Source organism: Perognathus longimembris, chromosome 1, assembly GCF_023159225.1.
Source record: "Perognathus longimembris pacificus isolate PPM17 chromosome 1, ASM2315922v1, whole genome shotgun sequence".
In the NCBI taxonomy this organism is placed as follows: Eukaryota; Metazoa; Chordata; class Mammalia; order Rodentia; family Heteromyidae; genus Perognathus; species Perognathus longimembris.
In genome coordinates, this window is record NC_063161.1 from 126,061,585 (window position 1) to 126,133,673 (window position 72,089).

A 72,089-nucleotide genomic window follows, 5' to 3' on the forward strand; every position below is an offset into this window, starting at 1 on the left:
TGGGTGAATAATATACACAATTTAGGACAAACAATATCAAACTGCAATTTATTATCTCTTTCAGGAGAGTGTTTTTGGATGTCTTCCAAATCATGTATTTCAGAAGGATCTGGCTTGATTAAGAATTCTTTTTGATGAAAGATCAGATGGAAAAAGAAAAACCACCAGCCTTTCTTTCTGCTAATGAAGCATGTTTTCATTTTTCCACAACTTCACACCAGGAAACAAACATAATTCTTCAAATAAAAAGTATTAGAAGTTATCTTAAACACTGTACTATAATAAAATTGGCTTACCTCACATCATATTTAATCATCTAATTTCATATCCTATCACCTGGAGAAGTTCAGGAACAGGATACCTTATAGAAAACTACAAGGTATGGGTATGAAATATACAATTGATCCCCAACCATATGAAGTCTCAACTTAAATTTTTTAAGCATTACAATGGTGGAACAGTAATATTTATTCAGTAGAAATGATACTTAAAATTGTTTAATTAGAGCTGGTTGCCAGTGGCACATGCTGTAGTCCTAGCTACACGAGGGGCAGAGATTTAAGGATCAAGGTTTCATAGCAGAAACATCCATGGAATTCTTAATCTCTAATTAATCACAAAAAGCTGGAAGTGGAGCTGTGGCTCAAGTGGTAATACACTACCTTGAGCAAAAAAGAAACTCAGGGGCAGAGCTCAGGCCCTGAGCTCAAGCTCCAGGACTGGCACAAATAATATTTTTGAATTAGGATCCTTTTTCAAGGCAGGGGATATGGAGAATGACAATCTATCAAAGATATTGAACATGACAAAAATTTCCCTGTAACCCAGGTAGTGAGAAGAGTGAAGGACTAGCATTTTATAATGCATTGTGTTGTTAAACTATGGTATTCTGACCTCAGATGTAATAATGATTTGCACTTGTGGTATTTTCCACTGACTGAATATGCAGGGTTTTGATGCTTCTCCCAGTGCTTAGATTTGCTACTAGCCAGATACTAATTAAAAAACAAACAACCCTAACTAATGGTTGTACTGTTAGCTCTTATACAACCATAACTCTGTGTGTGTATGTATGTGCAAGTTTGTGCTCTACAACTGAGCTATATCCCCTTGCTCACTAAATATATTATTTTCAATGGTTATAATCTGACTTCCAAAAACTAACAGAATATACTCATGTTGCAAATATATTTGTGTGTATGTATGAATGTATTTATTTATTTATTTACTTATGTGCTGTCCTAGGACTTGAACTCACAGCCCGGTTGCTGACCCTCACCTTCTTTTGCTTGAGGCTAGTGCTGTAACACTTAAACCATAGTTTCTCTTTGGCTATTTTTTTTTATAGTTTATTTGAGATAGGTCTCCTTGACTTTCCTACCTTGCCTGGATTTGAATTGCTATCCTCAGTAGTCAGCCTCCTGAGTAACTGGTATTAATAGCTATCAAGGCTCTATGTCCTATTTTTTATTTACTTTTTTCTAATAGTGTGTGTGTGTGTGTGAGTGTGTGTGTGTGTGTGTGTGTGTGTGTGTGTGTGTATACTGATGCTGGGGCTTGAACTCAGAGCCCCATGCCTTTGCTTAGCTTTTTTGCTCTTGAGTACCTTTCAAGCTCATTGCTGGCACTTTGAGTCACTCCTCCAGTTCTAACTTTCTGCTGGTTAATTTGAAATGAGTCTCTTGGTTTTGTGTGCAAAACCTGGCTCAAAACCACGGTCCTCAGATCTCAGCCTTCTGAGTAACTGGATTCAAGGAGTGAACCATCAGTGTTTGTAGTCCTATTTATTATATTTTGTTACTGCTATTGCTAAAGCTAAAAAATGACAGGGAAAAATACTGAAATCCCAATCTCATGTACAATGTTTGTTTGTGCTAGTCCTGGGCCTTGAAGTCAGGGCGTGGGTACTGTCTCTGAGCTTCATTTGCTCAAGGCCAGTATTCTACTACTTTGGGCTACAGACGCACTTCCTTTCTTTCTTTTTTTTTTGTGCTTAATTGGAGATAAGAATATCATGGACTTTCCAGACCTAACTGCCTTCAAAATCTTGATCCTCAGAACTCAGCATCCTGAGTGGCTAGCATTACGGGTAGGAGCCTTTAATAATGGAAAAAACTTGTTTGCAGGTAGAGCTAATACTGGAAAAAGGGGTTAGTTTTATTTTGGACTTTATAGATTAGAGGTCTAGACAGAAATAACATATATATGATAGTCATAATATTTAATACAACTAGGTTATACTAGGGGGGATTTACTATATAATCTCTAAATAAGATTACCAAAAGGCATTTACCTTCTCAAAAATCAGAATCACTTTCAATATACTTCTCATATTAAATGATATTTTATGGAATCACATTTTGAGTCACACCGGATATCATCTGTAATATTTTCAGGGCTAGGAAAGAACTGTTGCTTTCAGTCCTCCTAATTTACATCATATCTGCCAGCCCACAACGTTTTCTAACTAGACTTTCTAGAACCCAGTGTTCCTTTCCTCACGTCCCATAATGACATTTCAGTTAAGTAACAACAAAGTGGAGAGTAGGGTTTGGTTTCCAATAATCAAAAGTGACAAAAAATTATATGAGTTTGTCTTTATGTAACTGAGAAGTAAAAGCATATGTTCATTTATGTGTGCCAGATCTGTGAGATAAAAAATGTTCTGGGAAAACAAAGATGAATAATAACTACTTTTTGCCACAAAGGGCTCACTCCCCTAATCCCCCCAGAGAAACAGATGTGGGAGAAGTACGTTCAAAGGGCTGAGAAGGGCAAACAAGAACCAGATATACACAGACCTTGGGCATTAGCAACAAGTCAAGGAGACTGGACATGAACAGAAAGTAGAAGTCAAAGAGGTAAAAGAAGTTTGATCAGGAAACGCTTCCCACAACATACAAAGATATAAATGCTTTATCATGTAGGGCTTTGGAATGACATTGACATTTGTGAGATTTTCATTTGATGTAACTTTTGAAGGGGTAAAAGCCAAATATTAATTCATGGCAGTATATTAAGGAACTGTTACAGAAACAAAACGTTTCTTTTAAGTGACTAGTAGAGAACCTAGGTAAGGGAATATGGAGCTTAAATTATAGATTGGCATTGGAGCTGAACAGAAGCAAAAAGAGAGTGGAATACTTAAAAAACAAACGAACAATCAACAAAAAAACAAGCTGGGCATTAGTGGCTAATTCCTATAATCCTAGCTACGCAGGAGGCTGAGATCTGAGGATCAAGGTATGAAGCCAGCCTGGGTTGAAACTTCCTCGGTAAAGATCCAGAATCACAACAACTCAAAGCAAGACTGGATAAATGGGATTGCATCAAACTAAAGAGTTTCTGTACAGCAAGGACATAGTTAGCAAGATAAATAGAAAGCCCACAGAATGGGAGAAGATTTTTCTTAGCTATACATCAGACAAGGGCCTCTTATCTAAAATGTTTTTTAGGAGCAGATCTTGGAAGAAAGCCTCTGGCTCATAATGGAAGAGTGATCCTGGGATGCCTTTCTGTCTCAGATTTTCCCACCTTATATAGAGGAATAACAACACCTATATTGCAAGCCTTGCAGAAATGACCTATGTATGCTTGATATTCAATTTTGGATAATGATTACTATTATTTTATTTCTATTTTTATGTTACAGTCAATAGAAAGAGACATGCTGCACCTAGCTATCAGCTATTTCCTCCCCAACATTTCTGAGGAAGAACCTTTGCAAATTATCTCCAGTGGTTCCTTGATTGCAAGCTCATGCTAACCCTTAATAAATTAGTCCCTTCTAATGAAATCTCCCATTTGCTTATTCAGGGATTTCTCATTATTTAGTGCAATGGCACATATACATATTTTCTCAAATACATAGTTTGCCCCTGTCATGGTTCTATTTGGCTTTCCATTTAACACCACTCCCCCGCCCCCTTTACAACTTTTACTGCTACTTTCCCAGCCATATACATTCCTAGGTTCCCTACTCATGTCTTTCACTGAGGTAGCTAGGGGAAAAATGAGTGTTATCTAGTCATAGTTTTTAATAGATGCCATTGTTCAACTCTGGAGGGCCCTTTACCAAACCAGTTCTGTTTTATTCATTGTCCACCCACCACTACCATTTTCTAGTCTCCTCTTTCTTCACATCTCTAATGCTACAGTTGGTCTTCTTTATGAAATTGAAGCCATTCTCAAGTGATAAATAGGGCACAAAGTGGATATCCAGAAACTTAAAATTTTCTTTGATGTATTCCCAGTTCTCTTCTAGTTATTTTCAAAATATTATTTAACCATGTTATGTGAAGTTTTAATTTCAACATTTTATTTCAAATTTAATAACAGTCTTCTTGTATATTTAATAAAAAGGTTAAAGGGATAATTATACATGGTTTGATTAATTTCAGGGACTCTCAGAGACAGTTTCTATAAGTGTACATGAGTGTTTCTAAATTAGAGAGTTGTGTTAACAGATCAGAAGGTTTTCCTTGTTTCTATGAGATATATGTTAATATTTAATTTAGAGAATTCCAGTGTGTTTTATTGATTTTTAAATACTATAATTTGCTAAGAAAGATCATTTGGGTTATTTTAGGATTAAAGAAAATTATATTTACCACATTATCAAGGCACCTATCAATATGATTATAGTATGAGCAATACTAGACTGCTAAACCAGAGTATTTTTTCAAACACACAACACTACCCAACAGGTTAACCCACATAATACATACAAGAACACTATTAGCCTGATAAAAAAGTTAGTATTAGAAATAAATATATTTTTCAAAGAGCCTAAAGAAGAAATATGCTTATAAAAGTAAATAACAGTAACTACTAACAAATCAACTAAGACTTCTGAAGTGCTTACATGTGTCAGACATTTTCTAAGCACTTTCTTGACAATTTCATTTACTTTGTAAAGACACAAACGAATGTATTTTGACATTTGGCTGAAATAAATGAACTTTTATACAGATAGACCTTTTCCATATGTAGACTTTGCATAATAATAATAATAAAATTTTATTCATCAAGTATAGGATAATTTGCAGAATATTATGTGTGTTTCTCCTGTTATCTCCATAGTATTGTTTTGTAATGGAATCTCAGAGTGGATAATTTGCTCCCGATTGCATAATATGTAACAAAGATGGAATTCAAACCCAGGCTTTATGTAAAGTCAATACCTACAAAGACATCAGTTTCTGGGTCAGGCACAACTTTCTATAATCCTCTTCATCAAAAATAGAATAGGAAAAAAATAGAATAGGACAACTTGCTGAGATGTTAGCATTCTAGTAATTCTAATTCAGAGAAATAAATACCCAGAAGCATAGAAAAAGGCAAAATATGCAAAACCTTATTTATTTCTCTTAAGCTTACAAGACATGTAAAAATCAAAAGTTCAGTTTAAAATCTGTGGAAAAGAACCATACTTTATAAAGTCAACAAGATATGTAATCAATGCTTTTTCTTCTTATACTTATATTTTAGATTAAAATCCCCTGTAATCCTGTTTCTTGGGTACTGTTTATGTCACTGTAATTTTTAAAATGTATCTAAATATTGGCAGTACTGATAACCATGAGAAGACAAGTTATTCTTTTTTTTTTTTTGTGCCAGTCCTGGGCCTTGGACCCAGGGCCTGAGCTCTGTCCCTGGCTTCTTCCCGCTCAAGGCTAGCACTCTGCCACTTGAGCCACAGCGCCGCTTCTGGCCGTTTTCCGTGTATGTGGTGCTGGGGAATCGAACCTAGGGCCTCGTGTATCCGAGGCAGGCACTCTTGCCACTAGGCCATATCCCCAGCCCACAAGTTATTCTTAATCTAGCAGTACACAGGATGAGCCAAACAACTGATACAAAGAAAGATATGCCTTCCCACTACTAATAATCTAGAAGTTATAATTTTGATCTTAAGTACAGATTTTGTATATTCCTTCAGAAAGTCACTAGACATAATGGTGAATGTATATGGACTTCTAGGATTAGATCTTAAAGAACAAAGACTTTGTCCACAAGAACATATATATATATATATATATATATATGATATATATGATGAATGATGAAAATCAATATTTTCCTAAGTCTGCACCTTTAGAGAGAATTTATGAGACTTCTTCCTAGACTCTAAGAGATTGTCTCTGAAAACAGATGATCACACAGAACAGACAAATTTCTGAACAGTGTGGATGGAACTAACCACTACGGCAATTTCCAATAAAATAACTGGACTGAAAGTCCTGTGTTAGAAGTTTCCCCTGCCAAAGGTGTTCCCTGGCTCATTATAGCATTGTGTCAAAGGAAATTGAGCTGATGGTCACTTTTGCAGTGTTTTGCATCTTTATTATTATGTTCCTCTCTCCATTTTTCCCCCACAGCCTTAATGTGTTCCCTCTTATTTGGACCAATTGTGCATTATGATAGAAACAGGACATAATGCTTTGAGCAGAATTACTTAATTAGGTTTAAGTAAGCAGTGTGTGCAAAGTAGGGTAGGTTTGTTTTCTGGCCATAAAAATGTGCCTGCAATTGCATGCTGCATTGCCAAGGAATGAAACAGAGTGATTGATGTGATGATAAAACAACGAGAGGCAGAATAAAGGCTGAGAGATAAAAGTCTCAAAAGGGAAATAAAATAGGGTAGCAGCTGCCCCCATCTTAATTGAAGCATAAATTTCAAGAAGATCTGAGGTTTAATCTCAAGTACATACTGAGAGAGAGTTTAGTATGTGTGTATGTGTATACACACATAGGCACAAGAGAAGGTTTTACTGTTTCTAAAAATTGGGAAAAATACAAACGTAGAAGCGAACGTAATCACTGAATGCATTCAGTGTGCATCAGCATTTCACAGAGGGCAGCAGTCGCTGATGCACGGGACCTGTTCTAGGCACTGGTGATGTAGCAGACTAAATAATCCACAACTTTTCTTTACTGAAGGAGCTACACAACCTCAATATATCTCTTCTCCCTGCAAAAACTTTTCTTGAATCTACCTCACCCTCTGCCAGGATCATTGGTTTTAGAATAGAGATTAGGTTACATTACTTTCATTATTTCATATTCAACTATACACATGCATGCAAAACAGCTTGGCCAACTTCTTTCGTCATTTCTAGAGACTTTTGATGAAAACATCTCAGCAAAATTTTTGCTTTTATTGGGAGCAGATGAGCTTTTCTGAATAGGTAAACCATTTGCATGCAAAATAAAGGTGAGTTGTTAGGTTGTTTCTAGCCACTTACTGCTGTTGTGGTAACAACGCAAAAGTGTGTGGAAAGTATTTAAAATTCACAGATGACTTTTAATGATGGACTCAGTAGCTTCACTGAATTCTCAAGATTTTTACTTGACAAGACCTCAGGATATAAAGAGTAGCACAGGTGTGATTATCCACTGCTCTCCACAGGAAGCAAAGGAATGGGTATGGGGTATAGGCAGGTGCTATTTCAATGCTTTTCATGAGCTGACTTGAAGATTGCACTTCCCATTACACGGGACAAACTGCCACTTGGAAGTGCTTTGGAAAATTTTGCTTTTTCTATCCTGCCATTATAGTTTAATATGGCTTCTATGTTTGAATATGCACAAATGTAATCCTAAGGTAAGGCATTGACTTTAAAAAAAACTTTAAAAAGCCTTTACTTTAAAAACTCTTTCAGAAAGGAAAATATGCTTCTAAGCTTGGGGATGGTGCAAATCTCTGTATCGTTGTTGTAAATGTCTGAGAATCAAAATTCAGAAGCCTGGACACAGTTTTTAGCACCTTGGGAAGCTATTTACAACACCATTAAAAGGAAAGGCAACTTTAATTCACAGAACAGAGCACAAAATTGAATTTAAAACTCATTTAAAGGATAAAACCAGAATGTATAAATTTTCTGCTCATTTTAAAATAGCTAACCTTTGAAAACATGTCATTGTCCCATGTTCTTTGTTCCAGATGATACTTGTAAATCATATATTTTCATAGAGTGCAGAGGAATGCACTGTCTTTGTGCATAATAATTAACAAGATTCACTTCAAAGGACTTGTGAGAAGAAGTTATGGTCTCTATCAGTCTTGGTTCAAAACTGCTTATTGTACACTTTCCCCAAATTGATGACTTATACAGTTCAGAAAGATAAAGTACTCTAAAGAATGAAAATACCTTTCTGGCAAATAGAGGTAGACTCTTTCTTTGTGACAGGATAATTACTAATTGTATTGTCACATGATTATGTACCTTTAAAAAAGACTTAAATTTTAACCCACCCCTTTTAGACTTCTTGTTTAGAACTGTGAGGTTTTGACATGCAGCCCAATTCTGTTGAAAATACAGAAACAAACAGGATAAACTTTATTTTAGACTTTAAAGGTATAAACTTAAATATACAGGAGTTTATCACAAGCCATTCTTGATCTATGTATTTTCCAAACTAATATTAAAAAGTATAGAACTAGGCTGGGTGTTGGTATTTCACACCTGTAGTCCTAGATACTCAAGAGGCTGAGATCTGAGGACTTCGGTTTGAAGACAGTTGAGTAGGAAAGTCGATGAGATTTTTATCTTCAATAATCACCAAAAAGCCAGAAATGAATCTGTGCCTGAGTTGGTAGAGCACTAGCCCTGAACAAAGTTCAAGGATAGCATTCAGCCTAGGGTTAAACCTAGCAACATGCATGCAAGCACACACACACACACACACACACACATACACACACACACACACACACACACACACTGCATTGAACTTTTATCCAACTTGGAACCTTGGTTTTTGATTTTTCTCTTATCTACAATCTAGGAAAATCTCTAAATGGGAGTAGCGCATATTGTCAATAAAAAGTAGAAGAATTTATCCCAGATCAGCACATTGAATGAAGATTTCTGCCATGTGATGAATCTTTAAATCTACTACAGAGAAGACTGAAAGTTACAGCACAGGATATTATTATCTGAATGTGACTCCAACTTCAATTGCACCAATAATAAGAACTGAAAAATAAGCTCTATCAAATTAAAAAGTTTCTGCACAGGAAAAAAATTATGAAAATCGAGAGATATTCCACAGGAGGGGAGAAAATATTCACCAGCTGTTCAACAGATAAAGAGTTACTATCCAGAACATACAGAGTTCAAAGTAATTTAACAGGAAAGGACAAATAATCCAATTAACAAATGGACAAGCAGAACAGACGGACAGATATCAAAGAAGGAATGCAAATGGATAATAGATACAAAGAAATGTTCAATGGAGTCATAAATCTAATACAAATCAAGTTGTCATTAAGAGTTAAAATAACTATCAGCAAGAAAACAAATAAGAGCAAATGCTAGTGACGTTGTAGGGAATAAGGAACTCGCATACACTGTTGGTGAGAATGTAAACTGGCGAAAAAACCACCTATGGAAATCAATATGGATCGATTTTAGTTTTTAAAACATCCTATAACTCTTCTTTACATTTTTGCACACATCCAAACATATAAATCAATATACACGGAAGATATCTGCATACCTATGCTTATTTCATCACAATGAACACATTGTTCACAAAAGCCAGAAGGTGGAATCAACTGATACATACAATAACAAATAATCATGTAAGTAAGATATGGCACATATGTGCCATTGAATTTTAAAAATCACAAATGAAATTACATCGTTTTCAGGATAATGGATGGAACTGGAGAACACCATGTTGAGCGAGATAAGCAAAACTGAAAACACCCAATATCATACAATTTTGCTTATATATAGAAGCTAGTTTAAAAAGTTATATATTCATTTCATATGCACATGCATATTCTTACTTATATGCCCACACAACTGTATTTGTATACATACATGTATGTATGTGTATATCATGTTTTATATGTATATATCATGTTATATATGTATACAAAACATGATTCAAGTTGGAGACTAAGGACATAAAGCAAAGGGGAGAGAAAGTGAATAACTTCAAAAAATTGTAGCTATATAAGAAGATGGCAGGAGAAAACTCAATGAAAGGCTCTCAATAAATTGATGGTGAAAGGAAGAGAATAAAGAACTTACAAAATTTTAGAAATGGACTGCCTGAGAGTGTGGGTACCAGAGGGATATAGAAGGTTAATGGAGAGGATGAAAGAGGATGAATATGATTGAAGTAGTTCATTTGCATATATGAAAATAGAATAATGAAAGCTGTTGAAATTGTTTCAGTAAGAGAAAGGGGAATAAAGTAGAGTGATTCAGGGGATGAATTTGGTGGGATATATTGTATGTATAGAAATGTCTAAATTAAACTCAACTTGTACAACTTGTATATGTTAACTAAAATCAGTCTTCTAAAAATAGGAAAGGTTGTCTACCAGCTCAATGATCTATACTACTTCCAAAAATTTTATATTTGCATCTGGAATATTTCACTCTCACGATAGCATCTAATAATAAGTAAATAGTTAGAGATTTGGTATGAGAGTTTTTTTTTAAACTTGTAATTTATTGGCTTCAAACACTCTGGAAATCTTTTTATGTCAAAAATTATGTCAAACTATATGATATTGACTTAGTTTATTTACTTTACTTTCAGATATTTCAAAAAAGTATATTCATGAAAAAATTTAAAATGTAAGAATCATGTCGTAGGATAACCTTCCTCTGTCTCTTTGTCTTTTTTCTTTCTTTTTTTTTTTTTTTTTTTTTTTGGTACTGGGGATTGAACCCAGGACGTTGCACTTGCTAGGCAAGTGCTTTGCCACTGAGCTACATCCCAGCCCCTTCCTCTGTCTCTTTGTAAATCAACGTGTTTCTTATGTTTTCTCTGATTCAGTACTTGAACCTGAAGAAATCTTATTTTGAATAAAATGAAAGAAAATATAAATGATTTCATGGTCTTAAAGTCAGAAGACAAAAATTGTTGATCATTTAAGAGATTTAAAGAGAAATACAAGATCTAACCAAATTATAGATAAAAACTAAAACCAGTCTGGGCTGGAAAGTCTGTAAGACTCTCATCTCAATCATCAATCACAGAAAAAGCTCAAAGTGTTGCTGTGGCTCAAGTGGAACAGCTCCCAGGCCCAGAGTTCAAGCCCCAGGACTGGTAAAACAACAACAACAACAACAACAACAACAACAACAACAACAACAACAACTCTGTGAAGAGTTTCCAGAATGAAATGAACTAATTAAATAAGAGTTAAATCTCACTAGTAATACAGTATGGCTGTGTCGTGGTATCACCATTTAAAATAATATTCTCAATTCAATGAAAGGCAGAAAATGGTGTACATTTACAAACTGGTGTAAACTCTAAGCATATTTGTGAGAGCCCATGACCTGCTGATCATATCTCCTTAATGTATAAAATAGAAATACTTAAAAGCAATTTTTTCTCTTATGCAATCTTCAAAAGCAAAACAGTTTGTGCCAATAGAGTATAGGGTAAAACAAAAATATCTGTAGCATGCAATTTGGGGCTCTTGTATTAAACTAACATCTATAATATCTCATACCAACATATGTATGTTGTAAGGTATTCTCTTTTCTCTATCATTATTTTGTATACATTTTGATGCCAAGAGAACCACATTCCTCAGTGGTCTTAGAAAACAAATAGAAAAGTGATATATTATTCACTACTTCTTGGCAGAACACCAAAGCCCTGAGAACAAGTGATAAAAAAATAAGATGTCTCCTTTACCTTACCTGATTTACTGTTTTTAGAAATCCAATCCTTGCTTTCTACCACACAAAGCTCTTGGCCACTGGGTGAAATCCAAACTGAGTGGCTGATCATGGTAATTCCAACATGTCATGGACAACAGCATCTCTCAAAGTCCCACAAGCCAACTGCTTGAAACATACCTGTAACCAACAAGAGATTCCTCCATTTTAATTGAAAAATAGTGAACCAGGGCCAAGGCCTGGGAGGCATTAGTACTTAATCAATAAAGGAATCATAAAGGAGGATGTGAAGAGCTATAAATGTCACTCAAAATGTTCACAAACATAAAACTAGAAGACTGAAGTTGATGCACCACAGCAGGGTTGGCAGAGCAAGTTTACTTTGTGCATTGCTTATATGAAAGCAAACAGGCAGTGCAGCACATTTCTCTTCCTCTCCTTCCTGTAGAAGAGAATCCCTTGGAGCACTCAAGAATCCCATTCCATGTCCATATTTTTGTCAGGTTAAGGAGACAATGAAATGCCACAGTCGTCAGCAACTATGACAAATTGCACATGACAGTGTGGACCAAGGATAATTTCCATTGTGAGCTCTGTCACATTAGCCAATGACAAGATTCCTACAGCTATGGGATAAAAATTGGGCTACCTTTCTAGGATAATGTGTGAGAAAAACCTTTGAGGGCATGCAAGTGGTTTTGTAAATTCAGTAGCCATTGTTATTCATATCAATATACAGCCAATATCCTATAGGAACTCATTCATATCGAGATTTAGTAAATATCCCTTTCACATGCCATTGCAGACAAAGTCTGTAGACATTGTAGGCAGTGTGCAGACAAAGCAATGCCCAGAGCCTAAGAACACAGGTAGATGACTGACTGCTGTTTATATAATTATTCAAGTGTTTGTGTGCATATGAGTAGATACATTGTTTAAAGATTATAGCATGTTTGATTTCCATTAACAGGAAAACAATCTCTTGCTATAATTAACTAGTGTTAATTGGCTGATAACTGCAATACAAATAAGTCTTTAATACAAAAGTAGAAAGAGCTAATAAAAAGAAATTCACTGTAGTCTTCTTAGTGTAATTTTTAGTAGCTATTAGATTATTTAAAGGTACAGTATGTTCTGCAGATTCATGGACACAGGTGCAAAAGCTGATCTTAACAATCCACAGAATGATTTATCTTCATGCACCTATGACCATTGTATCAACTATTCCCACAAGTCAATGTGGAGACTTTGTTAAAAGGCACAGCAGTGAGGTATCCTATTGTACTGTCAGCAGGTATGGTGAAATGGCAAGGGTTGAAGTCCATCACAAACCTCAGAATAAAATGCAACACTTCAAAATAAAATTTTAAAAAAGAGAGTTAAATGAGCATCTCAGCAATAAATATCAATGTTGATTTAAACAATAGTAGCTATCTTGAAGTTATTAGTGATACATAAATAGCAACACATCCAGACCCATAAACACACACACACACACACACACACACACACACACACACACAGAGCGAGAGAGAGAGAGACAGAGAGAGAGAAAATCTTCTAATCAGTTGATACATGCTCTTGTATCTATTAACCTACAATCTTATATCATTTCTAATTGTTTTTTACTCATGCCAGAAGTTTTTCTACTTGCCTTTTTTGGGGTTACCCTAAAAAATTCAAATCAGTTATCATACAAAACAACATTGTTTTCATGAGTAGTAAACTATTTTGGTCTATTGATAGCCATGCAGGATATTAGGGGAAAAATGTACTTGTGGCCAGATAATAGGAAAGCATTACTTATAAGATCCCAAAGGGCTTTGAAGTGAGGAATTAAAGCTATTTGCTTTGGAATCAACTGTCTGTGACCTAATGCCACTTCTCATGTTTTCATTATGCTGTTTATTTTCTCTTAAGTAAAAAATAAATCAACATAGCTACTTGCTTTATAAAATGGCTTTACCTTATTATATAGGAATGATATTATTGGTCCTTTCATAGAAGAGATAAATTTTATTTTCTTCCTCCATAGTGGTAGTTTTCACCGACTATTGATCACGAGATGGTTCATTAACCCATTTAAGTTATTCCACAGATTTTTAAATTAGTACCGCTATCATGTCAGACATGGGATTAGGGACTCCAGAAACCAAATTAAAATGTGCATATCTTCTCTGATAAGAATACCACATCCTCTAGAATGATTGGTTATAACTTAGTTGTAAATAAGAAAGGCAGGGCTATTACAGCAGATCAAAAATGATTAGCTTTACCTTAAACCAAATGAGGGAATTTCATGAATTTTGGTAGTGCGTGTAGCACTGTGCAAGAATAATACCACAATAAAATAACCACTCAGGTAGCTGACATATACTAGGTTTTCATTAGATGAGTTGAGGATACTTTTTAGTATTCTTCCATAAGCTCATTTAGATGAATGAGTTTAAACTAGCCAGAAAATTTAACTGAATAGGTTTTAAATTATTATCATTATGATTGGTCTTCGTTGTTGTTGATTTGTTGAGTCAGGGCATTCTGTAGAAAAGGCTGGACCTGACTTGCCTTTTAGTCCGGGCTGGACCTGAACTCAATTTTCCAGCTTCATTCTCCCAAGTACTGAAATTACAGGCGTAAGAACTACCATGCAGCTTCAAATCAGGCATTGTTTGATAGTACATAAACATTTTTGGAATCAAACAGAGTCACGGCTTTCCAATTGCTGTATGTAAGGAGTTACAATGAATTCTTATGTGGTCTAAATCACATCCAATCCACCAAACGTTATTTTTTGTTTGTTTATTTGTGTTTATGGGTGTATATGTGGGGAACACAGACTATTATCTTGTGCAAATTGCTCTTCACAGGTTTTGTATTGTCCTATTTTTCTCCAAGATAATGCAGAAACTTAAATGTGAATATTCTCTTCAAAGAAATGCACATGACATGGTCCTAAAATGTACAAATTCTGTGACACAGGTTTGAAATTATATCCTAACATCAACTTTCATTCTAAAAGCCTATCCTTAAAATGTTCTTTTTTAATTACCGTAATGACAACAAAAATTGTGGATACTCAATTTTTGAAAGTATCTCTCAGAAATTAAGAAATACTTACTCAAACCTCATTTTATATTTACAAATCTCATTTTATAAAACTTTTTGGGACTATTTATCGATGGAAGTAATTTTCTGAAAAGAAAAATTTTAATGGATTTTTTGAGAAACATTTACTCTTTTAAAAGTGAATTCTAAACGCATACATTTTACTTTAGAATATACCTCAATAATGTTGGTGTAAGTATATATACAATAAAATTTGACAACATTCATAAATGTTCCATAATATCAGAAGAGATAGCATACGGAAGCTATTGAAAACCAGAGTGGTAACTTTGCAAGACTCCACTGCAATCCATGTGAAGCTGAATATGTTGGTTGTCACATATAGCATCACATTCTAGGCCAGCACAATCAATAAAATGAGTCTGTATTCATAAAATAATGAAAGCCAAAGGAACTAGAGTCATAACTTGAGTGGGAGAACATCTTCTCAGCAAGTGCAAAGGCCCTGAGTTCAAATTCCAGTACTGCTAACAAAAAATGCAACTGGTGAAATACTATGGTATGTAACTTCAAAGCTAAACAAAATGAAATAAAAGTTTGAAAAAAAAACACAAAAGAAAAATTTCATACACATTGAAACCTTGGGGTATTTTGCTTGTTTGTTTGTTTCCTGGACTGGCTTTAACTGTTCTTCAATTGAATTTAACCTTCTTTGTCTTTCTTTGTGGCCACTGACACTACTCTTTTAACTTACTGTGTTGCTTGAAGAAAGCACCCTGATGAATTCCTATGCACTGAGACACTTTATAGGGTATTGATTTGTATTGTATATACATTGTCCTTTACATGGTGTCTTTGGATTGAGTCTTATCTTCCTGGAGGAGGCCTATAGCATAAGATTCCTGGGTGGTCAGTAAAACTAAAAGATGCCTGAGCATTCTCCTAGCTCAGGAAACTTGTGACATGATGTGACTATTTCCCCAAACAAATCTCCAGAACATACTCATGGAGAAATGGAGAACAAGGGTTGAGGCTGAGTCTTCAATGTGAAAATGACGATGCTGTCTACCATACAAATTTCATATCAATCTCTTTTTTTATCTGGAGGTTTTAGGAAAGGGTGGTGCCACCATTTTTTAGCATCAGCAAAAACGTTGATTATGTTATTTTCCCCTTATATAGACATACAACACATTACACACTTGCCTAACTACTGAAGATAGTTAACAACAACCCTTGATACTGTTACTTGTTGCTATCTGTTTTGTGTGGTATCATTTAATTTTCTTTAAAAATGAGGGAGGGAGGCTAGGAATATGGCCTAGTGGCAAGAATGCTTACCTCCTATACATGAAGCCCTAGGTTGGATTCCTCAGCACCACATGTATAGAAATGGCCAGAAGTGGCGCTGTGGCTCCAGTGGCAGAGTGCTAGCCTTGAGCGGGAAGAAGCCAGGGACAGTGCTCAGGCCCTGAGTCTAAGGCCCAGGACTGGCAGAAAAAAAAAAAAAAAAAAGTGGGAGGGGGTAACAAGTTAGACAAGAATTGTACTCATTACCTAATGTATATAACTATAACCCCTATGTACTTCACCTAGACAATAAAAATTTAAAACAAACACAAAAATATGTGAAGTAATCTAGTAATGTTCACGTCACAGTGATGGAAATAAGAAGCAGAAAGCTTAAGTTACTTGCCCAAGGTCAAAGCCTCTGAGAAATGAAACTGGGCTCCTGAAGTTGTTAGTTGTCATTCTATACTGTCAATTTTCAATGCTTGTGGATAGAGCCATTTGTTCAATGCATATGTGCAAAGCTTAGCTTTGGGGAAGGAATGTGATGTATAAGACGCTATTCGCCACATAATAGGGTCTACATTGAGTACGGAAAAGCATGAAGTTCCTTCCTCTCCAAGACACCTTATCTAGCTTACTCCTTGTGTGTCCAAATAATCTCCAAGTTTTCCAGTTTGCTTGATTTTTAAAAGCTATGTTTTAGGGAAGTTATGTTTAGGAAGGTTTTATTCTGGAAAGAAGATACCAAATTTAATACACAAAATAACATGATTTCTAACTACATAATTTAAAAGAGTTTAATTTGCTGAGAGAACATATGATCACACATAGACCCACACTGTTTTTAAATTTAAAGTATAGAGACAAGAACCCTGTTTTGATAGGTTGCACCACATGATTATGATTTTTTCATATGATTATATTATATTATATTGTTGTTTTACTGATGCACATCTTTACTGTTACGGGCATCAGTAGCCACAAACTTAAAATAATCTTTTTAATTATTCACTTGATAATATTTTCATTTTGTGGTTCAGAAGAAAAATTCCTGAAGTAATATCAAACAACACCTGAGACAATTGTATCAGTTGCTAAGAAACTGGTTCCCAATATTTAAACACATTTCCATGGTTTTATTTTTGCTCAAAGATACCTAATTCCAAATGCATTATGATCTAGAAACTTTGCCAATTACAATTGTCATCAATTAGGTACATTCACAAAATGAAACTTTGATCCTTTTTACTTCCTTGTTCTAGGTATTTTCAACTTTTTGAAGTCTTTCCCTGACACAAAAATAACAACAAAAGAAATAATGAAAATGAAAAGGGTCATCATTTTCAGGCACTGAGTGAGTAATACAGAAAACTGGTATTCAAGAAAATGGAAAACATGTCATACCAGCTCCCATAGGAAACATGAATAAGACTGTAGTCCAGATCATCCAGATAAAATATGAGAAATTCTCTCAAATGTGCTTCAAAAGGTAGAACACCTTCCAGCATGTAACCTTAAGTTCAAGTCCAGTATTATCAAAAAATAAAAAGGAAAAAGAAACAAAAGAAAAAGAAAAAAACCTAGAAAATCACAATGTATGGAATTCAGTAAAGTTAATATTTAAAATAATATTAAAATTAAAATTTATTAGAAAGAAGAAAAGGCTCCAGTCATAGATCAGGTTTTCCATATTAACAAAGTAAAGAAATATAATCAATTTAAATTTGAACCAAGGAAGACAATATAAAAGGCAAAAATGATTCAATTAAATTGAAAACACACAATAGAGCAAGTTAAAAAGACCTAAAATTATTAATTTGAAAAATAAAAATAAAATTGGCAAATGCTTGGTGAAACATGTAATACAATGAGAAGGGAAATTAAGATACAAAATTTTCTTTATTGTAAATTTTTAATTTCTAACATGTAATTACAGATTTTTAAGATTATATGAGGATCTTGGGAGTAATCTTACAATGAGTTCAACAGTTTAGACAAAAAAGAGATTATTTATTAAACAGAAATTCCATAAAAACATATTACAACTATGTAAGATAATTAAGTCTAGTAATTGGGTTTGTTTTTTTAATTTTTCATAAAAATTCTCTAAACTAGTGAAACTTGTTAAATATCTTTAAAAGATACCATTTCATTCTTTCCAAAATTATTTTTAGAGCTGAAAATTAGAGAAGTATTTCCTATACATTATACATTCAGAATAAAACTGCTCAGGTATTACTAGCAAACAAAGATATTTAAAGGAAAAAGTAGAGCACTATCTTTTTTAATGTAAGTGCAAAACAATATCACTGAATCAAATACAGCCATGTGTATAAAGAACATTACTATACAGCTAAGTGGAGTTTATCCCTTAAAAAAAGAGGTTTAGTTTAATATTTAAATGTGATCTGTGATCTGTTTTGGGTTTATGGAAATTCATTGCAAAAGATCATTCACCAAAAGTCAGCACTGATATGATAAAAATTCTTAGTAAATGAGGAACTGAATGGAACTCTCTTAATCTGATGAATAGTTTGCCCTTAGAGTTACCACATAGTGGTAAACTATTGAATACACTGAATTGAACACTGTTAACAAGTTACATCAAGGACCTTGCCTCTTGCCTTTCTAGTCAGCTTTTTAGAGAAGTAAGTCAGGTGGACATGAATCATAAAACAAGAGATAAAACCACCTCGATTTTTAGTTGGCATGATGAAGAAAAAAGGATGGAATATATTAGACCTAGAAAGTAAACTTAGCAAAGTCACAGGCTTTCAAGGTCAAATACAAATGAGTTGCTTTTCTATGTACTGGCAACAACTGAAGAACAAAATTGAAAAACCCATTTAATCAACAATTAACTAAAATTAAAGATACAGAAATTCTCAAATACCTTAACCACCTTAAAACTACCAAAACTTTCCAAAGTCCATCAAAAGCTATGTCAGGTAGGCAGAATTTTATCATAGCCTCACCATTTACTCCCTGTGTGTGCATGTCCGGTGCATGTATAAGTCTTCCCTTTCGATATGGTAGAGACTTAGGAACATGGTGGCTACTAATGAGTTGACATCTAAGTAAAAGGAATATCATCCTAGTGGGCTTGGCTAATAAGATGGATCTTTCAAAGAAAGTCACACTCTAGAGAAGTGTTTTGAAGATATCAGCTTCTGTAGGCTGTACAGTGAAAGAAAATGCATTATCCCAACAGCCATGTGATCTTGGAAAAATAACTCTGAGATTCAGAAAAACTCCCAGTAATTTATGACATGATGCTACATGCCTCTCTCCTAAAAAAAAAATTCTTCTGAGTAAAAATTAAAGAGAATCTAAAGAAATGAAAGACATGTTATTTTTATGAGCTAGAAATCTAAATATCTCTAAGATGTCAAATTGCTTTGAATTGATTTACAAATTCAAAATTGCACAATAATAATTCCCAAACACAAAGAAATAAGAAATTAGAGGTCTTTAAGACTTCCTATAAAGCTAGAGTAAAAAAGGGGGGGGTGCAGCATTAACACAATGGTAGGCAAAAATTATTAATTAAGTAAAATAAGAAATACAGAAATATGCCACACTTACATGGTCAAATTTCAATACAACAGAATAAAAAGATAAGAACATACACATAGAGATACATATTAAATTCAGGTCACTAGGCACCTCAGGGGTAGAAAAGAGTTAAAGACAATCAAAAAGTATTGTACAGGAATATTAACACTATCTATAAATATTTTATTTTATACAATTAAATGAAAATTTAAAAATCTGAAGCAAATACAATAAAATATCAATATTAATTAAACCTGGATAGCTGCAAGTACATGGGATATGCTATTGTCTGCTTTACATTTTTATATCTGAACTATTTATTTCAAAAACAAATCCCTCTTGGGTGCTGATGGCTCATGCCTGTGATACTACCTACTCAGAAGGCTAAGGTCCAAAGGACCAAGGTTCAGATCAAGCTCAGGCAGGAAAGTCTTCAAGACTCCATCTTCAAAATAACCAGTAAGCCCTCTGTACATTACTTTGACAATAAAAAATAATAAATTTAAAAATATCCAGTAAAAAGTAATGCTGGAGGTCCACCTCAGATAGTAAAATGTCAGCCAAAAAAATTCCCTCAAATAAAAAAGCAGTACCTGATTTCAACCCCCAATATCTTCAAATCATCATCATCATCATCATCATCATCATCGTCATCATCATCATCTTCCTGCTGACAAAATCATTTCACACTGAGAACTCAAATTACTTTCATTATGACTAAAACAATATTTTACATTGTTGTACTTGGCTTTGGATCCCACAGGAGGAGAAAAGTGATTTCAATAAAAGAAGTTAACACAAAGTTGTCTTCTCTATCAAACTCTGAGTCTCATCTGAATTTGTCACCTAGTGTGAAATGTCTATGTCTCCCTATTAGCAACAGACAATGGCTTCCTCCATATGGCAGTGTTTAACATTCATGTCAGAGAGGTCAATCACTGCATTCCCGAGCTTATCTGAATGGACAAAGGATCTCTTTATTAGAGTATCATTTCAAATCTCTGAAGCCCTATGAAGCAGGTAGATTTGTGTCTGAATATGGCACAATACAAAGACTCCTCACACTTGACTTATTTTTATTTATTCACTAGTCTATCTTCAGACTATGCAATTCCTCTGGAGAACCTCAGATTTTCATTTCTAACCACTTGTGCTTCAAGCTCCTCGGATGTCAGGAAAAATGCTTCAACCTCACAAGATGCACAAAGAAAGTAAATAACTCCTTCAGAAAGCTCCTCCTCTCTTCCCTCCCCTCAGTTTGATGAACTGTGTCATTATCTGCACAGATTTGCAAACCAACAGACAGACAAGAATAAAATAACGAAGTATGTACATCAGTGGAATTATCTTTATATCTTCCTGCCACCCCGTATTCAATTAGCACCAGGGTCATCTTCTTGATATCCCTTAAATGGTTTATGAATTTGTCCCATTGTTTTGTGGGACTCCCAATTTCCAGAGTGGTTTTCCAGCCTACTGTCCCATCCTCATTAATCAATTCTCTACACTTCAGTCAGAAAAATAATGTTATGGATTTTAAATCTGACTGCTATCACCAATACAATAAAATAAAAATTCTCTGACTACAATATAGCATCATTTATTTTAAGACTGTGCATGCTTTCATGAGTCCAGGCATCATTTGTCATTCTCCTGGCATCTCCAATTCATGACATGCTGTCACTTATCTTCCCTTGATGTGCTCTCTCTTGGATTGCAATAACTTTGTTTTGTTTATCCAGCACTGTGGTCTTAGCTTCAGAGTTACATCTTTAGTTAGAGATAAAGAATTCTATAATACCTTATCATACTCAGGTACCATGCTGATGCTGAATCATTGGTGAACGTGTCTATTCCTCCTCCTCCATATACACAGTAGTCTGTATGCTTCCTCAACATTAAAGATTCTCTGTACAATGCTCTTTTAAAAAAAAGCATTGGATTATCAGTATATAAGAACTAATAAGTACACAAAATTTTGAATACAATGAGATGAGGACGTTTTATGGGGAGGGGATGACATAAAAGTTAGGAAGACAGAGGCATTCCATAAAATTAAAAATCAGAATATAATTGACATTCCATACAATAAAATATAATATAGACTGAAGGAAAGATGTTACAGACATAGTCAATATGTAAAAAAATAGGGCAAGCAAGTGAAATATATTCTTGAAATTCAAGAATAGTGTAATTCCTGAAATACAGTGCAACTACATTAAAAAAGCTAAAAAAAATATGATCATCTTAATAGAAAAAAGAAATTTGATAAGTCTAATATCCATTTCTTACAAAACTTTTAGGATACTGGGAAGCAAAGGGAACTTCTTCAGTTTAATAAAAGTGATTCTACAAAGATTTACAGCTAACATTATACTTCAAGTGTGATAAAAATAATAATGTTTTTCTCTTGAGATCATAAAAAAGACAATGATATGAACTCCTGCCATTTTGATTCAGTATTGTTCTGGAAATTCTACTCTTTTCAATGTGCCTAAAAGAGGCATCCAAATGGAAATGGAAAATTAAAACAATATCTACAGAGAATAATATTGTTTAAGTTGAAAATCCACAATAGTGGATAAAAAAATATAGAAATACTATTAAAACAAATTAATATGTACATTTAACAAGGTTACAGAACATAAAAACTGCTTACAAATATCAATTGTGTTTGCATGATTTAACAAGAACTTTTGTTCCTGAAATTCTTTTTAAGAGTCACATTATCACTAATAATAATATAAGATAAAGGCTGGGTCCTGGTGGCTCATACCTGTAATCTTAACTACTTATGAGTACTGAGATCTGAATATGGAGGTTCAAGGCTAGCCTGGGCAGGAAAGTCTAGAAAACTGGAAGTGGTGCTATGGCTCAAAGTGGCAGAGTGCTAGCTTTGAGCAAAAGGTCTCAGGGATAGCACCCAGGCTCTGAGTTCAAGTCCCAGGACTAACCAAAAAAAAAAAAAAGGAGGATAAATCTTAAACAAAAGATGTCTAATATGTGTGCACTAAAAACTATAAAACATAAATAGAAACCATAAAATATTAAGAAATACTATTTTCTTTGAAAAACTTATTATTCGTAAGAGGCAAATTTCCCTAAACTGACTTGTATAAGTCACACAATCATAATGTCAGTAGAATTTCTGTAGAAATTATAAGTGGTTTCTAAAACTCAGAGAAATTCAAAGAGATTAGAATGGCACATCTAATTCTTTAAAATTAAGAACAAATTTGGGGGATTAATGATACCCCATTTAAAGACTTTTACATTAAACACTTATATTAACATATATGTGTACTTTTGGTGGCAAGTACAAGTACAATCAAAGGAACAAAACAGAAAATTCTCTCATGAGAGGGACAACTTTTTATCAATAAAGGCAGACAATTCAATGAACAATAGTTACTCTTTTCCATAAGTGGAGCTAGACTAATTTGATAATTCTATGAAATAAATAAAAATGAGGGAGGAGGTAACAAACAGTATAAGAAATGTATCCAATGCCTAACATATGAAATTGTAACCTCTCTGTACATCACTTTGACAATAAATAAGACAAAAAATCATGATAAGAAAAAAGTAATTAAATGGAAACAAATTTTAATTCAGAACTCATAATATACATGTCACAGAAATTTCATTAATGATCATAGACAATTATTAGTCTACTAATGTTGCTTTAACACACTATCTTTGACTAAGCAGTATATGAATGACAGAATTTCTAATTATTTTTCTGGAATCTGGGAAGTATAAGATCAATTGGCCAGCAGATTTAGTGACTAGAGACAAGTCGCTGCATTAAGGATGAAGAGAACTCCCTGTTGAAATTCACTTAAAGAAAATAGACCAACGAACTCCTTGGGGGCTTGCTTATTAAGCTGTTAATCTCATCTATTAGGAAAGAGCCCTTAGGTGTAATTTCCCCAAACTTATACTTCTTAATACCATCACGCTGGCGTTAAACATGAATGTAAGTTTTTGTGGCACATATACATACAGATCTAACTCAAACCAAAAAGCTTCTAGAAGGAAACACAGTAGAATATCTTTATGTCATTGGATTACACAAAGATTTCTTAGCTACTATACCAATAATATGATCCACAAAAATTGATAATGTAGATTTAGTCATAAAAACAATCCATTTGTCATTGTGAAAGGCATTTTTAATAAGATAAGCCCCAAAGAGAAAATATTTGTACATTATAAAATGGGCTTATGGAAGTGATGCTGTGGCTCAAGGGGTAGAGCATTAGCCTTATGCTGAAGAGCTCAGGGACAGTGCCCAGGCCCAGAGTTCAAGCCCCACAACCCCCTCCCCCCAAAAAAAACCCAACCAAAAAAAAAGCAACAAAAAAAACGAAAAAACAAATAAAATGGGCTTATACATAGAATGCATTAAGAACTCTCTTAGGGCTGGGAGTATGGCCTAGTGGCAAGAGTGCTTGCCTCCTACACATGACGCTCTCAGTTCGATTCCCCAGCACACAGAGGGGGCGCTGTGGCTCAAGTGGCAGAGTACTAGCCTTGAGCCAGAAGAGGCCAGGGACAGTGCTCAGGCCCTGAGTCCAAGGCCCAGGACTGGCCCCCCAAAAAAAAGAACTCTCAAAGTTTAGCCAGATGGGGTGGTTTACTCTCGTATTCCTAAGTTACTCAGGAGGCTGAGATGAGAGTATTATAGTGCAAATCTAGCTCAAGGCAGAAAAGTCTGCAAGACTCCATTTCCAATTACCTGGCAAAAATTGCTGGACTGGTGGCATGTCTCAAGTGGATTATCACAAGCCATGAGCAGTCATGCCAACCTAGAATGCAAGGTCCAGAGTTCAAACTTCAATTCCACCAAAAACAGAAAAAAAAATGAAAGTACATAGTTATGAATTAAATTTGGGATTTGATAATTTGAAAAGTAGCCAAATAAGAGGATTTGCCATTAACATTTATATACAAAGAGTACTATATATAATTTTAGAGTGTTTCATTCTGATTAAGCGGCTTGCCACACTTACAAAAATCATGGGTTTGGTTTAAAGTCCTTCTTCCTTCTACCAAGCATCTATTTATTCTTTTACATAAGACAGCATACAGTTAATACAATTTAAAGAAAATTTTAATGACTGGATTAGCACATGCTAATGTGAAACAAACTTGCTTCTGTACTATTGCATCTGCTGACCCCATTTGAAATAATAGCTTACATTACTCTTAGCCGAAAGGAGATTTCACACTGGACAAAATCACCTTGTGCATTACACTTAATCAGAGCTCTGCTGTGTCAGGAAAAAAGGAAAACCTGACCTTCCTGCTTTTAATGACCCAAAGGGAGTTATTTATTATATTAAATGCCATGAAAACCCACAAAATATAAAGAATCTAAGACAGAGACAATAAATCATCTCAACTTCTCATACACGCTGATTAATAGTCCAGGTAGCAAGCAAAATACCAACAGAGGATAATCTTGACACCTGTTCCAAGTACTGATGAAGAAACTATGTGAATGAAAGTTTAATCACTGATTTCCTATTGCACAGCCAGTTTTCTAATGAGACTACATAATTATAAGTGAGAGGATTCATATCCTTGGCTAATACATAATTATATCTGGAAGCATGACTACTAAACTAGGAAATTGAATCATTTCAAGAGGCTGCTTTTCACACACAAAATAGTTAGGGAAATATTTAATGAGGGGAATGTTGAGCTCCTGTTTACACATTCAAAATCTTAATTACATTTTGGGAAAGATCCAAAAGTCTCAAAAAAATGGAGTAAGGGGTGGGATGGGAGGTTGGGTACTTTGTCGAAGAACAATTCAATCAAAGCCTTGTTATACGATATTTCATGAAGGAAGCTTTTGCTAAGATTCAACTCGGCAGGGTTCATTAATTTTGGAAATCGTTGATAATATTCTTTCATTTTCCCCTAGGATTCAGATGCTTAAAGTCGCACGTGTAGAAGAAATTGAAATTTGCCAAAGATTGTCATCACTCTCTTTCAGACAGCCCATTCTTACATTGGGCAGAGGCCTAATACTTTCAGAACCACCCCCAGTACATCCTATTTCATATTCTACTTTAAAGAAAGTTGTTTCTATAGTTAAAGTTTTTAAATGAAATCAGTGTCAAGTAATATATTCATTCCTTGATGCAAATTGGAACAGGGAGAACGTAAGGAGTGTCAATGAATATTAAGTGGCGAGCTCTACCACATTATCAACAGGGTTGAGGGGACTGGTTTTTAATTTTGTATTTGAAGCATGCCTTAAAATGTGGTAAGAGTTTGCTGTGGAACAGCATGAGAACTTCAAACACAGTGGCCAGTTACAACTGATTTTTGATCTTGTTAAATCCTATAATAGGATGATAGCATGAAATAATACGCTGGAATGCAGCTGGATCTATGGGTAGGGTGAGCCAAAGGAGATCATTACATCCTCAAACCTAACTGGAAACTCAAGACAATGTTCCAGGAATCCATCAGAGAACTTGAAGGGCAGAAAACGCAGTTAACCATATACTCCAGATTCCTCTCTCCCACACCCCTGCTGATTCCTGTTCCAAAAAATAATTGAGTGTCATCTGTATTCAAAGCACTATGTTTAATTTGTAGAAGAAAGCATGCCACCCAGGCAGATCAAATGGTTTCCCCAAAGCACTGCCTGAGTTGGGCTTTTCGTGAAGACTAGCACAGTTTCAAGAGCTCTAATCCGGTTGTCTGGTTTTGTCATGTTATATCACATTAAAAAAATCAAAATGTATGAGCTTCAGTATAAACAATGGCAAACATATAAATGTAAAAAAAAAATGCCAAAGGAACTGACTTGTTCGTGACGTTCTAATAGCCCGTCATCGGTGGTAATCGGTGGTAGCCCCTGAGTGGCTAACCCTCAGCCTGTGTTAACTCTTCATGGGAAATCTGTTTATAGTCCAGCCTAAGCATTAGGCTCTAGAAGTTTTCAAACGGACAATCTGAATTCCTTCTTTTTCCTGAAGGAACAGAAGTTTGTTTTATGTCTTAAAAGTTTTATTCCTCTTGAGTAGGCTGACTAGGAAAAAAAAAAACACAACAAAAACAAAACCACACACGATGGTGTGGTTAATTGAATAGAAAAGACTTGAACATGTACTGATTGGGATACTTGCTTGTTTAAAACCAATATGATGTCATTGTAGTGTGGATAGTCCTGAAGACTCATGAAGAGTCGATTTTAGACCCTCTGGACTTCAGAATAAAATTACCACAACTTTAATTATGGCTTTAAAATGTTTATTGTGTTCTATTATTTGCTTATTTCTACTTATGAAAGACCAAAGGTTCTAAGAAAGCTGTATTATTTGTGAAGATTTTTTTGGGGTAAAGATATAGGCTTCAGGACCAATTTAAAATTTAAAGTGTTCGTAGCACTTATCATTTACATACATAATTGTTGGTCAAGTTTTTAAAACTATATTTGGCTTAATTTCTTCATAATGTATAATAATCATTTCCATTCTGTAGTATTGCCATAAAATCTAAGTAAACATAATTTACAAAGCACTTATTATTTATCATACAATACATACCTATAAATGTTAGTTGTAGTGGCAATCAAAATATTACATATATGTATGAACCTATTGTGAAAATAGCATAAATACAATTACAATAACATATATGTATATGGAGAGGCAAAAACATATAAAACTCTGTGTGTGTGTGTGTGTGTGTGTGTGTGTGTGTGTGTGTGTGTTCTGATTATTGCTTTAAAAGTCACACAGGCCAAAATGAACCTGTAAACTCTCAAGATTCAACTAGACTATTTTTCAGGCATGCATTAATAAGATACATTTCAGCCTGCATGCATTGCATTGTCAGGATGAGGTTTCAGTATATATCTGTCAGAAGAAGGAGGTACAATTATCTGCAAAGAATGAGAATTCAAAGGTGACCTTATTTATTTCAGTTTGGAGAGCTGGAGGAAAAGTTTGTGGCTGGGAAGATTTCTCCCTAGAATAGCTTTTCTGTGACTGTCACAATACCCGAGAAAAGCAACTTGGAAAGAGAAGAGGAAAGATTTATTTGGGCCCATCTTTCTAGAGATTTCAGTCCATGGTCACTTCTCTCCTTGTTTCTGGCCTTCTAAAAGGCACTGGATTATGGCAAAAGGGCATAGCATAAGAATATTCACCAGTAAGAAAGGTTTGGGATCAATGCATGTGCTTCGAAATTTCTTCCTAGTGACCCATTTCTTCCCACTAAGGTATGATGAGACCCATTTCCTAATACCTAAGACTCAGTCACCTCCCATGATCCACTCATCCCTCATAGAGTCCCTATTGGGGGATCAAGCCTTCAATATATGAACTTTAATGGGAAATTTTTTTTTGGTCCAAAACATTCTCTGATCTGTTTGTCAGTACTGTCATTAAAAAAACAAAACAAAACAAAAAAAACCCAGGGGCTGGGGATATGGCCTAGTGGCAAGAGAGCTTGCCTCGAATACATGAGGCCCTGGGTTCAATTCCCCAGCACCACATATACAGAAAACGGCCAGAAGTGGCGCTGTGGCTCAAGTGGCAGAGTGCTAGCCTTGAGCAAAAGGAAGCCAGGGACAGTGTTCAGGCCCTGAGTCCAAGGCCCAGGACTGGCCAAAACCCAAATACAACTATATTGACTGAAAAAGTATTTTAACTTTCTAATAGCATGCTATATACTAACTTTATCAGCTACACTTTCAGAATTATCATTAAAACCAAAACATGTGAAAGAGCTAAATTAACTGAAAAAGAAAGTTGAGAAAAGCTAGGAGGGTTGCATGAAAATAACTGAAATGTGAATATTATGAGGTTCAAATTTTAACAGATTTGACTGTTGTCATTATTCTAGAAACCAGAATGTTTTTTTAAAGCTGTTTTGAAATGATACTAATTCTATTTCCCTCTCCCTTCATCCGCTGTCCTTGTTCACTTAAAAGTGGGTTGATAGGAGAGATAAAATATTGTATTAATTCATACATAGTACAAGGAGAGCTAGCTGTGTTAGCAGTTCCTAACTTTCAAAAGCTCCCTGTCTGCTAATTTAAGTCACTTTTGTCTGCGAGAGTATGGGTCAACTATTAAAGCTGCAATAATACAGTCCAGTCAAACCCAGTTTGGGCCTTTGTTGAAACTACACATATCGAAATGAGAAAAGATGAAGAGGTAGAATGAATGGCTGTTCTCCCAGACACCTGTGCAGTGTTTCACATCAAAGCCCATGGGCAAGTAACACACATATGCTGCAGCCATACAGGAAGCAACTGAGTTAAAACAGATACCTAATGCCTTCATCCCACCAGGATCCCCACATCCTTTCAAGGTTGGCAGAGTTAATACCTGGAAACAGTCTGACTCATTTGCTTGACAATTGGAACAACAATGACTCAAAGCATTCCTGCCCTTATAAACACCTAAGAAAACCAAAAGAGAGAATTCCTTTCATTTTGTTATTGCACTCCCAAACCAGTGAATAGCTGAGAGAATCCTGCATTGCAAATTAGCACTTTATGAAGCTATACACCATGAACATCAAATTATACGCATATTTCTATTTACTTGATGGATTTATTCATGAGCATTTATCATATTGTTGCTAAGTCTCCAAATTTCTCCGTGAGAAAAGGAAATGAACTTTTGCTAAGTTTATACTTGTTTGTTGTAGAGGTCTCACAATAACTTTAGGAGCTAGAGATTTATTTTTAAGTAAATTTGGAGAGGTTAAATGCCATGTTTCTAGTTATGGAGTCATGGGGCTTGCAATTATCTGCCATAGATTCATTTGTCTGAAGTTGAAGCTCAGGCTCTCACAGAATTATCTTCAAAAATGTCTGCTTAACTAGCAAGCACCAAACAAACAAACAAACAAAAAAAACACAAGATCAATGTTCTATTGTGCTTTAAGAGAATTTTTGCATGATTGTTCATGTGACTAATAAGCAGGTGTGTTACACAGAAATGATTGTGGTATTTGAAAATATGAGGTGCTAAAAGCTAACACTGGAAAAATCGTTGTTATTAAAATTTGTTATAATAATAAACCTGTTATTTCCCAAGTATTTTCTGTAGGCTAGACTTTGTACCAAGCAGATACTTGACAAAACATTTCATTTTGTCCTCATAACAATAACTGTTATTAATTCCTACTGTTTACAAGTTAAGGCCTGAACCTTAAAGAAATCTACCTACTTGGAGATGTTTGATTGATCAGAGAGTGTCAGAAACAGCCATAGAATCAAGGGCTCACTCCAAAGTCTGTTCTTTTGGTTAATAGTATTAATATTAAACATCTGATCACTGGTAAGTGATTAGAAAGTGTTAATGCCCCAACAGACAGAAAAGGAAGAAATATTTAGACCAATATTTGAGAGATAGAGATGAGCTCAAATTTAACATACCATAGTCTGCAATGAATGAGAATGAATTATGATGCATCTCTACAGATTTTAAATAGCAGGAAAGAGAGCCACCCATATTCTCTGATTTGTGGTCTTTTCTGCGTGTTCAAAGCCAGGAATGATGGGTCAAATTCCTCTTTTCCTTCTTTCTCATCTTTCTTTACAATAGGTATAGAAAACTATAACTATACTACATAAAAATGGTGCTCTCCTCTTTCAAGTATTTAAATGACTAGATTGGGTTTGCCAAGAAAATCTAAGATAATTGTGTTATCTCAAGTTTTGTTAGCTAAATCATATCTGCATAAGGTAAATATTCACATTTTAGGGGTTAGAATAAGGGCAACTTGCTGGAGGTTGAGTGGTTCATTATTTTGGCTACCACAATTACTACTAATAAGGAAATAAAATTATATTGATATATGGAAATAGGGCTGAATCTCAAATCTACTATGCCGTACTTCATGATTCCTTTTTTAGTAAAAGTGAAAACAAAAAAATACAATTTTTCCAGAAACAGAGGTATGAGAAAAAGATTGCTTACAAAGGAACTTGAAGTAAAATTGTGGGTGGTTGAAATTTTTATATCTTTCTCAAAGTAGTGGCTACATCACTGCATATGTTTATCCAAATTCAATGAAATGAACTCAAAGAATGGATGCTTCCATATATACATTTATAATAAATATATAAATAAATTTACCACAACAAACCTGATTTGAAACTGACAGAAGTACTAGTGGATCACTGAGTCACCTCGAATTTTTAGACAATTTTTTTCCAGACCAGTAACACCTCATTGATAGGAAAGAGTATATCCTAGTTTATTCCTTTGCACCAATGTAAATCTGCTATGTCAATATTTGGGTGAGGACAATTTACTTCTTCCATTCAGAAAACAATCTGCCACATGTCAGTTTTACATTGAAGACATACAATTCTTCCCTGCCAGAGAAATTATAAAATTTGCTGATATAACCTATCTGCATAAGAGCCAGAAGTAGAATTCTCCAAGCTTTAGTTAAATACTCTATCACTGAACTAAAGGGTCCCCACGAAGCTAAGGGAAACTATAATTGTTTCTGCCAATCCCTATATTTAAGCATTAATGAGACACCTGTGCAACCATAGACATTACGAATAGTGCTGCAGTTAGCACATATAATTAGTGGCAATTTTAGTAGTTCCATTTACTTTTCCAGATGTGTGCTCTGCTCTTAGACTCTGTGGAATAAAATCATACAGGTTGTGACTTACTTATGAGTAATTCTTACTGGACAAACAATGCAATACCTTTTGGGGTTTCTTTGGTGTTACCTTTGGTGTTCAAGGGATGAACTGGAGACTATGACTTTAGGCACAGGGCACAGAATGGAAAGGGTAGAGGAAGTAATATGTTGCACAGTTTAATGAGGAGAGCCAGACCCTTCTCTCCATGAATGGCAGCTTCATTACCTTCAAAAGATCTCTTCTCAAAGACGCAATTCAATAGAGGACTCTCAATCCAGACTGAGACTAGGGATTTGTTTACCTGCCAATTCCCTCACACATCTGTTCCCCTTCTGTTTCTTTCTTGATGTTAAAAGCCCTGTTTCATCATGGCAGGACATTGAAACTCAGTGAGCACTTTTAGCAGGCTGTCACAAACAGCTTCTTATAGTTCAGAATTACAGTATAGTTTGACTGACAGCATCAATAATTGAATGTACTTTGTCTTGCAGCTGCTAACCCATGGTATATAATGATAGCTCATTTAATCACATTTCTTAGAATGAATAAATATAAGTTGCTTTCATTTTGGTTATTTGGTATTTTTAATATTAACACACTGGTACATTTTCATTCAGTCATACCCTTCTCTCAAGCAAACTGAAACATTCCCTTGATTAAAGAAATGTTGAACAAAAGGCTGAATACAAACTAATGCATTTGTTCATTTATCACTATTCTAAGAAGAGACCCAAATCAAGCTACCTAGGAGAATTTAAGAATCAAGAAGCCAGAGATCCACTTAAATAGTGGAATATTTGCAACTGTGCCTCAATAATATACACATATAATTAAACCCAGAAGTTATAGCATGTTACAGGAAGGCAGAATATCCCTTAATAGATACACAGAAATCTGGTTGCCAGTGGCTCATAACTATAATCCTAGATACTTAGAAGGCTGAAATATGACAAGCACAGTTTGAAGCCAGCCCAAGAAGAAAAGTCTTAGACTCTTCAATTAACCCTCAGAAAACAGAAAGTGGATCTGTGGCTCAAAGTGGTAGAGTGTTAGCCTTGAGCAAAAGAGGGACAGTGCCCAGGACCTGAGTTCAAGCCCCATGGTCAACAAACAAAACAAAACCAAAACAAAAAAACAAGAAACACAATCCAGTTTGATGAAAACTGAAAGTTAGGTTTCTCAGTTTTAGTTTACTGCTTCCATTTATCATAGATATTATTGAAAGCCTACTATGTGACAAAGATTTTATTTTATATTATTTAAAGGTCCTTGGTTGTAAGCAATCAAAACTAATGGATATAAAGTATTTAATAATTTAAGGGGAAGATGGAGAATCACATTTCTAAACAGGAAAGAAGTCTGAGAAGGATCAGGAAATAGAAATATATAAGAATTGTCCATTCAGTATTAATAAACACCAATTATTTTTCATTTCCTTGTCATTCTGCTTCATATTCCAATTGCTTACTGAAAGCACATTCTAGCACATCTTAGAGCATTGGGCTGAAAAGAAAGATCTTTGTTCATTCAACTCCATGTACTAATTAAGAGAGGATTTCTCTACAGGAATTCCAGTAGATGTTAGGGCAGGGAATGGATTGTTAGTGGGAAGAAAATCAATTACTTTAAAAAGTCTGATCTTTCACACATTCACCAATGAGATTTCTTATTTTCTAAATAGGATGAACTAACATGACTCAAATAGCTTTCTACACTACTTAATAATCCAAGTTATGTGTTTCTGTTTACTACGTTGTCTAAGTTTGTCCTATAGTAAGTCTCCTCTTTACACATTAACTTTGAAGCACACTAAAGGTTTTCCTCTTCTCCAGACATGCCAGGTTCATTTTGTTTTAGAGCCTCTGTTTCAGTATTCTATTTTCCTGGAATTTCATTCTTCCTTTCTTTCATAGATGATTCCTTTTTATCATTTAGACATAAGATCAAATACTTACTTTTCAGAGAACTTTCCCTGATCATCCAAGTTAAAATTATTTCAATCAAATAGTATTTTTATTATGCCCTTTCCCCTACCCCTCCTTCTTAGTTGAAGATGGATTCTAGTGATTTATTTCTGTCTAGGCTGGCTTTCAAATAATAATCCTCCAGATCTTAATCTCTTGAATAGCTAGGATTACACACAGGAGCCACTGGCACACAAGAAATATTTTAAATTTTTATTGTGGTTGCATATATTTGGAAAATTCTATTTATATGTCCACAATGTAAAATTCGTATTTTTATGCAAACAGTGAGGTTGATAAAACTAACCTCTTTGAAGTTATAGTATATTCACTGCTCAGAACCAAAGCTAGAATAGCCATATTTTAATTTTGTCCAGAAGGGAGCTAGCCTAGAAATGAGTATTTTGCATTGATGGTTTCTAATATGAATAATAGTACTTTTCAGAGCTATTTATTATTATACCTTTAAAAATTAGTTTTTACATGCTAAACAAGTAAAGAAAAACTTGTAAATTCATGAAATTTCCTAAAACATCCTTGAGGAACACACAATTTATTTATGTTTATCAAAATATAGTAGTTATGAAAATGAGTCTGTGCACATATATAATGTATCTCAAATTTGCTCTCTCTACCATTTTTCCTCACCCTATATTTTCTGAAACAATTTCAACAGATTTTGTTGCTCTGTTTTCATATAAGCAAATAAACTAGTACGAATATTCACTCATTCTGGTCACCCTCTGGAATTCATAATGTTAAATAGATGGTTCTAATATTACGTAGGGATACGCATTATCATATTCCTTAAGCAATTCTTTATCTTTGATATAGCTACTCCTCCGATGAAAGAACATAAAAAGCCAAAAAAGATCCAAAGAAGTCTTGAAATAAGCTGTAAATAACTCAAGATCGTAGCATGCAAAGAGAGCAAGTATTCCTTCAGAGAACAATGGCAAGATAATAGTCACACAGTAATAAATCACAATTAATCCCTATTATCTGCCTTAAAAAGTAGAAAGTTAACAGTGCAAGAGATCAGAAATCAGGTTTAGAAGAAACTCTCTGATAAAAACTTGTAAAGAATCTGACAAAAACAAGGCGTGATGTTATAAAAAAGGCAAAAGGGTACCTTTAATATACTAAGTGATAAAAGCAGTTATGTAAGTTAAGGAAGCAAGCCTAGAAACTGGATAATATGATTGATCTTTTCCATATCTTCAGATTCAACAGAAGATGAAAGTTTTTAATTAATTAATTTTATTTTATTTTTGGGGTGGTGCTTGCACTAGGGATTGAACATAGGCATTGAGCTCTCTCTTGGCTTTTTTGTTTAAGGCTGCTGCTTTACCACTTGAGTCACATCTGCACTTCCAGATTTTTGCTGATTAATTTATTGGATATAAGAAACTCTCGGTTTTGTCTGTCTGAGCTGGCTTCGAACTTGAATCATCAGATCTCAGTGTCCTGAGTAGCTAGGATTAAGTGTGCTAAGCCACTATCACCAGGCCAAAACTGCCAGGTTTTCGAAAAACAAAAGATTGGTGTGGGCCTGGGAATATGGTCTAGTGGCAAGAGTGCTTGCCTCATATATACGAAGCCCTGGGTTCGATTCCTCAGCACCACATATATACAAAAAGGCCAGAAGTGGCGCTGTGGCTCAAGTGGCAGAGTGCTAGCCTTGAGCAAAAAGAAGCCAGGGACAGTGCTCAGGCCCTGAGTTCAAGCCCCAGGACTGGCAAAAAAAAAAGATTGGTGTGTTAAACTGGGGACAATATTTGCATAAAAGCAAAATGCCAGATCAATGGAGCTAGTAATACCAGAAGAGAACTAACCATGAAGCAAGGAAGATTCAAATTCTGAGCCTATTATTACAAAGACCTGGACAAGACTCTATTTCAAATTTTGTATTAATAAGTTGTCATTCCTTTTCTTTGCAATAGCCACACTCTTTCAAATTGTATACTCTTTAGGCAACACAAAACTCCCATCTACCTCTGGTTTCATGGCTGGGCTTTTAGCAGTGAAAGAGCATGGTATAGGCCCCAGTACCGGGTTTGACTGTCACAATGGGAAGTGGATTTAGAAGCATGTCACCTTCTTCCTACCAATATCCCCTGTTGTTTTCAATACTCTTTTTTCTCTTACACTGCTCACTTTCAGTCTCCTTTAATCTCTTCCATACACGTTTTCTCAGTCTTTCTCCTTCATCCAGTTTGTTGAGTTTGTTTACTCTCTTTTTTTTATAAACTATAATCAGTAAAGTTACTTTATTTATAGTCTACCTCTTTCTTGACTGGTCCCTCAATTAGACTTTATATACAACGAGATCAAAGACCATGCTTGAATTGTTCACTACCTTTATTTTTGAAGCTCAGAACCTAACACAGTGCTCTAACACGTAATAGGAATCACATAACTTTTTAAATATTCAATTGAGTCAAATACATCAATAATTTTAAATCCCAAATCACAGCCTCTATGATCCACAAGTATTAAGAAGATACAATATTCTTTGAGAATCATGGTAAAGAGAATTGGCACAAGGGGACATGTTTGGTACTGTAAGCATGCATGTTGTCAGGTTCAGTCCTAAGTACACAGATGCCATTACTGTTTGTGGATTCCCCAAATGGGTATGTAAAAATGTGATATCCACTGTGGTACTAAAAAGTGGAGTCTCGGGGAGGAGATTACCTCATCATGGCTACAAAGTCATGCATAGGATTAATGCCATTGTAAGGAAGGCCACAGGAAAGCCTGTTCACATGTTCTACACAGAAGAGTGTTATCCATAAGGTACAGCCCTTTACTGGACACTGAAGACACAGTGTTCAGACATTTGATTTATGGACTGCTAAGCCTCTGGAATGGGGAACACCAACTACTGTTGTATCTAAGTATTTTGTGATAATAGTCCAAGTTGGATAAAACAAGCATGCTGCTACTATTCCTGTTTGCAGCAGAATGAGTATTAAGGAGTCTATTCATATTAAGTATTAACATAAATTCTCATTATTTTTTCAGCCTCATTAAAAAAAGAGGTAGATATTCAAATGACAATTAGATGTTTTAGGCTCCTATTTCTTCCTCAAAAAATAAGAAAAGTTTCCCTTAATGATCCCAAATTTGAATTGGCTACCTTTACATGAGGTTCTTAAAATATTTACATTGTTTTAAAATGATGTTGGGAAATAATTGTTTACTATTTCATTTAGTGCTAGAAGTTTCATGTTAATTTTTTGAAATAAATAAAAACTGAGCCAGGTGCCCATGGTTCATTCATGTAAACCTAGCTAATCAGGAGGCTGAGATCTGAGGATTGCAATTCAAAGTCAACCTAGGCAGGAAAGACTGAAACTTGGGCACAAAAATTCGTGACAATTTTATCTCTAATTAAACACACACACACACAAAAAAAAGCCAGAAATAGAGCTATGGCTCAAGTGGTAGAATGCTAGCTTTGAACACAAAAGCTCAAGACAGTACTCAGGCCCTGAATTCAAGTTCCATGACTAACACAAAATAAATAAATCATAAAGATTTAAAAAGGTTTATGGCTTTTTAGGTCTCTTCCCTGTTAAAGTATGTATGTACGTACATGTACATACATATGAATACATACACATATGTATACACACAATCATGCATAAATGCATATGTGTATATATTATATAAATATATTTTGATAGTCTCAATAAATATTAAGTGCTATTAAAATAATTGTGAATAATTTTAGTTCAGGCACAACATTTATGGCTAAAAGTATAGAAGCAAACAACACTTATAGGAATCAAAACAAATTAACCTAAATCACCATAATGTTAAAACAATAAATCCAAGTTAAAAATGTTAATTGTAATTTTAAATCTATTCTCACTGCTTCTGGTAATTAGACTCCAAACCACACAAAGTAAATTTCCACAAATAGAAGTATACTTCCCAATGGAAGTATGAATTTTCCCCATGTAGCTTATGTTAATATACATTTAAAAAATCAAAGAAGACAAAAAAAGTATTGCAGACTAGTTTCTTCTTACTCTCTATGGCATTAAAAAGATCATTCATCTAAATACTTATGCAAATTAAGTAGTTGTTTCTTTTATTTAATACACCTAACCAGTTGAAAAATAAACCGATTTCTATTAGTATGTTATCTTACACTGATACCTAATTAGTTAAAAGAAATACTCAACTCAAGCCCAATAGCTAAGGAGAATTTTCTAAATTTTTCATAGACTTTCTTGTTTATACTCATTTTTTACTAGCACCTTCTTAGTACTTAGCTTAAATGTTTTCAATGTTTCTTCTGTCAGTCTTGCACTCCCAGTCCATTGCCCCTGAACCTCATGGATGCAGAGAGAAGTGCAGGGTTTTTTGTTACAGACCCACTTGCAAACAGAAAATTGATCATAAAGAATAGGTGAAGAGAGACTGTTCAAAAAGAAATGTACTCATTACCTGACTGCAATCCCTCTGTATATCACCAGTCTAATAAAAATTAACTTCTTTTAAAGTAAAAGAAATAGAGGATGAAATGGTGGTTCCCACAGGGGGAGTGATACAGTCAGGGGAGACTTTGGTCAAAAGATAGAAGGCATTTTAGAGAGAGGGAGAACTTCAAAAACATATCCATGCTACAACATGTAGACTATATTAATATAATCTGTTATCTTCTCAGAAATTGTTAACAGAATAGATTTTAAATGTTGCCATCACAGAGATATTATAAAACAGTGTATATGCTTGATGTAGCTCTTCCATGATGTGTATGTTTATTTCAAATCATGCTGAACAAGATAAACACATACAATTTTGTCTGTTGATTAGGAAAATAGAAAATTTTAAATAAAATATTTATGGTGGTAAGTATTATATATTACCCTGAACAGTTAAGGGAAAGTGTGGTAGACTTTCTTGAACATGTTCTTAATCATAGAAAACTCTGCAATAAAAATTTTCTTTCACTCCTAGAATATCATAAAATCAGAGCTGTGATCGAAGTAATCAACTGTTGAATAATTACTAGTGGTTTTCTGGATAATTCTGAAATATAAGTAAAACATTAAGAGACATATAGGAAGTTTTCAAGAAGTAACATATAAAATAATTACAGCAGACAGTGATTATATCATTAATGTAAATGAAGTATAGAAAGTAGAGAAAATATTTCTTAAAAATTCAGATCACAAGCCAGGACATTGGTGCCTCTTGCTTGTAATCCTAGCTAAAGAAAGCTGAACGCTGAGAACTGCAGTTCAAATTTAACCACCAGAAACCAGAAGTGGTATTGTGGCTCTAAGAATGATAGCCTTGAGCAAAAGAATTCAGGGTCAGCGCCCCCGGTGGTGAGTTCAAGGCCTCATAACTGACAAAAATAAGATTAGACCACATCAAATGGGATAACCTCATGGATTCACATAAACATTGTTTATGTAATAAAAATTTAACAAATTTGCACAAAGGTTTATGAACTATAAATGAGTCTAGTGACAATACTTGTAATGCCATTACAGTATCCTACATTAAATTACTTCTAATTTGCACGTCCCTCCATTTTTTTCCTTCACCAGGTTTATGAATCTTAAAAAATGACATTGAATGACTGAGACACTAACTGTTGCAATCAACTATTGCAGAAAAAGAACCAGATAACACTGGTCCCAAGACCCCCTAATAAGTTATCTTTAACTTTGAGAGCCAATGGTGTTTGATTGGTATAAAGATAACATCAAAGGGTAGACCAAAGACTTTCAGGGGAATAATGTGTTTATATAAAGAATTACAGGGACTTGCATAGGAGATGAAAGCCAATTGTTATCTCAAGGATAAACGTTGTCAGAATAAAGAAGAAAACACATGTTTAGGAAGAGGAAGTCATTGCTTAACACACAGCCATCTACCCCATGGTCCCCTAGCACTGCTTTGCTCTCTGAGCAAAACCCTGAGCTCTCTCCTAAGGTGAACTTCGTTTCCAGGATGGTGGCTCAGCTCCATCTCCATCTCCTCAATTCTCCTCTCCTGAATGTTAGAATTTAAGAAGGAAGTAGAGAAGCTTAGGATGGGTTAAAATCCATGATGGATTTAATCTGGTTCTTACTTGATACTAAAATACTATAGACTTGAGAAACACAATCACCATTTATTTCTTTATCTCGTAGTGAGGTTGTCACTATCAATATGTAAAAGTTTGAGGGAGAAAAAGCTGTTGGAGTAAATAAGACTACAGATTGTATTATTGCAGATCGAGTGGAGCTTGTGATTGTATTTATAAACTGATTTGTTAAATGGCAACTCCTTTGTACAACTACCTAAACATCATGCTTTTCTTTTAAGTAAACTAATATATCTGAAAGGAAACGTAGTAGGTATTCTAATCATAGGTTGCCCACATTAGTGCTTTTGAAGTATACATATTAACATCTGGAACAAGGTTCAACAGAATAGTAATTTAGGAAAGTAGGATTAACATGAAAGACTAAGCCCCCGCCCTCCGGCTTTTAATTATCTTTTCCCCCAACACTGCTAGAAATAAGGTGAGCCCTTTCTTAACTTTTATGCCCTATTTCTCCCATTGGCCTCATCCTTGGTCTGGATAAGCCCTCAAATGCCAGGTCAAAATGTTTACCTTTCCATTCCATCCATTAGATTTAGGTCATTCTTTGGGACCCAAGAAGTTCTTCCATTCAATGCTTGACTTCCTTCCCATTCTTAATAAAAAATATTCTTACGTCTGAGTTGGAATGATCTAATTTTCTAAGTACTTTCATATATAAATAATATGATTTAAAAGTAATGAAATAGACATGTCTTTATTTTTATAAACAATGAATCACCAGATTTAGAATTTAAAGAATCTGATTATAAATTACCCAATAGCTAGTAATTTGAGGCTGCAGTATTTAATTCCAAGGATCTCATTAAACCTCATGTGAATGAGACACTCATCATAGGTGTCTGTAGAAGTGAAGAGAGCACACACCAAATCATTAGTGCATGGAATGAGCCATGACTGGATTCTAAGCATAACCTTCTACAGCATGTTTTGCTTAGAAGAGCATTTCTCACTTGCTCCTCCTGAACTATTTTGTATCTTGTTAAATGAGATAAAAACCCAAATGTGCATCTCTCTCTACTAGTTGAGACATGAGATGATGGTGGTGGTGAAGGTATATGAATAAAGATTTAAACACAGGATGCCCTTCAACAATATACAATTCAAAATAACATTTCAGTAACAGACAATTATGCAATTAGCAACATCAGAACTAGAATTCACTAGCACTTACCATAGTATGCACGCTACTTTTGAGGAGGGATACTGGCAGGAGAGACCAGTGAGGCAAACCAGGAAAAAGTTCATTAAAGGTATGAATTAGTCCTACTAGGAACCTAGCTCTGATTTGAGCATGCTCAGATTGAGTTTTTATGGCATTTTGAGAGGGTCTTACCCAGGTACCTTACAGTGAGCATATTCTTTCACTTGACCAGACCACTGTTTGGTAAACTTAGTGTTGACACATTAGCATATCAGAGTCCCTTTGGGGTTAATTTATTAGCCTGAACAAGCCACTCCTCAACGCCTTCAGGTTGACTTCAACATGTCCTAGCCACTCTCCAACACCTTGCAGTTGGCTCATAAACTATGGGAATGCCATTTGTTACCATCAATCCAGAGACCCTGGGTGTGGTCATCATCTCATCTAGTCTATGAGCCATCTGCTCTATTGGCAGAGTACAGGTCATGGGTGAAGTAAGTCCTTGAGCCTAGCTGCTGGTGAGCTTTCCCTGTGTTTTGCTGATAACCAACTGGTACTGCTCCCCAAATCTGATCCTCGGCTGAGAGCATGTCAAAGTGCCATAGGAAAAAGAATAGGCAAAGTTATGGTTAAGAATAAACTAGAGATGTGTTCTTACAAAACTCTGATTTTTCCATCAAAAGAGAATAAAATGAAATGAATAGATTTTGATTGAAGCAAAAGCCTTGTTTAGTCACAGCAGTTGGGCTATGCCTCAGGGGGGAGGGGGGTGTTAAGTCTCTACATAGGTTCCTAAGGTAAATCAGTAACATTTTGGCTCAGGAAAAGTTCACAGGAGTAAAATAGTTGAGGCCCATATTGGTCAATGAGTGAGAGCTAAATTAAGATCTTCAGTTGTTACCTAGACCTCTGAGCCATTGTTCAAATGTAATCAGAAAGAGAAAATGCCAGGTAGATGTCTTCACCCTCTGGAAGTTAAAGCTTTCTATCTTAAGGAGAAAATGAGAATGTTATGATTCAGAGATATTTATCTTCAATTCATGTAGTTTTTACTGATCTGAATCCAGCTGGTCTCTTGAAAAAATTCAGTCAGTGAAAAGTTGAGGCACGTCAACAGGAAACATTATTACAAGAAAACTTCCTAACAAGTCATGAGTCATTCAAAAAGAAGAGTGGTTACATTAGGCAAACATCACACCCTGTCTTTTTGTTTTAACAATGGAAGGCAAAAACTTAAATTTTGGAACATTGGTAGATGAGACAGGATGAACCCTTGATCCAATAGAAAATAACTACAGCTGTGGTAACTGTTCTGTAAACGAAACCTTTCAGTATAAGGAAGGGTAATAGTTTAAGCCAATGAGCATTTCTACAAGAATACACCAGAGCCCTTTTAAGAATAAATTTGTGCCTGGTTCATTTAGGTGGGAGGTTAAAGTACATTTGGATGTGAAATACAAGGACATTTAAGATAATGGTATGGGGGTGGCAAAATCAAAATATAAGGTCATTTGATTGATCTGAGAAGAAACCATGCCTTATTTTCATCTTCTAATCCAGTGTTAACCCACTCTTAATTTTCAAACCATATCACATGAGAAATGTACTTTACTATTCAGGAAATTAAAATTAACTAAATTGAAAAGCAGTCAATTCTCAAGTGTGCATATTAAGGGGCTGTAATGTACTCTAAGGATATTGTTAGTGAACTTTTAAAATATAATCATGTCCAGGCTTTGCTACATCTTTTGTTTTATGCATACATAGTTCTTTAAAATCCAAACAAATGTTTTGCAAGGCACTCTAACAGGCTACCACTTGAGGGACTGTCAGAAGAGAAAACTGAAGAGGGACAATGGCCTGGTGGGGACAAAACCCCTTCCTCTTCCTAAAGTCCCAGGAAGACAGAATAGTGAATCTAGTGGAGACAATGTCCTAATAACCCTAGAATAGCCCCAGTATACCTGAGAGAGGGGTCCCCTCTCTTTGAGATGAGGGATAGCCATCAAACCAGATGTCGGAACAGCTGTGACTCACCCAAAAGAAAGCTATTGATTTTCAAGTTCCCTTCTTGGGTTTTTGCCCCAAGAAGTTTATCTTGTCCTCTGTCTTGCCGGGTATGTAGGTAGACAGGATCTCACAAGGCAGAAGGTGGACCTGCCAACTGGGAGTATTAGTTGGGGACTAATACCAACCCAGCAGAAGCTAAGAAGCTATCCATGATTTCTCTTTTCCTCTCACTTTCAAATAAACTTTGCCTCTGGTCCCACTTTTCCTGCCTCATAGTTCTTTCTTTCGTGGAGAAAAGGCCTCAAAAACTCTGGATGGTATCAACCATCCTCATTCCAAATGACCTAGAAAGCATTCATGAGCAGATCATATCCTCAGTACATTAAGCCTAACATTTTCTCAATTGAAAAAAGCAAAGGAAATGAAAAGATGAAAATGTTGCTCACAAATGTCTTCGTTCTATAATTTTGTAAGCTTACTGTTTCTTAAAAGAAAGGGAACTGTAATAATAGGCCACAGTAACATCAGCAGCATTATCACAAATTTATTTAATAATGATTCCTAGCTCATATCTGAAGATGATTATAGGCCACCCCTTGAGTCCCAGGGTTTGCTTCTTTGCAAAATCAAAAGCCAAGTGTGTCCTGAGACGAGAGGGGGCCTGAACAGAGCAGCTGCTCTGGTGACTGAGTGTGCTGAACAATTACCTGAAAACTGTAAGAGAGTTTGCAGAGCATTTAAAGAGAAGGTTCTTGAGAACTTTCAATCTCACTGGGAAAGGAGCATATATAACCAATAAAAGGTAACATGAGAGAACAATTGCTATTTATACACCTAGATTTCTATTTTTTCTCCTGGAAAATTAGGGGATTATATTATCATTCAATAATAAAATAGAATCACTATTCAGTCAATTAAAACACATATCTCTCTACTGAGTAGCAGTTAATGAATATAACTGGGAAAATAGCTCCAGCTCGTAGTTCAGTAAAATACTATGATTATGCATCTACATTTTCTATTTGAACTTTATTTGGCCTACTTCTTCATCTAGCTAAAGCCTAATAGGGGTAAATGGTTTGTGTGAAAGATAGTGAGGTAAGATGGGGAGATGGGGGGAGTTCTGTGATAATGAACTTGGAACAAAGTCCAATGCTTAGCACATTGTACACCAGCAAGTTCCATAACAACTGGGCTTAGGGTAGAAATGGAGAATAATGGCTGAATGAAAGTTATCTATGGGAACTTATGCCTATTGTCATGAGAGCATAAGGCTGTGGCAACCCTCACTGGAAATGGCATGGACATGAACCACTCAAAGAGCTTCCTTGTCTTTCCCAAACCCACATAGGCACTAGAACACCTAAATCGTGAATTTGAAAAGATTCTGAGAACAAGGACAGTTATAGTACCTAAATACCCAAGAAGCGAGCATTCCTGAAACCTTGGCAGAACTGAAAACACCAGAATTCCTGAGAAAAGACAAAGCAATGCTGATAAAAGCCAGGTATGGAAAACTCAGAAGCTGAGTCAAAATTCTCTATGAAGCCAGTGAGAGAGGAGGAATAGCAGTTAAATTCATTTAAATATATATGTTGGTGAACTTAACTCTATAACCATTATAATCATTATACCTCCTGTTCATCCTCTCCCTCCTCCTCCCTGTGACCGTTAAATTTATCTATATTCTGCATTGCTTCTGGGGAAGTATATTGATGCTGATTCCTAGAAGGCGGTGCTGGTGTCACTTTTCTAGCAGAAGGTAGAAGGTGAAAACTCCTGAAGTTTAACAGTCAGAGTTTTGTCCCATGAAAGTGTGCATTAAAGAGGGCTTGAAAGCATGAGACTTAACAGGGACAAGTGTGCAAACATAACTACAGGGACTTAGGCATGCAGCTCGAAGGCACTCACTTTGAGCCAAACATCTCCGTATAACCTTCTGCTATGTTCCAAAAATACACAATATTTTCACATTCTACTATGCAAAGCAACCACTTCACATACCACCTAAATGTTCAAGGCAAACTAATATGTCAGGAAGATATGCTTAGCCTGTGGATGTACTTACATAGCTTTGGGTTTCTTAAAGAGAAATCATACACCAGTTTGAAACCATGTTTATTGTCTCATAACAACATTTGAAGCCTTTTCCTTTTAAGGTATGGAAATAACAACTGTCAACAACATGAAAACTATCAAAAGTAACAAAAATAAAAGAGCTTAGTGCCAGTCAGGGAAAAATCACTGATGACATCTCTAGAAAGATCTTATTTTTGCATATACCTTTGTATAGAATTCTATGAGATCTTTTCACGTGCACAGATTGCTATAATCAGCACCACTGAATAAATGCAAAGAGCCTCTTTCAACCACCATAAAGGCACTCAGGTGTACAACCTCTTTTTAATTGTACCTTCCCTTTCCTCACACCTGGGAAACCATGTCACCAGATCTTCACTAATAGATGTCAAGGATCACAGTATACAATGTGTTGTCATGACCTTTTTACTTAGAACAATTCATTTAAGAATGAGCTGAATGTATCAATAGTTTATTCCAATTTATTGGTTGAGTGATATTAGTATGCATGTACAAAATGTGTTTTTATTGACATGCTATGCTTGGGGTATTGAACATCTTCCAATGGAATATGTAGCAAAAACTTGGTCCCCATGGTGGTGCTATGGGAGGTTCTGTAGTACCTTATGAAAGGTCATATGTCAATATCCACTTTAATGGGATTACTGAAAACCTTGTCCTTTTCTATTCTGTTCTGAGCCATGAAGTGCACCATTTTCTCCCTCTATTACCATCCAGCAACCCTACCAGAGGCTAAAAGCAATTAGTCCATCTTAGGCCTTCGACTGGAACCTCCAAAATTGTGAATGAAAATCAACCATTACTCTTCCTAAATCAATTACCATGTGATTTGATTATGGGGATAGTACAATGATTGATGCACAGAATTGACTTAACTCTGCTTGTGCATCTTGTTGCAGAACCATGGTGCGATGAACTGACTAATCATCACCAGTGAAAAGTATGTCCTAAAAACTTCTTGTTATCTAGTAATAATATATTTGAAATTCTTTATATAGTAAAAAAGATTTGTTTTATTAATTGCTGAATTGGTATGGAAGAGTTAGGAGGTAACAAGTTGGATAAGAAATGTAATCACTGTCTTAAGTATGCAACTGTAACCTCCCTGTACTTCACTTTGACAATAAAGAAATTTTTAAAAAGATTTAAAATTTCCTTTACTGAAATTTAGAGTGACTTTTTTTCTTTGAATCTTATCCATCTAAAATAATATCCCTAGAAAGTTAAACTGCATTGGAAGAAAATCAATGAACATACAAATGAGGACTCAGGTTCTGTATAGTGTCATTAGTAGTTAAGTGTGGTTATTAAAGAATCACTTAAAATGCTGAAGTTCCACAACCATATTATTTTCTACTCAGCTTCTATTCGTGACAATTCTTAAATACGTGGTGTTCCTATTTCTGAGTAACTATAATATCTACCTTCCAAGAAAGTGTACTAATTCATAATTAAATTTTAATTGTTGCCCAATCTAATAAACACTTTACCATGTGCTACAGTTCCATTATATATTATCAACTCTTTAAGTTAATTACAGTACCATTATATACTATCAATTCTTACATCTTTCCACTTCTCCAACATGCAAACAAAACAAAACAAAACATTAAATTGATGGCAAAAAGAGCAGTCTAAATGGTATCTCTGGACAACTGCAGTAAGATCTGAAGCAACTTTTATAAGCATCAGATTTCCCTGAATTCTCTTGATCTATCTTAAAATATGATATAGCAAAGGATTTTTACATGTTTGTGGTTTCCAAAGTCTGAACTATTGGGGCTGGGGATATAGCCTAGTGGCAAGAGTGCCTGCCTCGGATACACGAGGCCCTAGGTTCGAGTCCCCAGCACCACATATACAGAAAACGGCCAGAAGCGGCGCTGTGGCTCAAGTGGCAGAGTGCTAGCCTTGAGCGGGAAGAAGCCAGGGACAGTGCTCAGGCCAAGGCCCAGGACTGGCCAAAAAAAAAAAAAAAAAAAAAAAAACAAAGTCTGAACTATTTTAAAGTGAGATTCTCCTTTTATTTCAAGTATAACAAAAAAATTCCTATAATGGTCTTGTATTAAGTTCCACAACCCTATTTAGAATAAAAGTTAATAAACAAAATCAGTGAGTTGTGACCTAAATAAAATATTAGTAATTACTACTATGATTAGTAAACATTAATTGCTTTAGGCATGGATGTGCTGTTATTCATTTTAATCTCCACAAAATAATTCATGGTAAGTGGCATTTAACAACAAAAAATTAAGGCTTTGTTTCTACATCTGAATCATAGAATAATACTAGAATTTACCACATAAATTGTTATGAGATTGTGAATTTAAAGTAATCTTTTGAATGACTAGTAAAACTCTTATTAGTGCTTAGGGCTATGAATATTCAGTAGCATTATAATAAACACTTTTGATATAAGGATAGATTTTAATGTGAATATGTTTTTTGGACCTCTAGTTCCAAACATGTCCATTAAATGACAAAGTTAAGAGCCATCAATTGAGAAAATATTTAAAGACAGCCATCTCCAAGTTTAGTAGTGATTTACAATAAATGTGTATTTTAATTATTACAATAAAATATGCATATACCTCCAAATTAATAGTGAATATTTTAGGCAATGGGAGAACCTATTTATTATAGAAATTTCCCAGCCCCCCAAGGAATCGGAAGCAGACAGTTTTACTAAAAATATGCAGCAAAGATAAAGGTAAATTTTGTTAATGGGAACCACCATATGATACAGCTCCTCTTAAAGTCATTAGTGTTTTTAATTACAAATAACTACAGGATTTACTTTATCCTATTTACAAAGTTTGGCCCCTTTTTCTAGCCTGCTTTCTATCTGAACTTGGGTTTTTTTTTTTTTTTTTTTTTTTTTGCCAGTCCTGGGCCTTGAACTCAGGGCCTGAGCACTGTCCCTGGCTTCTTTTTGCTCAAGGCTAGCACTCTGTCACTTGAGCCACAGCGCCACTTCTAGCCTTTTCTATATATGTGGTGCTGAGGAATCGAACCTAGGGCTTCATGTATGAGAGGCAAGCACTCTTGCCACTAGGCCATATTCCCAGCCCCCATCTGAACTTCTAATATTATATTATTCTAGTTTCTAGCCTATAATATTCTAATATTCTCAATATTGTGCTCCAAAAATGATCTTCTTAGCTCAGTAAAATAGAAAAATGCTACAGATATTTTATATATTATATTATTAATTACTTCTCCCATAAGGAGCTAGTAAAGATTTTCTCTTAGTCTATGGGCTCTCTCTTAGTTTGCATAGGAAGAAAAAGGAGAAGGAGGGGGAAGAAGAGGAAGATGAGGAGGAGGAGGAGGAGGAAGAGGAGAAGAAGAATCCTTATATTTTAACTTCATGCAATCCTATTTGTCCATTGCTGTTCTTATTTTCTGAGTTATTGGAGTTCTCTTATGAAATAATTATCTATACTTTTACTTTCAAGTGTTTTTCTATGTTTTCTCCAAATACTTTAAATGTGCACCTTACAGTATGTTTTTAATTTATTTAAAATTGAATTTTGTGTGGAGTTTGAGATAGTAATCTAGTTTCAGCCTTCTACATGTCAAGATCTAGTTTTTCTAAAATCATTTATTGAAGAGACTATATTTTCTCAAAATGTTTTTGTGTCACCACTGTAAAAAGTCAGATGACTAAGTGAGTGTGCTTATTTTTTTTTCTATTCTACTTGATCAGTCTATTTATTTCTATGTCACTACCGTGCTGTTTTTTGTTTGTTTGTTTGTTTTTTACTTTGGCTCTGTAATACAATTAGAAAGCAAGGATGATGTTACATTTAGACTTCTTTTTTTTTTGCCAAGGATTCTTTGGCTATTCAGTCTCTGTGCTTCCATATAAATTTCTGGACATATTTCTATTTCTATGAAGAATGACATTGGGATTTTTAATGGAAGTACATTTAACTTGTACATCGCTTTGGAGAGGATAGCTATTTTCACAATATTAATTCTGCCAGTCCATCAACATGGGAAATCTTTCCATCATCTAGTATCTTCTTCATTTTCAAGAGAGAAATAAAGGAGGCGGGGTAAGAAAGTAATAGTTTGTGAATAGGATCAAAGTATATTATGGAGGCAAATGTGACAATGAAACCTCCCACACTGTAAAACTAAAATATAGAAAGAATAACATAGATCTAAAATTGATGCATCCCCAGGCAGAACAGAAATGGAATTGAAAAACTCAAATATCACTCTCAGGTGGACCTAAGTTTGAACTTTGGCATGCCTTCTGTGACTATAGGAAATAGTTTTTTATTTGGGTCACCATTTCTTTGGGTAGGTAAGGTAGAAAACTCTGATTTCTTGGGGTGAGGATTAGATGAGAGAACACACACAAAGTTCCTGAGCACAATGTGTGATATAAAATAAAGCCTTAATAGTAGTAATTGCTCCTTTACTTGTAGTAGTAAATGTCTGAGCTGCCAATTCTTATGAAATGCATAATATACATGAATATATCACATAGTCTCTGAATGAAGTATTAAAAGTTTTTGTAAACATGTATATGTTTGAAGTACTAAAAATAATACTGCAACAATGTCACACTCAAAAAATAAACAATGAACTTAAATTCTATTGAGAAGAAAGATAACCAAAAGATGTCTTTCTATCGTACTCTTGCCAGGCTCTGTGAACAAAAGTTATCTAGTCTAATTTTCCTTTTTTGGGTTCATTAAAAACTCAAGACATATAACTAAGAAAAGCTCAGTCAATTTTTTAGCAGTTTCAAAATTCATGGAAAAAAGTACTCCTTGGAGTAGCATCTATTCTTCAGACTATGGAGAAGCTTATTACAGAAAAAAATGTGGAAAACAGTGAATGTTTTAACAGAAAAAAATGGTTACTCAGCATAATGATAGATATAGTAATTATAAGGATATTTCAATATTGTTTTAGAATGGTGGGGCCTTATTTCCTCTCTTTAAAGAGCAAATAAAATGCATAGTAATAAAACTAATAAATCTTTGAAGAAAAATATTCATGAAACAAAGCATTAAGAAGGACACTGAGTAATTTCTCATTACCTACTTTTACCTAGATTGTCCAATAAACACATAAATTTCACACAGTAGAAGAAGCAAATTTTCAACTCAAGTATGTCTTCAACTATCACAATAGAAATGATTAGGCCATTTTACTCTTTTAATAAAATTAATTTTAAATAATTATGTAGACCACTAATTATTAATTAATTTAGTTCTGGTATGGAACTTGAACTCAGGGCCTCATACTCCTTCTTAGCTTTTTCCCTCATTGTTGGTTCTGCCATGTGGCCCATGTCTCTAGTTCTAGATTTTTTTCTGACTAACTGGCGATTAAGAGTTTTAAATCTGAAGACATTGCAGCTGGTTTCAAACTTGATCCTGATATCTCAGCCTCTTAAGTATCAGGGATTATAGGCATGAGTCATTGGTACCCAGGTTAATTGGATCATTTTAAACCCATCTTTTTTTTTTTTTTAAGTTAATGAGGAATGAGGGATGAGGTAACAAACAGTACAAGAAATGTATCCAGTGCCTACTGTATGAAACTGTAACCTCTCTGTAATTGTTTGATAATTAAAAAAAATTTAAATTCTAGTTCATTTTTTCAACCTTTTTTCTTTATTGTCAAAGTGTAGTACAGAGGGGTTACAGATACACACACATACACACACACACACACACACACACAAACGGAATCCTGTAATTTTATTTTTAAAAATATGCTGACAACAGAGGAACTAGAAAAGGTGGTTTGGAACCCTAATAAACACAGTATACATGGGTTTATTTCTACATAATATGTTAGTCATTTTACTCACATGTTACTGCTATATTTTAAAATTCAGGCTCACTTAAATCAATGCTCTATTGTGGCAATAATGTTGTTCTGTGAAATACAATTTTATGATGACAGTGCTTTGTAAAAAATGATGCAAATAGAATATCAGGCAAGAAAAAAACACATGTACTTCATTGTGTTAAGGATTCAGTTCTCTACAGAAAGTGGCTAATAAAAATTGAGAAGAATAAAACAAAAAAATTATGGCGTGGAATATAATCTGAACAGATGCAACTTTTTATAGTATTTTCTTATAGCTATGACACTGAACACCAATAACAGCCAGAACTGTTAGTATCACACACACATGTGTGTACACATGTGTGCTTACACGCATAAGCTAGCAAAAAATCAAACTGCATGTATCTTTTGTACTTGGAATACAGAGATATGGTTGTGCTTATTATGTAACAGAAGTAATGGAAAGAGTCAGATTGACAACAATTCTAAAGCAAAACTATGGTGATTTCTGGGAAATTAAAGTAACTGATAAGCTATAGATTTGTTCTGCATATACTCTTGGTCCTGTCACATAGACGTTATTTAAAATTTGTATAGCCATCACAATAAAAATTGTGCCGGGACTGACATGAGAACTTAAATTTATCTTTGCAACCAGAATATTCTATTCCATTTCCAGTTTATCAATACAATTACTTGGTCAAAATAATGGGAGAAAAAAATAAGGCATATTCTTTCTACAAAATAGTTAAGGATCTGAACAAAAATGTAGGTAATTTTGTATTTTTTTTTTGGTATCAGTAAGGTTGTATTCACATCAACTGATGTGAGCGATACAAGGATGGTTGAGATTGCTGTTTGTTAACTTTGTTCGACTTAGGGTATATATGAAAAACAGTTTAATTGCTTCAGAAATATAAAGCAAATATGGTATAGGCACATAAAATGTCATGTAATACTGTCTCTGTCTCTAAAACTACACATCAAAATGATAGTAAGAGTTTCAGATGTCCTCAACTTCAAATATTTAAATGTAGTTTTGCTTCTCAATGCATTCGTGTCAAAACTGTAGTCTCCAAGTACTAAAATTTAAGGTGAAATTTCAAAATTCCTCCTAAAATAATATACAATGGATTTTTTGTTTTGTTGTGTGTGCTCGTGTGTGTGTGTGTGTGTGTGTGTGTGTGTGTGTGTGTGTGCATGGTGCATGTGCTCAGGCTTGAACTCAGGGCTTGATCCCTATCCTGTAGTTTTCTGCTCAAGGCTAACACTCTACACTTGAGCCACTACTCAAGTAGTTAATTGGAGATGAAAGTCTCAAGGACTTTCCTGCTTGGGAAAACCACAATCCTCAGATTTCAGCCTCCTGAGTAGCTTGGATTCCAGATGTAAACCACCAGTGCTTGACTGCAATATGTTTTTTAAAATAATATTTTGAAAACCACATTTTTATCATAATTATAATCAATTCACAAAATATAATAAAACAACCCTACATATATGCTATCTCCTTGCTCATCTAAATGAAAATGTTTGATAAAACTTTCAGTTTTTAAAATTTGTCCTACCATTTACAAATTTACACTAGAAACCTTTTAAATACAATTCCAAACGCACCATTTCCTAAACTCAATAGAAGGAATGCTGTTTATGGTAGGTAAAGGTAGTTAAATACTATCCCATGATATCATGTGAATAGAAATTTGAGAAATTTCCTGTTATGTACTGCTAAGCATGTTCTACACCTAAATCCATTTGAAAGCCACAGCTCCTAACATGATTTAATTCTTTTCCTGTTGGTAAATGAGAAGTTCAAAGCTGGCTCACCTGAAATCCTAGCTACTTGGGAGGCTGAGACCTGAGAATCCTGGTTCAAAGCCAGTCCCCGAGGAAACTCTGTGAGACTCTTATCTCTAATTAAACACCCCAAATCACAAAACAAAACAGCAACAAAAATAGATGTTCATTCTAACTTTAGGCGGGAGGAATTACCATATATATAGAGAGAGAGAGAGGGAGAGGGAGAGAAGAATATATATATATATATATATATTCTATTGATTAGACATCTATAATTCAACTTACCTATCTTAACCTAATATTTATTGGAATGTGTGTGTGTGTGCATGTGGGAGTGCAAGTATGTGTTTGTACATATATGTGTTCTTGCTTGTGTACATGTACTGCTATGGAAGTTACGTTTTCCCAAAATACCATTTGGAAACTGCTGCTGAAGTAAACTGCAGAACATTTTTGTGTTCTCTTCCCCAATATGTTGCATACCAGCAGAAACCCTTATTTGTGTCGACTTCGGAGGAAAAGCTGTCTTGAAGAGAACAGCTGAGGTTAGGTCTACAAAATTATATAGAGAGCCTTCCTCCCCACAGGTGGAGCGTGGTCTCTGGAGATCTCTGTGCATTTCTCTGGAACTTGGATGTGCATGCTGATCAGCCTGCTGCAGGATGGTTCACAGGGAAAGATCAAAGCCTCAGGCGGGAAAAGATAATTGTTGTGTAGTTTCTGCACGTCACACTCACACTGTGCTCTTTGGGAAATGTGGATTGTGGTAAAGGTGTGTGTATAAGTGCATGAAGAGGAAACATCTGTCATTGAAGCTACAATTTATTGTTGCAAGCATGAGTACCATCACCCTTCACAAATGTGCAAGGAAAAAAATTAAAATTGGTCAGGTGGAATAGGCCTGAGAGTGATAAACAGGGACAGAGAGATTATGGGGTTTTCAGATTAGAAGGATGATAAAATGAAGGATATGGCATTTAGGTAGGTGTGTAGTCATTTCTAGCATCTGTAAAGAACTATTGATCTAGTGATAGATTATGGAATCATCTTCAAAAAGGAGCAATCAGTCCCCAGCTCTCCATTCAAGGAGTTGGTAAAATGTCTTAATTGCCATACATTAATCACAAAAACAGTTATTATGTCTGGGGACTAGAAACTAGGTATGTAGTAAAGTGTTTCAATGATATCACATATATATATATATATATACATAGCAAACAATATGAATAATTTATCTGTGTTCTTACTTGCAATTAGAGTGCATTTCTCCATCTTCTTTCAATATCGCCTTCATAAAATATTTCCTGGTAGGTCTTTAGACACAGATACAATTCTCATGAGGAACCCTTAGCTACCTTAACAAGTGTGAACACAGGCCTCACCAAAAACTTACATAAGGTTCTTCCCTTGAAGCTGTAGACCTCTCTGAGCCCTGTGGTTATTCAGGTGGTCAGTGAGAACAAAATCCTAATTCCATATTTATCAGTTCTTTTCATACAATGAATGTTCCATGCCAGGTGTTCCTCCTTAGCCAGGCAGGATTTTAGGTTAGATAAGCACTTCCACAGTCAACAATCAAATTGTGGGGTTTTAAAGAAATTTAGAAGCCAACTAATCAAATGTTCTACCACTTGGACCAGGCATAGTGTCACACATCTACAATCTCAACTATGGGAAAGAGGTATTCAGGGTCACAGTACAAGGTAGAACTGGAAAAAAGGGCAAGATGTAATCTTTAAAATAAACTGAAGCAAAAACGACTGGGTAGGGAGGGTATCCCTTAAATGGTAGAGGACTTACCTAGTAAGCGTGGGACGCTGAGTTGAAGCCCCTTTATTACCAAAACAGACAAACAAGTAGAACTGTGCCTCTGAAGTTATTCCTTCTACCACATTGTGTGTGGTGGGAGAGGTGTGGGGGTGGGGAGAGGGGCTGACCAGCGATGGAAAATCAGAGCCTCCCACTCTCAGTTGGCTTTTTCATTCAAGAGTGATGCTTTACCACTTGAGCCAGGCCACCAGGTCCAGGTTTTTGTTGGTTTCTTGGTGATAAGAGTCTCTTGTTTTTCTGTCCAGGCTGGCTAGAAGCCTTGATTCTCAGATCTTAGCCCCTGGTGTAGCTAGGATTCTAGGCATGAGCCAAAGATACCCAGATTATATCACACTTCTTCAATATCATGCAGTCTCTAAATCTGATGACAGTCAGTCACTTTTCTACTGATGTACAACTTTAATTATTCAAAAGCTCATCTTTTTATTAAATGGAAATCTTCCTCCGGCAGCTCTTACAATTGCATCCAACTTCTAACCTCTGGAGAAATAATAGACAAGTTTTCTCTTCTACTGGGTGCTATATTATTTATTGGAAAAAAAAACATAACAGTAGAGGTAAAAACTGCCTTTTAAAAGTGCTCTCACTAACTTCAAAATAAAAAAAACATATATTGATTATTTAAATATGCCTATCTCAGTTCCTGTGCAATTTATCTTAATGATAGGGCACTAATGCAGTCCAGAACAAAATAAGTCATTTGTTGTCATTCATCTCACTGGTAAAGATTTTAGTGGGTAGACGGGATGATTAGTGGTTTAAACAAATCAGATTCAGCAAGCCTTCTGACATATGATTCAAAGTTTCAGGACGAGTTAAGCATACTTACTGAATGGGCTTTAAATTAAACACCAGTAAAATGGGCACAACTAGAATAATACAGTGTTTTTCTGGCTAAGCTTTTAGGAAATCTTTCAAATAGACAAGCCAAAACAATCAAAATGGTATGTGATGGACAGACATTCCTTGCCCTTCCCAGGTATACAAATTACATTAAGTGGTACATATTTATAAGTAAAGCAAATATTCATTGTTAGACTCATTATGCATACTGCTAATGATAAACATGTTATTTTTCTATGACAAATACTCTAAAATAGAATTCTAAATTTGTGGTGTTTTAAAATTGAGACATCTCTGTGACTGAAAATAATTATAGAATAATATTATAATTACTGATAATCATGTGGCAACAATTTCAATAAAATGAGATTTTTTACACTGAACAATTGAATTATAAGAAGTAATCAAATTTCAAAAATAAAAAATATTATTATTTGTCTTGTATTTCAACAGCATCACTTATTGTCAGGTTCAATACTAAATGTAATTATGGTTTTATAGATACACAAAAGGGTCAGGCACTGGGGGCTCATACCTATAATCCTATCTACTCAGGAGGCTGAGGGCTTAGGGTTGCTGTTTAAAGCCAACCTGGGCAGTAAAGTCTGTGAGAGTCTTATCTCCAATTATCTCCTAAGCTCTGAGTTCAAGCCCTAGGACCAACACACACACACAATGGGGAAAGTAGTGGTGGACTTCTATTGCGGCAAGGATTCTATAAATTTTGTACATTGGATTTTCATGCACTGTTCTTAAAGAATGTTTCTACTAGAGAATCAGTATATATATATGTATATATATACATATATACATATATATGCACTATATCAATCAAATGACTAATTAAATCAAATAAATGAAGCATATTTTAGAGTATATATCTATTACTTGAAAGTAAGAGGTGGTTTAATTAAAGCCTTGAAACCTTATAGCTATTTTTATTAATGTTTTAAAATCTGAACACATTTCATTAAAAAGGACAGACTAGAATAATTCATTTTCTTTCCCCCCAGACATTTACACTTTGTATATTACATGTGTAACTTGAGAAACAGAATAATAAAAACAGTATAATTGGCTTCATGCTTGTATTCCTAGCTACTCAGGATGCTGAGATCTGAGAACTGTAGCCGCCAGCCAGGGCAGAAAAATTTAATGCACTCTTATCTTCCATTAACCAATAAAAGTCAGAAGTGTAGACATGGTTTGATGGTAGAAGCTAGAGTTGAGTGACAAAAAACAAGCAAGAGTGGGGCTGGGAATATGGCCTAGTGGCAAGAGTGCTTGTCTTGTATACTTCATGAAGCCCTGGGTTCAATTCCCCAGCACCACATATATAGGAAACGGCCAGAAGTGGCGCTGTGACTCAAGTGGCAGAGTGCTAGCCTTGAGCACAAAGAAGACAGGGACAGTGCTCAGGCCCTGAGTCCAAGGCCAGGACTGGCAAAAAAAACAAGCAAGAATGTGATACACTGAGTTAAAACCTCAGGTACAGACAAAACAGAATAAAGCACAAATAAAAACAATAAACCTTAATGAACTAATACTATTTTAATTAATCTGCTTGAATTAGAATATCTAATTCTCACAGCAATTCTATCAAAATATTGTGATCGTCTCCAATTTTAGATGAGAAAACTGGAACCCATGAAATAACATTTCTTCCCTTACTTAAGTGGATCCTCGTGTAGGGAGTCTGGAACCAGGGTTCATGTTCAATCACTAAACAGTATCACCATCATATACAATGGGACCCAACTCATAGCAGAGTTTAACTCATAGTCTTATGTCTGATAGTCACATATAGAAAGAGGAGTCTGCTGTGCTCAGTATGAAATAAACTGTATCCAAGTCCTTTGCTGTGGCTCTCAGATGACAGCATTTTAACAATGCCTCAGTACTCAAGGATATACTTTGCAGTTACTTAACTCCGACAGAAGAAGGAGATTAGTCCATGAACTCTATAACTACCGATATGGGCTATCATCAGTAAATTAAAATATTCTGTGAATGTTTCCTCTTTAATACAAATATTTCCTATTCTCTAAAAAGTGTTGCTGCCAGTGGTGGTTAGTACCCTTGTGAAGATAATGTTGACCACCTAGGCCTAGGTCATTGTTCATAGTAAGCATTTGATAGGTCTCAGTGTATTATTATAGTTTTTAGCTTCTTTATCTGACACTTTAATGCACAACTCCTTGAGGGTAGGGAATCTCTTTTACTCATTCAGAAAAGAGGTTATGTGGACTGCTCTGCCTGTGTTATAAAAGTTAAATCCAATTGCTGCTAAAGGGGAATTGCTGTGAACCTGTTCATTCTCATTAGCTGGATGTCAAGGCTTGCTAATTCTAGATTGTTCTGAGACACCAGGGAGATTAAGGAGGAATCATGGAATGCAAATTTCCATGCACTAAATGTCCTTTACATTTCCATTTCCTGTATCCTTTACTTAACCTAAAATTGCTTACAGCAGAATCCTTAGCAAGGACTTTACCATCTTCTGTATTTTAGATAAGGGGCAAATGAAAGGCTTTTTGCCAAGTAAATATGGGGTGAACTGGGGCAAAATTCTCAAGATGGCTGTCATTCTGAGAGCTCATCAAAGCAGTCTCACTGTTTGATCTCAGTCCCCACATGATACACAGGGAAAATGTTTCTGAATATAGCTATTAAGAGAATACAACATTCCCCAATGGATAGTTCCTCCTTTCCTACCTCCTTCCCTCCCTCCCTTCTTTCTTTCCTTCCTCCTCCTCTATCTCTCTCTTTCTTTCTTCCCTTTCTTCCCTTCCTTCCTTCCTTCCTTCCTTCCTTCCTTCCTTCCTTCCTTCCTTCCTTCCTTTCTTCATTTCTTCCTTCCTCTCTCTCTCTTTATTTTTTAGTACTAGAGTCTGAACCCCAGGGCTTAGCACTTTCAAGGCAGATACACTACTGCTTAAGCCAGGTCTCCAGCCCTATTTTCTATTTTCTGTTATTTTTGAGGTAGTGTCTCATTCTTTATACCAGCTTATCTGGACTGCAGTCCCTGCATTTTTTTTGCCATGGTTTGTATAACAGCCACATGTCATCATGAAAAATTTTTGTGTCCAGATATGGTCTTGTGAACATTTTTTGCTCTGGGTGGCTTGTAAACATGACAGTCCTTATCTTAGCCTCCCAAGTGGCTTGAATGAAAAGCACATGTTACCAGGCCCAGTTTTTGGTTGAGATGGGGTCTTGAAAGCTCTTTGCTTGGCTTATATTGTCCAAACACTACTCTCCCAATCTCTACATCTTTCATAGATAGGATTACATGTACCCAGCTGATAGTTCCTTCTAAATAACATAATTTCTTGACCAAATGAACTGTAATCTTAAACATCAACATGAAACCAACAAAGCATTCTTCCCAGAGTACTATTCTCTCTTACATCCACCACATACAGAGACCTGCTTTAAATTCGGCCAGGAATTTGTAAGAATACATTAAATAACTCATTTTCTAATTATATTCCTTATGTAATTAGAGATACATTTTTAGCATTGTGCTCTTTTCATCTCTGTCACTATCATTTGTGTGACAAAATAAAAATAGATTTATAGAACATGCCATAAAATTAACAGTTAAAAAGCAAGAGAATTACAAGCCCCTTCTTCTCCTAAATAATTTTCTTCAGAACCCACAGAGAAACAAGGCACAACACTATAAAATCTATAGAGTTGTAAGATGAAGAGACTGAGATTCTGAGAACTTTCAGCAGAATATGATGGAGTATTGCACAATACTATTATTTGGCCTAATTATTCCCTTTTTAACAGCAACAGTGTATACAGCCATGGCCTTCCAAAGTTAATCCTCAAGTCTTGGTGACCCAAGGAGCTAAGCCAATGAGGAATAGTGAATGGTTCTGGAGATCTGTGAGTAAATTCCTATTCCTTCTCTTGCTATACATTTGGACTGAGGTTAATTACTTAATGTTTTGAGGTTTTAGTAATGACATCAATAACACACATACACACACACATACATACACACATATATACACACATAGCCTTTGCCCTTGGGGTATTAGAACATAATCAGTTATAGTTGTTGTAAACTGCTTATACATAGTATGAGCCCAAAATGATGACCATTAATGCAGCCACTAAGCTGTGCAAGCAATATATTCTTTAAACTGTAGTTACTACATGGGGAAATTAATTTGTTAAATTTATTTTGTGTATTTTGGTCCCGGGGCTTGTACTCAGGCTGTAGATACTGTCCCTGGAGTGTTTTTGCTCAAGGCTAGCACTCTACTACTTGAGCCAAAACTCCACTCTGGTTTCCCTTTTTGGTGATTAATTGGAGATCATTCTCAGTTCCCTGCCTGGACTGACATTGAACCATGATTCTCAGATCTCAACCTTCTGAGTTGCTAGGATCATAGGAATGAGCCATTGGTGCCTAACCCTTCAAAAAACAAAAAGAAGTAAAAATTTCATATTCAGGTATTAAATCATTATTTTTTAATCAAGGAAGCAGGGAATGAGTTTATCTTCTATTTCTCAGGACTTTGTTTTTGGAAGAACAAGTTAGGAATAGAAGAATCATTAATAAATAAATATTGTATAACTATGAACTTTATATCTGCAACCTATTACCCTCTGCTGAATGCTGTACAGCTTACAAAACTATACATATACATTTACTGTCTCTCCTCCTTTACCATCTAAGGTCACTGTTGTTCTGCTGTTTTTTTTTTTTTTAAATTTTTCCACATGAAACGGCACTGGAATGCCTTTCTACATGGCTGATATGGACCATGCGCTCCTGTAATTTTTTGAGATTCCTGAGAGTGATAATGATGGATATAGTCTCCAGATTTCCTTGTAGCTTCCTGCTTTTCTCACACTGTCTCATGTTATGTGTCTGCTCACTGCCCTTCTTTACCTTCCAGATTAGAATCCACCTTTATTCTTTCATTCCAAGATTCTCAGGTGTCCCCACACAGGCCTCCTATGTTACGTAAACAGAAGAGGCATTTATTGAATCTCAGTTTGTGTGATTCTTTTACTTTCAATGTCAGATTTATTTCTGTTTCTTCCCCACTGCACTTCCCAGGCAATTGGTTTTCCAAGGTGGGAACTGATTGGATCTGAATTTCATAGATGAGGACAACTCTCAACAAAAGACATATTCCAGGATCTATCCTGATTCTCACAATCAAATCTCTGTCTGGGCACAATAACGTGGCACTATGAAAAGCTCATTAAAGAACAAAGTAGGTACTCAGATTATATGAGAGAGAGAAGACTAGTGAAAGAGAAGAAAGGAGATTGAGAAACAGAGAGAGAAAGAGAGAGATACCAAGAGACAGAGAAAGAAATAGAGATAGAAAGAAGGAACAGAAGAGAGAGAAAGTGAGAAAGAGTGACTGAGACACAGAGAGAATAAAAGACATTTTTGGACTTCTGCTTGCTTAAGAAATGATTTTTTTTTTTTCAAAATAATTTGAGGGTACATAGAAGTCAAACACGAGTTGAAAGTTTAAACTCATGGATACTCTGAAATCAAATAAAAGGTTGAGCACCACAAGAACCCAGAACAAAAAGAACTTAGCTTGTTCAAAAGCTTTAAACTGTATTTGAGTTCTTCTCGCAATTAAGTGCTCTATTTTGGAAATTAACTTATTTTGACAAGATTAATTTGCTTCTCACTCTCTCAGCTTATGAGCATAACAAGACATAGCCCTAGTATTTTCTGTATGAGCTCAAGGGAAATCGTGTGTGTGTGTGTGTGTGTGTGTGTGTGTGTAAATACACATATGTATATATACATAGCCCAAGTATAAAGATTAAAAAGTATTTCACATGTTTTGTTCTATCCCAGCATTGTTATATAGTGAGTGAACATTTCCAATTGAGTACGTACTGCAAGTCAAGCATGGAAAACAGATGATTCTAGTCAATATTCATGAAACCCTTAGGATATCCTCCTTATTTTATGGATGAGGAAATTCAAGTTTAGTGTGTGTGTGTGTGTGTGTGTGTCCAAACACACACAGATTCACACACACAGTAAGTGGCAAAACTGGGATTCAAGTCTAGATAATTCATTTCCAGTGGTTATGCTCCACTGCCTCTGAGATTAAAAAAATAAGTGAACTACTATGCCCCATAAGCAGTAATTTTATTGGACATAAGAACTAAACCAAGGTAAGAAATAAAGAGGAGCAAATGAAAGAAGAAAGTCAGAACCAAAGATGATTCAGGCATTGTTTCCCTCTCTGTGTTAGTACAGTTAGTAGATAACCCTTCGGTTTGTCATTGATTTGAATAAGTCCAATGGTTATCTCTAACTTCTCTTTGACTACCAATAATAATCTTTCAGCTGACACCCATACTAATTAACAAAAGCTTAGGCTTCTTTGGACATATGAAAAAATTCAGAAAGCACCATAATTATAGAGGGTGGAAAATAAGTACACTGCTATTAGTAATTTGACTAGCTCAGAAATTAAACATTTACATCAGTCAATGGAGATTCTAGCATTAGCTAGTTAGGAGAGACTATATACCTATGCTCATTTCAAAATAAAAGTTCCTCTATTACAAACTGTGCAGTGAAAAAATTCCTACCATTTTCTTCTAGATATTTGTGATCTATGTTCCCTAGATAATCTTGGGAGGTTGACAACTATTTTTACCTATATTTAAATATTATACCATAATTAACAAAATACTGTTGGCCTACTTTTCTTGAAGTAATGGTTTACACATTTGTAAGTGTCTGCCTACTAGTAAGCTGTTTCCTCTCCTGGAAAGAAGTTATCCTCTGAGCCTGAACGTAAGTTCAGTGTCCCTGGTAATTGTTTTTATAGACATTAGTACATTAATCTGTGCTCCTTAGATATCAGGGAAATTTTGTCTTCAATAGAGTTTCATACTGTACACTCTGGCATTTTTGTCAACCTTGTATTATTTACATTAAACCAATAAATACAATATAATATTCTTTGCAAGGCACTTAGCACACTTGCCTACCACATCATATTGCTAGAAATGTTTCTCTCCTTCCTTCCTTTGAAAACTTAAGCCATTCTCTATAGTTAATATCACTTTACTTGTCTCTTGGCACTCTTTTTTCAGCCTACCTTTTGTCTCAAAATAGGAGGTAAAAAAGGAAATAAAAACTTAAGGAGGAGATATTTATTGCAATACTATTCATTAGGTACAAGAATGTGAAGTATTTTCTGTGATTTTTTTTGGCTAAAGTTGGTTATGACCCTTGGAGTTATATGAACTATGAAGAAAAATATTACCATTTTAGTTCTCTCATGCTTTAAAATGGAAACCCAAGCTCCCTGAGAATTGTGATACAAAGTCTGAGAAAGCCGATACCATTGATAGATAACTCTTTGAGGTTGTTTATATGATTTGACATAAATAGAACCTGCTACCTGTGTTCCAAAGATGGGCTGCATATGATTGACTGGAAATACTTCATGGTTCTGTTTCACAAGTATCTGGTTTTGTTTCAGATGTTGTTTCTGTTTTGAGTACTGCCCTGGTGCTGTTTGCTTTATTGTTTCTCTCTATGGTGTTTTCTAACTGGTATACAAAGTAAGATGAACACCACAGTCAAAATGGAACCCTGCTGCTGAAACTGACATCAAACACTTTTGGTGGTCCTCAGAAAACAGCCTTGCTTTGTTCTGTGTTTAATGTCTAAGGTGGAATCTGCTGAGGGGCCTGCCATTTTATACAGCTCTCTAATCTTCCTCTTTATTAGCTGTCAGGGAACATCACCACACTGACTGCTTGGTTTAAATCTTGTTCACTCTCCAATATAAAAAGACAAGAGAATGTTCCTGAAGATATAAAGTTAGTCTCTTGTTCTATAGACCGTTACTTTTTTCCAGTGTAATTTTCTATGAAACAAACAAAAAAAATACCCCCTTATATTCTATCAGAAAAAGAGATCATCTTTCTGCATAAGTAAATATTTTGGATTACAATTGTCCAGATGAGCAGGATGCCTAGGAAGCTTCTTTGTTTAATGACTAATTCTTTTGATGCATTGTTTTAAAAGCCACTCACCATACTACATATTTTCATTCACTCATGTATTTGTTCTATTCATTCAAATAACATGTATGAAGCTTCTACTAAAAACTAAATTCTGTGATAGGTACTGTGACTACCAAAAAAAAATTGGGTGGTTTTATTTGAGAAACAGAAGAAAAGATAAAATCACAAAGACAAATTATAGCACTTAAGTGTGTTGTTAGAAAGGTGAAGGAAGTCAGTCTTGAAACACAGTATTTCTGTCCCTTTTTTTTTTTTTTTTACTTAGGAGCATTTAGATGGCTTCATAGATTATGAGGAAATATATAAATTGGCCAGGTGGTAGTGTGTTTTAGAGAGGAGACAAGGGGGAACCACTGTAGAGGGAAGATGGACCTTATCATGGTTAAAATAACAGGAGTGTAGTAGGAAAAGATCATGACAAGTTGGAAATGTCACCTGGGTTTGATTGGGCATTGACACAGTAGTTCATGGTGTTAAAAGGGTAGACTTAACATCCTGAGTATTGAGTGTCCAATTGAAATAGGATCAAAAGCCAAAAGATGACTCCAAGGGACACAGGCAGCTCCTATCTTTAAAAACACCAGAAGACAAAGCCATACCATCTGATAAAAGATCTTATAGCCACATGCTGTCTTGGAAAGGGGCTCCAGCAGGCCTGGGGGAGGGAGGCTTGCAGAGGCATGTGAGGAGGTGAACTCTGGAAGAAAGCAAAATAGGAGACAAGCCAGAGACAACAAATCCATAGGGAGCAAAGAGTGATTTGGGGTGGGGCCTTTGTATCTATCTGGGGGAGGGGGGGTGTCACCATTACTTTTTTTTTTCTTAGTTAAAGAATAAAGATGAGAGCCAACAGATACAAAGGTTACTCTTATTTTAGGATCAGTTTCCTTTTTCCTAAGTTTTCTTCTTATGCAAACCTAGATTTCACTTGAGAGTAGAATGGAAGTCGTGTATGCAGGAGGAAGGAATAGAAGAGTGCTACATGCCACAGGATGTGCACAGGTCACAAGTGGCAAGGAAAGGATGCTTTTCACTGTAAGAGTGAGCTCTGGTTGGTCCTTTTTCATGTGAGCTGCAGTACTTTCAAATGAGATGGCTGAACTTCATTCTCACTACCTATTGGGTTCCAGATATTTTGCACAGTGTTAAATCTGGGGCAGAGTTTGGCTCAAATTGTTCTCATTATACTTTTCTAATGCTTTCATGATGGGTTAAAGTTACTGGAGCTTATTTCTTTCTCTTGTCTCTGAAGCTCACCTGCTGATAACTATAACTTGTTTGTCTAGTGGTCTTTCTTTCTAAAGGAGAATGGGCATAGTGTCATGTAGTACATAAGAAGAAAGGACTTGGAGCATTGCATCCATTTATCTACTAAGTGCTTATAATACCCTTGCTTGTCACTCTGCTATGAGACCCTTAGCCTATAGTAGAAGGATCTGACCACACAGAACTCAAGTTACCTGGACTGTAAGACAGCCTTGTTTCTCTTTATGTTGATCTATACATATTTACTTGAACCTCTTGGTTCACTTAGCACTGTATATAAATTGTATTTCTCTTCCTCATAAAACTCTGAAATAGCTGATGATAGTTAACATCTTTCTTACCTATTTCTAGAAGGAAATAAAAACGGTTGTTGGAGGACTCACTGCATTATTTTAGATATTAATGTAGAATCACTCACCTGCATAGCTCCTTCATAAAGAAAAGCAAAATGAATCCCAGTGAGCAAACAAACCACTTTAATAATAAACAAAAAACCTATTTCTTGTGCCTTCTACCCATCTTAGTGAAGCATGATGAATTTTCAGAACATTGCTCCATCAATTTCTCATTTTCAAGATTGATTGATATTGAGAAGTTATAATCGTTCTTGGTTTTTAGACTGGTAGAGGTGACTCACCCTTCCTTCCAACATTTTTCCTTCCTTCCCTCTCTGTCTTGTCTTGATATACTCTTAGTGGTACTGGAGTTTGAATTCAGGGATTTGCACTTGCTTGGTAGACACTCTAAGACTTGGGCCACACCTTCAGCTCTTTTTACTCTCCTTTGTTTTATGGGTTTTTTTCCGCAGGCTTCCTGGACTGGGATGGTGCTATTTACGCCTCCTACATAGCTGGGATGACAAGTGTGAACTGCATTGCCTGATTTGGCTGTTCAGATGGGGGTCTTGCTAATAACATGCTCAGGCTTCACTGAAACCATGATCTTTCTCATCTTTACCTCCCACTGGTTTTATAGGTATGAGCCACTGAGTTTGATCCTGCCTTGAATTTAAAAATATTGTTTTCAGTATTCTAAGAGTCAATTTTTGAGCTGTGTGTGTTATAGGTCTCCCTTTAATAATAAATGCATTATTGTTTCATTTAAATTTTTGTAAACATTCGTAAATGCCCTATTTTTTAGTAGAGTGTCTTGTCTATTCCTACAGCTAATCCTGCTATTTACAATACTAGTGAATCTTCAGTTGAATTATTGAGAGGGTAAATATTTCTTGCCTGATAAAGTGGTACTTAGTTACTATCTGGCTTCCTGCAATGAGAGAGACTTGGGGATACAATTGGCCCATTTACACACAACCAGTTTCCTTTTTTTTCTATTTTCAGTCACTTGTTTAACCTCCACTATCATATCTAATTTCTGGGCCTTTCCACATTCAGCAGTTTAAACAAGTTATTGTTCAATGTCAACCCACTTCCTTATGAAGATGATTACCCTTAATATTTATCTACTTTCCACTTTTCAATTATGCTTGCCATTTTTTTTTGTTTTGCCACTTCCCTTGATTACCTTTCTTGATGAGTTACCCCTTCTCATTCTGTTTAAATTTGAAGTGGAGATAAAAGTTAAACCATGCTTAACTGGAAATGCACTCATAATCTTGCCCACCATGCTTGCTGCCTGTGCAGAGCTTCTCTGTAATTTTATATTGAGACTATCACATTCTCATCTGGATCTATAGAATATACATGACTGATAAACTATTTGAAATTTCAGTCCACTTGCATTCCACATTCTGCTTTGTTTGTTTTTATTTCTCCCCTTTTCATGGAAAAACATGGAAAATGTGTCAAGATAAAACAAGAGATGGAAGATTTGGGGATGTTGCTCAAAGGTACAGCAGGTATAATCCTCAGCAATGAAAATCTAGAATAGTACAAGTACAAGAACATAAGATGAAGGAAGGCTTGAGGCAGAAAGACTAGAAGGAGAGGAAAAAAGATATGGAGAAAGGAAGGAGGGAGGAAATGGAGAGAGAAAGAGAAAAATGGCAAGAATTAAGGTTTATAGGCAGTTTAATGTTTGATGAAGGTTTAAAACATCTCTAGGTGTGAATGGTTCACAAATTAGAGAAAAATATTTATGAAAGACTTGCTTTGAGTTGCCTTTGAAATCAAATACTGAGATTTCTCTTTAATTAATAATTGTCTAATACATACTTCCTTGAATGACATTCTGCTTATTTTCAGCACAACGATAGATTATATATGATCCTAATTTGCAGTGCCCAAATCTAAGCATTACACAGCCAGCATATAAATATTAAATAGCTTTGATATAGAAATAAAGTCACCACATCTTCTTTTTAAATGCATGGGAAGGACAAAGGAAATTAGGTCCAGAATGTGCAATTAAAAGGAAATTAGTTTTCATAGTTCTAGCTTTTCTTATATATTTAAAAAATGTATTGAATTTTTACAATGTTTGTTCTTTTGACCTTTTCCTCTTTCGAAGCATATACTTTGTTTTTAATAGGCATTCTCTATTCTGTTGTGATGTCTAGTAGTTATATGACCAATCATGAAACCCACACAATCCTAGACAAATGATGTATTTCTACAATATTGCAGGAGATCAACCCCACAGCATCATCATATCAGGTGAGTGTTCTACCACTGAGCTATTAACCATCTCCAAAAGACATTTTTGTAAATAATTCCTTTTGCCACCTCTCAACCCAACCTAGTCTTTTTTTTTTTTTTTTTTGCTTCCTGATCACCTACCCCTCCCATCTTCTAAATGAATGTCAATACAATTTATGAGGAGTGGCAGATATGCATGTTCTTGACACAATTTAGAATCAAAATTATCAGAATTTACTTAGAACTTTATACATATGGTCAAACTCTATGTGGTGAACTAACTTCTGGTGACCAATGAAAGAGTTGGGGAAATAATTTTGAGAAATATTTATGAATAGAGGAGACACTTCTAGGCATCAAGATGGAATTGAATGTAGAATTTCAGAAATAATTTCAACCTCAAAACTTGTCTGGATCTTCTATGGTATAGAGGAAGCTAAGCAATGTGACCTTGGTCCCTCCCTGGTCAATGTTTACTCCCTGACTTAGAATTATTTGCTTTGCTTCTGAAAGCCTGGATCTTGGTATTGATTGAAAATAAATAAATAGATTAAACTGAATAATAGTTGAAGTATTTTTGTATCTAAAAATCTGAGCTTACCTTTCATGAATACAGAACAAATATAACTAAGATATCAGTGAGTTTTATGTGTGGGTAAATGGGCAAATGACCAAGGAATACTGTAAATATAGACTGGGTATCATTGGCAGCTTCAAACTTGAGGCCTCTTCAAGTATTAAACTAGTTCCTGAAGGTGGGTTAGGAGTTAAGTTATCTAAAATATTTTTTCCTTTGAATTTTCCCATAAGGGCATTGTACCTTCAAGGATCTGAGAGAAATTTTACTATTTATCTATGAAGTTCAGTGTGGAGGTCACAGTTCCATTTCAGCACACTGATGTTTCAGACCTTTATCAACAAAATCCACTGTGTTTTAGTCCATTGGGTTGTTAAAAGAAATATTACCAACTTGATAATTTATAAAAATGGATATGAGCCAGGCAGTTCATGTTTGTAATTACAGCTCTTATGAAACTGAGATGGAAGGACAGTGAATTTGAGGTCAGTCTAGGCTAAAGTAAGACACTATCTGAAAGAATGCAAAGGAAAGAAAGAATGGGAAAGAAAGGAAAGGAAGGGAGAGAAAGGAAATGAAAAGAAGGGAGAGAGGGGGAGGGCGGTGAGGAGAGGGCCAGGGAAGGTATAAGAGAGGAGAGAAGCAAAGAGAATAATGTGAAGGCCCTCTCTCTCCCTCCCTCTCCTCCCCCTCCCTCCCCCTCCCCCTCCCCCTCCCCCTCCCCCTCCCCCTGTCCCTCTCCCTCTCCCTCTCCCTCTCCCTCTCCCTCTCCCTCTCTCTTCCAGTTCAGATCCTCTGCCTTGTAACGGCCTATCTACTCAATCCGGGGAAACCTAGACTATTACACAAAAAGCTTAAAATCTGAGGATCCTGGTGCAAAGTCCATGAGAGTCTTATCTCTAATTAACCACCAACAAGCCCAAAGTAATAGAGCTGTAGCCATTAGAAAAACACCTCAAGTTCAAACCTATGACTGGAACTCATGAAAACAAACCTCATGGCCAGGCTCTGAGACCTGGCTCCTGCGCCCAGGCTCCCGTGCCCGGCAGCTATGCCCACAGGTCATTTGAGGAGCCCAGCTGGTCATCTGAGGAGGTCTCCCCGGAAGCCAACCCCAGATCTCTGTATTCAGAGACCCAGGACCATCTAGGGCACCGGTATGGCCTACATTTGCGGTGTGTGCGATACCCTGGGATCATTTCAGCCGATTCCCAGCCTGGAGGAGGATCAACGGACCAGGCAGTTCAGATTTTCCACGCTGGCCCCAAAGAGCGGCAAGATCGAATGTAACAAATGAGGAAGTTCTTTCACCTAGAAGTCGGACAGACCTTCATGTTCATCAGAGATGAAGATTTTACTGTTGTCAATGTTTAATGTACTAGGTGAATTTCCTTTGACGTACCCCCTGTGGTCACTCTATATGATTCTGGTACACTGGATATTTTATATGTGTTTATCTGAACTGGGGAAGGGAAAGAAAAATGAAGAAGGGTGTAACAAATATGACAAGAAATGTACTCACTACCTTATTATGTAACTATACCCTCTCTGTACATCACCTTATCAATAAAATTTAATTTAAAAAAAAGAATGTGAAGGAAAAGAAAATGAAAAAAGAAAGAAAAGAAAAGACTATGGAATGGAAAGGAGGAGGAAGGAAGGGAAAGAAAAGGAAAGGGTAAAAAAGGGAAGGGAAGACCATAGAGTCCATGTTTCTTTGGGTCTGGCTCACTTCACGTAGTATAACTTTTTCCAAGTCCTTCCATTTCCTTACAAATGGAACAATGTCATTCTTTCTGATAGAGGCATAAAATTCCATTGTGTATATGTACCACATTTTCCTGATCCATTCATCTATGGAGGGGCATCTGGGTTGGTTCCAGATTCTCGCTATGACAAATTGTGCTGCGATGAACATTGTTGTGCTGGTGGCATTACTGTGATTTTGTTTGTGAGCTTTTGGATAGATACCCAACAGTGGGGCTGCTGGGTCATAGGGGAGTTCTATATTGAGCCTTCTGAGGAATCTCCATACTGCTTGCCAGAGTGGCTGACTCTATGGTCTCCCTTATTGGGAATAATTAGTACAGGTTTAGGCAAGCCATAGCAGAGCATCACAAGGCCCAATAGCTATACCCTTATGAACACATAAGATGATGCTAAGTGAAATGAACTCCATGTTATGGAAACAATTGTTATATCACAGTTGTAACTACTTTCAACGTCCTATGTGTATGTGTAGTTTCTATTATTGATGATGTTCTTGTATCACCTTCCTATGGTTGTACCTACACTATCTCTGTAATCTTATCTGAGTATATTGGAAACCGTGTTTACTGGTATTGGAAGTAAGAAATTCAAAGGGAATACCAAATTTGAGAGACACAGGGTAAAAAAGGAGAGATAACTACAAAAGCAATACTTGCAAAACTGTTTGGTGTAAGTGAACTGAACACCTGGGGGGGGAGGGAAAGGGGGGGAGGGAGGGGGGCATGAGGGACAAGGTAACAAACAGTACAAGAAATGTATCCAATGTCTAACGTATGAAACTGTAACCTCTCTGTACATCAGTTTGATAATAAAAATTTGAAAAAAAAATAATACATTAAAAAAAAGAAGGGAAGGGAAGATAAAGGAAAGAAAAGAGGAGGGGAGGAAGGAGGGGGGAAGAGGGATCAGATGATCTTTTGTTGTAGTTATGGAGTCTAGGAAGCCCAACAGCTATATCTGGGCTGTCACGGTATATGGTAAGGGCTTATGTTTTCATAAATTATGTCGTCTATGATCTGCCTGGTGGTAGACACAGGCAGCTTTCTGGGGCTCTTTTGCAAATCCCATTCATGGAGGCTTCTACCCTGTGACGATTAATCCCTTCCTCAAAGTCTCTATCTCCTTATAATATTACCTTGGGATCAAAACCTTATGAATTTGAGGGCATAAACATTCAGACCAGAGCACCTTGTCATTGTTGAGACAACTCACCTTTATTCAGGTGTGTTTATATACAAACTTAGTTCTGAATTTTCTATCTCAAATTCTAGTTAAAGAATTTTTTTTTTTTTTTTTTTTTTTTTTTTTGGCCAGTCCTGGGGCTTGGACTCAGGGCCTGAGCATTGTCCCTGGCTTCTTTTTGCTCAAGGCTAGCACTCTGCCACTTGAACCACAGCGCCACTTCTGGGCATTTTCTGTATATGTGGTGCTGGGGAATCGAACCCAGGGCCTCATGTATATGAGGCAGGTACTCTTGCCACTAGGCCATATCCCCAGCCCCAGTTAAAGAATTTTTAGTACCATGTCATTTTATTTGAATTATCATACACCTAGGAAGCTCTATTATAAGTTAACTTCTATTATAAGTTAACTTCTATTATAAGTTTCTTATATCAGAAAGAATTCCATCTCCACAGAAATTCCAACTTAACTTTTTACAGAATATACAATAATAAGCACTGGAGTGAAATCTTAAGACTTGTTCCACTTGCACGCCTCTCTTCCCCAAGGCTCTCCATCAATGGACTCTGGAGCATCCCTTGCTGCACTCAGGTGACCTGTGTAGAGTGGGATCTTTTCACTCAAGCATCTTGCCTTTGGCTCCTCTCCAGCTCCAGCATGGAGATGTATGGCCTTTATACATCAATATATGTGCAACTTTGAGGTCTTCAGTCAATCTTCACCCATAGATCTACCTAACCTACATTGGTACACAGGGCCAATACCAGCACATAAAACCCTACAGATCTCACTAAGAGGAACTGACCTTCAATGTTATTTTTTACCTATCACTCTTCCACTCTATCCATCTATTTCATAGCCTAGTACATTTAATGGAAGAATGGCTCTCAATCTCTACTGAAGGTCACTTCTCTCCTGTCAATCTTCAGCCTCCTTTTCATTTGTCAGTCCCCGCATCATCAAGGATGAAGGATGTTCTGCACACAGATGCCATCACAGTAAGGCTGGTTTCTACCTAAACAAGATTGGAGAGATGGCACTTGTCTGGGACTGATGATCTCCCTAAACACTGCTGAAGGTACTCCTGGCTGTGTGCAAAGGCACCATGCTAGGGATTTCTAAGTGACAAAGCTCAATTAGGCAGCCCGTAGAGGACTGACTTGAGGAAATGGCCCCACCTATATCCTTAACCCTTCTCCCAAAGATAAGAAAGTAGCTAGCTTATTCAAACATGCTTAAGAGTTTATGTTCAGCTTTCCACCAAAATGACTTCTGCTTTGTGTCATAGAAGAAACTTATTTCATCATTAGTGACATACAAAGTTTACTGCTTTTCCTACTTAGTCACACTGGATAATCAAAACTGCCAGGGAATTGAATTAAAGACCTTTATCCTGTAAGACGAGTGCTCCATAAATTCCCTGCTTTGAAACTTGAGATTGTCTTTATTTCTTTCTTATATTATGCCTCTAGGTACCTGTCCAGCTTGCAGAACTGGGCTCAGCAGATGCTAACTTTTGTTCCTTCCATTTCCTCCCTCTTTGCTACTAACTTATTTTTCTTTTTACTATAGATCACCCTCCCTCCCACTTTGGTGAGAATTATCAAAATCTTAGTTAGAAGATGAGGTACTTGGGCATGGTGATGCACACTTATAATCCTAAATATGAGATGTAGGAGGCAGGATGATCTTGAGTAGAATCCAGTCCTGGAAAAGTTAGATCTATCCAATTTCAAAATGAAAATGCAGCTGGACACTGGTGGCTCATGCCTATAATCCTAGCTAAACAGGAGGCTGA